The sequence below is a fragment of the Chelon labrosus genome, assembly GCF_963514085.1.
Source record: "Chelon labrosus genome assembly, chromosome: 18".
In the NCBI taxonomy this organism is placed as follows: Eukaryota; Metazoa; Chordata; class Actinopteri; order Mugiliformes; family Mugilidae; genus Chelon; species Chelon labrosus.
Genome location: NC_140351.1, coordinates 13,694,373 through 13,766,461, shown reverse-complemented (window position 1 = coordinate 13,766,461; position 72,089 = coordinate 13,694,373). Strand labels below are relative to the sequence as shown.

Sequence of the window (72,089 nt, the reverse complement as noted above, 5' to 3'; positions counted from 1 at the left end):
AATTTTCAACCATTTAATCTACATCCGATGCCCCGAACAGACAAAGTGACCATCGTAGGATCATCATTATTGGGACTCATTACATCCTCTTCTTCCTTATCTGCCTCTACCAGCTTTGCATTATCGGGATTCTGGCAGCCTTCCATACTACGCTCACATCAGGTCTTTGCCCGCAGTGTTTTCAGCGAGGCCTGGCTCGTCTCCATCTCTGCTTTGTTTCGGCTATTTCAGGCTGTAAAAATAAATAAATAAGAAATAAATAAGGCATCCTTAAAAATCACAGCCTGGTCCTATTATCAGGAAATAAGTGAGACACGTTTTTTGTCAGATGTAGCATTTGAGGACATTCAGGAATCCTCGGTGAAGTGATTGTGGAAAACCTCAGTCAGGTTTGTCATTTCAGCTCTAATTTTCTGTAAAAGTCACGATGGCTGCATTGCCAAGTTGGAAGTTTACATTTCTTCCAGCACAACATCAAAGTGCATGTATTTACTGTACATAAACCGAGTGTCTGTTTTACATTAAATCATCTACACACAGGTAGCTTTTGCATGAAGCGATGCCGGATGCAGCACCTATTACACAACTACAAAATTAGATACCAGTTTGGTCTGATACAGAGATAAGAGGGAGGATGTTGTGGCTCAACCAATATATGATTAACTGTACACGTTGCCTTTTGGCAAGACACTGAATCCGCAAGTTTCTCCCGATGGCAGTATTCATCCTGCGGTGTCACGGTTCAGTGCACGTAGTCATACGGCGAACACGTGACTACGTGAGCAAGTAAGAGTAGCACGTGAGTAGCTATTAAAAAAAGAAAAAGTCGAGTCCTCACTTCAGTCCAGGTGGCGGTAATGAGCCTAAAAGCTGCCAGCTAACGTCATTAGCCTACAGAAGAAGAAAAACAGACGAAGAAGAAAAGTAATTGAGAGTGTGGAGCATGGAAGGATGTACTAAGAGAAGTGTGGAGTTGGAAGAGCCGCTGGCTTCATTTAAATCACCAGTGTGGGAACACTTTGGTTTCCCGGTGCAACATAACGGCGATGGCACACAACAAACACTGTCTGCCGACGATGTTTCGCAGGTATGCTTATTTTTTACTTTCATTTTTTACTTTTATAACAGGAGGTGATTTTTAGTTTTTTTCAGTCTATTGGTGTCTGTTCAAGATATATGAAAAAAGCTAGTGTTATACATGTGTGAGTTTTTGTTCCTTTTTCTCTGTTGTACCGAACCGTACCGAACCGTGACTTGTGTGTACCGTTACACCCCTATTGTTCCTTTGTAACCTCTCACACTATTATGCGTTTTGCTTTTGGAGTGATCTTTCTTGGTCGGCCATTTTTGTGGAGGGTAACCGTTGTCCTGAATCTTCATTTGTTCACAATCTGTCTTACAGTGGATTTGTTGAATCCAAACTCTTTAGGGATGGTTTTGTAACTCTTTCCGACCTGATGATCAACAACAACTCTTTTTTCTAAGGTCCTCAGAAATGTCCTTTGTCCGTGCCATCATACACTTCCACAAACATGTGTTGTAAACAATTGACTGAGACAAATCCCTGATTTTTTTAATAAACAAAATGGGGCACTGGACGACATCCGAGTCTCATTACATTGTTTGGAAACACTTCTGAACAGATGGACTCTAATTTGGCCTTGAAATTCATTTATAATCCTGGAGGTGCACTCATGTATGATATGTAATATTGGCTCATTTTCCCAAATAAACCAGTACACAAGTATAATATTTTTGTTTCATTTGTTTAATTGGGTTCTATTTGTCTACTCTATGGAGAAATTTAAAAAGTGTGCAAACACTGAACAAGGTTGTAAAGGACGCAACCATCAACATCTTGACTGACTCACAAACAAGGGCGTAGATTATAAGCAAAGTTACAAGCCTATAAAAAAAAGCATCTTCTTATCAAAGATCACTTCAGAAAAAGCATCCAGGCAGAACAACACTCGTGACTGAAGACTGCAATTTTATGCCCGTAGTGAGGGTTGAACATCTTGCACCAGGCTAGAGTCGAGAGGCTAGCTTTGGCAAAGACAGATTGCTGGAGAGTTGATTTAGCTTTCAAGGACAACTGCAACTGAACAATCACAAGCCTGGTCTAAGACCATCTCTGACTGGGAAGCAGAGGCACTTGCTGGGAAGTAGAAATGGTGGCTGGCTGACAAAAACACGCCAACAAGGGAACAGTGAGGCTGAAATAGGGAGAGGAAGGGATTAGAAACCACCTGGTGAGTGGTGCATGGGAAACAGAAGGAGGGACTTCTGAAGAACCAAGCAGCTGTGACAGACCTCAGCAGTGTGAGGGTGTTGGTTCTCTTTACTGAAAAGTGCACAGGGATGAGGTAAAAACAAATGTTGACCACCTGTCCAATTCACTGTTGGCCATTGTGTTACCAAATCAGTTCTGCCAAGGTTATGGATCCAACTAGCCCCCTGAATGTATCCTGTGGTGTCAGAAAACATGTTACAAGCAGTTTGTGTCCCACCTCCCTCGTTTCCGTTTATCTATCCACCCGGCCAGATTTGAGATTTGTTTGCCCATATGAGCTGCTTAAAGTTTCATTTGACTAGATCCTATACATCCTGTACGTTGTGAACTGGAGTTTCTGCAGATCAGGCTTGTTCTAGCCGGTTGCCGTACCATTGTTGGTCACCACAAATGTTGGTACACCAACATCAACACCACTGACAGGAGAAGTGAATAAGATTGGTAATGTTCTACCCCATAGCAATGGCACTCCTTGATGGTAGCAGCCATCCCCAGCAGGATGCAGCCTGACACAGACACACACACAAAAAAAAATTTGGAACAACTCAAAGAAAAATATGACAGACATCATAAGGTGCTGACCTGGCCTCAAAAATTCATTAGATCCCATAGGACCCAAAGGCCCCCACTAACAACATCCTGTTGCCAGACACCACAGGACACCCTCAGAAGGCCCATGTCCATTCTCTGATGAGTCACAACTGTTTTGGAGGCACAAGGAAGACCTACACAATATTAGGAAGGTGGTCTTAATGTTGTGGCTGATCGGTGTAAGTAGTTTCTGTATTGTACAGTTCAACATCAGAGTGCATGAGTGTGTTTTCCTGTTCGGCTGACTAAGTCCTAATTTAAATAAACCTGGCTCGGGACACTGTTTTGACAGAGTTAAACAAAAAAGTTCAAAGTCAAGAATATTTTCACAAAGACTTGCAGGCACATGCGGGCTTTGAACGTACTTTACGTGCCCAGTGGTTGTAGTCTGTGGGGTGGTCAAGGGCAACTTTTTGATCCCATAGGATCCAAAGGCCCCCCACTAACAACATTTTTTTTACCAGACACCAGAGGACACCGTCAGAAGGCCCATGTCCGTTCTCTGATGAGTCGCAACTGTTTTGGGAGACACAAGGGAGACCTACACAACATTAGGAAGGCGGTCATAATGTTATGCCTGATCGGTGCATGTCTTCATCATCAATGTTCCTCCATCAGATCTTTACATCTGCCCATTTCTCCAGTGTCCAAGCGGACTATGAGAACCAGTTCCTGCTGGAAATCCAATGCATCTCAAACCTTGTCGGTGGTCATAATGTTTTGGCCCAATCAGTGAATCTGCAGGCTTGTCAATGCGAGCACAAGCAGAAGGACAGAAACAACTGCTGGACTCCTGCAGAAAGGTGCTGGAGAGATCGCTTCATCACTGGGAGATGGACTTATTTTCAAACATACAGTTTCCTGTGTTGTGATGATATAGGATATGTGTTAGCAGAACTTTAGACATGTACAAATTAGTTCAACTGGCTGTGGACTGTAGAAACAGAAGAAGAAACTTTAACAAAAGTGAAATCATTCAATAGAAAAAGCTGATCACGCTGGACCCAGATGGATGAACGCTTTCAAACATTCATCTGCTCAAACACTTGAACTTGTTTTGCTGCCACCACGTCTCCGTCTCTCCTGGAGAGAAATAATCAGATGTGAAAGAGTGTAAATGTAACCAATGCAGGTTTGAAAATACCTTTCGGCAATGTTTTATCCCAGCTGAGTGTGAATGCATCAACCAGATTGTCAGTCAGGGTGTCCAAATAATTCAGGAAATGTGACTAAACACGCTTAGCTCTTACTAGCTTACAGCTTTATGTGTCACCATAAACCATGTTTGTGTTTTTAACTGCAGTTTTCTCCTTCAAGGCAGAAATGGACTTTTCATGTTGATATGCAAAATGTGAAAAACCCTCCAATCAACCACTTGTTTTAGAGCAGAGCCTTGGAATCACATCTCACTTTGAGGAGTGAGGAACAGCCGACGTGAGACGAGCACAATTAGTTTGACAATTTTCCCCACAGGATCCATCAGTCCAGCTGAGCTCGGCTTGCCTCGTCTTGTTCCTTTTTTCTGTTTTGTTTGCCAAGATGCTCACAGCTGGTGAGCACCCAAGCGCTGATCAAGTCATTCCCCATTTTCCATAAAATAAGAAATTTATTCATTGGCTCAGTCATAAATAATGCAAAAATGTCCACATTTCAGGTAGCTGATAAATATTCATTTGTAGTTACTGGAGTCCTTTTTTATTTTTGATTGTATTTTGCCTCTTGAGCGGCAATTTTTGTATCCGATCCCCACGGCGTGGCAGTGCCTGCTATAATCTTAACAAACAAGGAACAAGCGTGTTCAGGCAGGACCCCCAGGGTCAAGGATATTTGTGAACATGTTTTCAATGAAGGCGAGGATGAACAGCAGCATTTGTCTTCATCGCTGTGATCAATTGCAGGATGCAAAGAGGGACAAAGGTGCGCGATGATGGATGGAAGTGAATGACAGGAAAATAAACAAGCGTCACATGGCTGAGCACTCATATCCCATGTGTTCGATGCAGAGGTGTAGATCCAACAGTCTGTGTTTGGACGCGGCGGTTTGAGAGTAATTCATTGCAATGAATATTCATTACCCGACGTGGCCTTTGACATTTCCTTTGGGAGCCCACTCGGAGCTCAAACGACAAATGCAAAATGAAAGGATTAATGAGCAACGAGTGCGTTTAAAACCTTGTTTACAGGAAACCCGACTCAGGCCACAAAGAGAAGGACAGCAACGCAGAAAAATTACAACAAAACAAACCTATTTTCTCATGTCTCCTTCAACTGAGCTAATTTTGAGAAGTATTTCCAGTGTCCATCAGGTGAAATTAGAAGTTCCTGTTCAAACAAAATATGAACAAAACGGTAATTGATGTCGGTAGAGATGTTAAAACCACATTTGAAATGGGTCTCCATCTTGGTCATCCTCTATCCTATTGAATTAACTCAGTGCTTTCAAATAAAGTTCGGAGAAAACCTCTATTATATTTCTGACAGAACCACTTTACTCATGTCATAAAAAGTTCTATTCTAATTTGGCCTTTAAATTGATGTTTAATCCGAGCAGTGCAACTACTCGCCCCAAAGACATAATATTGGCTCATTTTTGTTCAAAGTGGACAGTTTTACTTCTGGACCAAGAAGGGGCGCACAAGATTAACCATCAGAAGAGGTGCTTTTTGTGTCTTGTCTAACACAGACATTTGGCTGGCCCTCTTAGTCTGTGTGCACAACTGAGTCCACAAAAGCATCCAGAGTGCTTATTTTTCAGCATTATCAGAAGGTAACCGTAGTAAATCATTTACCAAAGTGTGTCCAGGCCTCACCCCAGTTTGTGTTTCCAAGAGTACATAGATCTTTATTAGGAGGACCTGAAGCCGCACGTTGTCTCCACACACGAACGGCATTATCAGATTTAGCCGGCTTAGTGTGGTTTAAAGCCTAAATGGTACAATTGAGAGAGAGACAGAACACAAAAGGAGAGGAGGCTGGAATATTTAATCAGTAAGAGCGGCAGATGTGGGGACGAACAGTAAAAGCCTGAGACGCACTGAAGCATACTAAGTGCTAATGATCATACATGGTGGTGAGAATTAAACCGTGACCCTGAGGGAGATTACATGAAGTGAAAGATAGAGGCTGCGCAGCACTTCCAGATGAGTCTGGTTGTCGACTTACCGGTCAAATGATAACTGTGTTGACTTCATAGTTCAAATTAAACATCAGGCACATGTTTGGGCATGGATGGGCTAGGAATATTGACAGGATATGAAAACTGTTTTGGTGTAAAAGAGATTTTGCATTCTATTCAGAAAAATAGTTCCCTAGTCTGCATTACCCCAAAGAATACCCCAACACACAATTGGTTTCAAAGACAAACTGAATGATCTGCAAGAATATTTAATATTTATTTTTTGTTGTTCTTTGGCCAGCTGTTCCTCTCTCTGCCTCCGCATCCTCCTTTCAACAAGCTCCTCATCCGTATACTCTGGCTCAAAACGATAAGGACGTCCATCATAAACAAAGGCGTCGCCCACAACCTCAAAATCTGAAAAATATTCAGCCATGATGCAAAAAACTAGCAGTAGCAAATTACAGGTAAACAAGCCGACCGTCGTGGGTGCGCAGGGCGCTCAGAGATGACATCATCCAGGTCAGAAGTTAGGTCAATCTACAGACCCTGGATGATGACAACAGGTAACTCCAGACTCAACGGGGAATAGCACTAGTGTATCATAACAAAATATTGGTGAAATGAACGAGTTTCACAGCAGATAATGCGTTATTTAGAGGCTGTGTTTCAGTGCCCCAGTCACTCCCACTATATGGATATACACAGATCTAAATATCTTCTGAACGACTCCAAATGAAACCAAAGTTATATGGGTGAGTAAAGGATCGTATTTTATGCCAGAAATAAGGTCCAGGTTGTAAAAAACAGTAATATACACTTATGCATTTTCTAAAATGTCATGTTATGCTGATGACACCATACTGTGTGTTACTGTCTGATTCTGACAAACGTTTGACTTTAGCGTGAACACATGAACTGCTCTTTAAATTCAACGGTTTCATGCAGCATTGTTTGGAATTAAGTGGGAGATTATCCCAAAAAGCACACAGAAATATCATTAAATTAAAAAGTCTAACCGGATTTTTACAAAACATTACCACCAGATGGGATTTACCACCGATGTTTGGATTCTTAAATGAATGTTATTTGTTGTCAGATCTCATTTACAAAAAAGGTCTTAATAATTAAAGCATAACCGTTTCGCTTATGTTTATTTATCTCCGTTCTTATTTTTGTCTCATTCCTCCCCCTCAATCGCACATTTACACAGATTGATGTGTTTTAGTCTCGTAATTTGTTTATTAAAATGATTTGTTCAAAACGAGTACACCCATTTATCATTTATCACTTTTGGCAGATTTACAGCATCCTTAATCTCCCCATCAAGAGCTAATGCGCTCAGAGAGGAGAAATCCATTTTTTTTTTACCTTGACAGCATAAATGAGTTCTGAATGAGTGAGCTGCAGCTTTGTGATGGATTTCGTCTTTGACAGCTGTCGTGAAATGTGTGAACGTTCTTTTTGAGTTTTGGTTGCCTCGTCTCAGGTGGCTTTATTCACCAGGACCCTGTCCACATCAACCAGGAGTTAATATGAGAGCTGTGTTGAAGCAGGGTCATTTATTAGTTTGAGGTCACCATCCCTGAGTGAGAGTTGGTTCTGAGAGTTAATGGTTTAAGAAATGGGCCTTTGCCTCTGCAAATTAAAAGCCGAAACCCTCGGAGAGATCTGAAAACCAAGGCTCTGAATATTCCCTGCTGACAAAAACGCTGTACTACTGAAGCTGCATAATGAAATAAGAGTAATTTGTTTTCGATTACCTCACAACAGAAGCCATATTAATGCATGGCAAGCTTTTATTTTCCTTTTAAATTTTGAAGTGACATTTTCAATTTTTAACAAATTGCATTTACTAGATTCAAATGCAATAAACGCACATCACTCTGCTACAAGATAATAAAGGATGTCAGAATTGCCCTCTTGCAATCTTAATATAAAGGGATCCATAAAAATGGAAATCTGAACTGCAGAGCAAACTCTGACGGTACAGGATTCATGAGTGTCACAAAACAAAATGAAACTACTGAACAGATTTTATTCTGAGATTGTTCCATCAGTTGTTGTTTCCAACGTCAAGAGTTTTTGATTGCATCACATCAGCTCACGCATGGACTTGACCAAAGAGAAGTTTCTCTGAAGTTTAGAGAGATGAGGAATATGCACAGTCTCATTCATTTGTTCACGTTTCTGGTAAAAACAAACTGGTTTAAAGTTTCTGAACATAATGAGAACGTGTGACAGCTGTCACCATTGTCTGTACTAACAACAGAATAAATAAATAAAATTATTACACATAACAAATCTCTCAGCCCACAATCAAACTTTTCCCAAGACCCAGACCCTGACTTTAAATACCCATTGGATCATACCATTCACATAATCTGTGAGGGGAGGTTCTGTCAACAGAGAGCAAATATATTTGGTAATTTAACTTACACATTTACTTCATAGCTTTCATAAGGATTATACACATCTTTGCACGTGTCAGCTCAGATAAAAAGTAGAAATCAGAATTTAAAAAAATAAATAAATAAAACTACCCTCATTCCACCTTCCTTTGTGATTCATTTGATGAAGTCCGTCAAGCTGCTAACAATGAGCACTGATGAGCTCTGCCACACCTGACATCTATTAGGACCCAGAAAAGACAAAAGTCAAACACAAAAAGTTAAAAACTCCCAAATTATGTTTGTAACGTAAATACTGTGCATATACTAAAAACATAAACAGGGATTTTGGGAAAAAGAAATCCCCTCACACACAAACTGAGCGCAAATTTTATGAGAAATGTAATCCATAAATGAGCACAAAATATTTCAGGTGAAGAAAGGGCAAGAAAAATTTAATTACTGAAGATAAAATCTAAAAGTTTTAGCACTCTAAGAAACAGTTTCACTCATTTGACTCAGCATTCATACTGAGAGTTAAGCAATTATAAAAGAAAACCGTCTGACACTCCCTCCCCTCCTCCTTGTATCAAGCCGCTAATAAGGATGCATGTAGTGACTTAGCAGAGATACACAGTTTTCCAATACGACTACCCGCAGAATTGGCTTCAGTCCAGTTATAAATGAGATGGCAGCATGATGAGAGGACGTTTCTGCTCAATCCAATTAGAACTGAGCCAGAGGAGGGACAGGCTAAGGACATGTCAAACTATCAGTTGTTAATAATGGAGGTGTATACCTGTTGTTTCCACTTCGCTAAGTGTTTTCTGGTGGAAAAAGGACGCAGAGAAGTTTGCTAATTTATCTTCCCTGGCCCGTGTTTAGTGTTTCTGTGACAGGTATTTATCTTTGTGGCTGATGTAACATTGATATACCAGAGCTTTTGAAAGAAAGACCAGTTAATGAATTTTAAAACTGTTGTAATTTTGATGCCTCATGAGTCCATATGAACACCACTGTGTCCTGACTTTTTGGGAAGGTCCAAATTCACGAGTTGCGACGTGTTTTCTGACCTTTTCAGATATAGCGGGAGTTGGATGGTAGCCAAAATTTTGTTATTCAGTGGCTTTTTGTGGCAAACAGCTGTCGATGATGTTACCACTTGAACTTCAAGCATTTTGTGTACACAACAACACAACCTCATGACTTGAAGTCAACACAAGCACATTCCAATTCTTCCTGGTTGGATCCCTGTGCGTTCCCAAGCCTGACAGGATATATAATCCCTTCAGCGAATTCTGGGTCTACCGCAATATCATTCTACCCGAGAAATGGTTGTGCCAATTAAATCTATAAAAAGAAGACCAGGAGGCATTCTCACCAGGCGTAAACTCCGCTTAACGTTGTGTTGATGTGGAAGGGCTGCAGCAGAATCTGTCAAAAATAAAACAAGCAGTCACCGGGTTAAAATGTTGAACCATTGTCTATATGAAACATGCAGGCGTGAAACAGAGGTACGAACACACGTGGAAATAATCTCTGGGTACGTTACGTTTGTGAGGCCTCAACTCACGCCAGCCGACAAGTATGGTTCCTGTTGAACAGATTTGTTGGCTCAGCTGATCCAAACACAGTGTTCAGTTATGTGAATGTTCAGAACACACTGTAGCATGTAATTCTAAAGATCTATTGATTTCAGAAACCTCAGTATTGCTTCATAAATCGTATTTTATTGATTCACCCGTATCCAAAGCAACAGGCAAACACCAATGCAGAGCTTTTCCTCATTCCACAATTTACTGTCTTCTCTATGAAAAGCTTGCAGGGAATAAATTATTATTTCTAGAGTCACTATTTTGTCTCTATTTGCACAGTTGACAGCTTTGACTGTAGATGGTTTGTTTTCACCTTTGCTGTATAATCTGGAAGAGAAATGCAGGTTGGGGAACACTTGGGACGGCATACATTAAATATAATAGCCTGACAATAATAAACAGGCAGAGGGCATCCAGCTGTGAAGTGTCTCTTCAGTGTAATGAAAACGGAGGATATCTCAGCACCTGGCAGCACCACCTCCACTTATAACTTTCATCGCCTTGCAGATAATTATCCTGCTACATAGCCACCATATCCCGCTTATTGTATTATGCCTGCAGGATTTTTGCAAAATCTCTTCCAATTTCAGTGTTTTGAAGGGAAGCATTAATTAGGTAAACATGGATGATCTAAACTTAAACATTATATAACTCACAGGGTCATGCCTGCTACGTCAATTTGCAACATTCATCGCCTGCAACTTCTCAGTATAATTCGATTAAAATGTGATCTCTGTGTCCTGACACTCCATCACAGAACAGTAACAGTTCATTATACAGTATGACATAAAGGGCGCTGCAGTTAGCTGCAGCCGTCTGGAACTGATAATCAGTTCGGATCTGATCTGTCTGATTATGTAACAGGCGTCTCTGTAAGTGATAAAGGCCATTGTTCACTCTGTACTTCTTGTCCCAGACAGAAAATACAAACCCATATGTACATGAGCACAGCTGCCCTCCTCTGAAACATTATAATCATGTTGAAAGGGGCCAGAGTCTTTAATAAAAAGGCCAGTTTACCCAAATTGCATACTGATATTTTTAAATGTTTCACTGCTGCTAGGCTCTTTGTGTTAACAAGCTTAAAGTAACTTCAAGCCAAGTGTAAGCTTGATCCTTAAAAGGAGCATTTCTGCAGGGTGTTAATTCATTTCTTGAGCAGCACAGCAGGGGTGCTGATGCAAAACGAAACATGGGGATGTGCGGCAAGAAAATTAATTGGCTCAGTTATTGATGCAACGTAAGGCAACATCATCTGGCACAAACTTAGTCAGTCACGTACGTGGAGGCACACATTCAGTGCCTATCTGTGTTTACCTTTGTTGGCCTGATGTCACGTAACCACTTTGCAGGTGCTCTATTGGCTCATATGTACATGTGCATCAATAGGATTGGTTCTTGTTATGCTTTTCTTCATAAATTATTTAAAATGTTGTTTACAGCGTGTTTCTTGATGGTCCTGATGAAGGCCGTGAGCCAAAACGTGTTGGTCTAATGAAGATACATGCTTTTGCTGTTAAGTTTATTTATTTGGATGCCCGTTAGCTTCCACCACATCGGTAGCTAATCTTCCTATATATCCTGTATAAGAAGGGCTTGCTACATCAAACCGACATCAAACTACCAGCATCAAAGGCCTCATATTGTTTGTGTCTGGGCCAAAACGTTGCACGCACACACATCAAGAAGACACAGCCAACTTCGCATGAGAGGAAATAACTTTCTATACCAGCGCTTGGCATTTGTATTTATTCGTAGTTTACGAGGGGAAGCCTGAGAGCAAGGACTTCTTAGGAAGCTAAAAGAGCTATAAATCGTTGCTGGCCTCTCCTGAATCATGCTGATCAGTAGGTCTACAGTTTATAACTTATGTGTATCATACTTTAACTAAATTTTCAGGAGGATCATTTTATTGTTTCATCTGTACATGATGCATCATTCTGTCCATACATTAAGGTCACTAGGTCCACAGGTTTGCCACATATCTGACAATGCTGGTTCCAAGCTAGAAAGAAAGAACTGACGCCATGTCTTCACTTTGAAGACAATTACACATGTATACAAATTAAAACGTCCTGCTGAGGGAGGAGGCAATACATGTGTTAACTTGTCTTCACACTTCTCGATCGAGTTGCTCTACACATGTTTCTGTGTAATATTTTGAAGCCTCCCAAGATTCCTTTAGCTTGAGTTTACCTGTTGACAAGACTTCCATCACAAATTAACATCACAAGCAGGTTTCAAGGGGAGCAACAACTGGTAATGTTTCTTTTGTTTTGCCCTGCCATGTCAGTGTTTGATGGCATCTTAAAAACACTGTGCTCATCTTTTCTGTGAATAACTGAGATCTAAAAAAGATTCAGTGATTCAGCAAGTGTGGGAGGATGTTTAATCTAAATTGATGAATGGGAACGTGCACACCGCCCACCACCACCGTGTAAATTAAGCTGAGACGGCAACTGTGAACGGCAATATCTCAGGTTCAAGAAGGATCAGGGAGCTTTGCCGCGCCTCTGTCCCTAATTTCTTTCCACCAGCACTAATATCTGATGACGCATACCCCCAAAAGGTGTTGCTAGATAAAGGCTAATCTAACGCCAAATTCATATCATATCATCTCAAAGCTACTGTAATTAGTTTTCAATTTATAAACAGCTCTTACATAAAGCAAAACTGTAATATTTCTGAAAGATCTGAAAAAGATAATTTCAGTAGGTACCTGAAAACCAAGCAAACATATTCACCTCGTGTACGCTACAGCCTCAAGGTTATTAAATTCATGGATATGTGTAACCCTTAAACAACCGACTCTGCAATCGTATCTTCAGTTATCCACTGAGTCATTACCTAAAATCAGCTCATAAAAAATAAATGCGGAGGAAAAATGACTTCTCTGGAGCCACCAGTCAATCAGCTGTCGACTTACAACATGTCAGACCAAGGCAGTCAACAGCAGTTGTTTGTGACGTACAAGTCAAACAGCTATGAATCATATCAGAATCTTTGCACATTTAAAATCCTATGCACTTGCAATGAAAACCAAAGTGACATATTTCAGAGAAAAATTAAACCTCAAGCTTATCCCCTGAATATGTGGATGTCTTTAGGGTTAAATCATCAAGCTAATGTGAAATGTATGCACCTGTCTTTGCTTGAAGTGACTGACTCCGAATCTCAGATGTTTTTTTCTGACAATCTTCTTGGCTGCATGCTGCTACAGCACAAGAGCCATGGGCCACAAAGAGCTTACAAAGCATCAGCAGGATCTTTTTGCTGAAAGGTATCACTCTTGTAAGGGCTAGAAATAAGCACATATAGCATGGAACATTGTGAAGACAGTCATCAACAGAACAGGAAGTCCCTCCACAATTAGAGATAACCGGGCAGACAAGCTTTCAAAGAGGCTGACAACAACATTAAAGGAGCTGTAGCTCTTAATGGCAAATAAGAGGTTTCTCACCACATGTAGCAACTGTCGGCAAGGCAAGTTCTTTCTGATGAGAAACACATCCAAGCCAAGCCAAACATCCAGAAACATGAGGAAATATGTATTATGAATTGAACTTTTTGCCCAGAATTGTAAAAAGGGTACGGCAGCTGCACATCAGCAAATGAACACCGTATCCATGTTGAAGCATGGAGGTGACAGCATCATGCTTTGGATGGCTTCTTTTCTTTGGCTGGAACTCGAGCTTTAGTGAAAGGAGGAATTTGGAGGAATTTCTGAATTTTTCAAAGTACCAGGTACCGGGATTTTGGTGCAGAACCTTCTTGTATCTGCTAGAAAGTAAGAAAATAAAGAGAACTTTCATCTTTCAGCATGAAAAAGATCCAAAGTGCATATGCACAGGTCATTCTACATTTCTTTTTATTTTATTTTTGTCAAAGAACCATTGCAAATGTTGTAATTTTTTAAATAAACGTATAAGCATTCTGATGTGATTGGTCTTTGTTTGACTGTTTTGTCGTGCTGATTTAATAAGGGTATACAGGCTCTTTATCCAGACTTTATCCAGATATTTGACTTTGAAAACTCACTTTCTTTTCAGTCCTACAGTTCTTCTTTTTGCTTGTGTGTGTTTGCGACCCTCAGCTAATTACGCATACACGGCTGTCAATCCGACACTCCATTTCAACACGCCAAATGCTGTTTGTTTCTCACTGAGACGAAGGCTGTAATTTAGAACGTTAATCTGCTTTCCTCCCTGTAATAATGCCTGTGTTAATAATTCATGGATTAATCACCACGTGCTCCGGTTTCTCAAACAAACAAACAAACAGACACTTGCGTTTGGTGAAGTAAATAGAAAAAGACTGAGACACGCCGGTGTGTTTGTGACATGATTTGATTTATGTTACATAAGCATAGGAAAATACATTAGGAGACAACACAAACCCACATTTCCACCAAACAAAGAAAAGCAGCTGCTTCAGAAACATCTAGACAACTCAAAACAGTGAAACTGTCCCACATAACATGAGGAAATGTCCCTTTAATGGCTTTCATAACAGTCCCAGCGCTGATGACGGGGGGCCTATATGCAGCAAATAAGTAAAGGCATAATAAAAATCCTTCTCAGTTCAAAATAGCTTGAAATTGCTCAACAGATCTTTAATACTCTGTATCAAATCCCCAAGCGTCAGGCATGGAAACGGGGTGATGAAAGAAACGCTTAACCCCTTCAAATTATCACTGAAAAAAAAACGGGAATAATCCTGCTACAGTAGCTACACACTTAATCAGAAAATAATATGTCATTGCCCCGTTTACAAAAAGAAAACATCACCTAAAAGTTAATCGAATCTCCACCAAAGAACGCTGTGCTTCTCCAAAATGTTCCTGAATTACTTTTCCGATTAAGAAAGAACATCATTTTACATGAGTGCACCCCTCAAATTTTTGTAAATATTTTATTATACCTTTTCACAGGACAACACTGGAGATATGACACTTTGACACAATGTAAAGAAGTCAGTGTACAGCTCGTATAACAGCGTAAATTTGCTAAAATAACTCAACACACAGCCATTAATGTCTAAAACGCTGGCAACAAAAGTGAGTACAACCCTAATTGAAAATGTCCAAACTGTGCCCAATTATCCGTTTTCCCTCCCCGGCGTCTCTCATCAGTGTTACAAGGTCTCAGGTGTGAATGGGGGAGAGGTGTGTTAAATTTAGTGTGATCGCTCTCACACTCTCTCATGCTGGTCACTGGAAGTTCAACATAGCACCTGATGGCAAGAACTCTCTGAGGATCAGAAAAAAAGAATTGTTCCTCTACATAAGGATGGCCTAGGCTATAAGAAGATTGCCAACACCCTGAAACTGAGCTGCAGTACGGTGGCCAAGACCATACAGAGGTTTAACAGGACAGGTCCCACTCAGAACAGGCACGGGAGTTGAGTGCACGTGCTCAGCGTCATATCCAGAGGTTGTCTTTTGAAAATAGACGTGTGAGTGCTTGCACACTGCATCAAATTGGTCTGCATGGCTGTCGTCCCAGAAAGAAGACTCTTCTAAAGATGATGCACAAGAAAGCCCGCAAACAGTTTGCTGAACACAAGCAGACTAAAGACATGGATTACTGGAACCATGTCCTATGGTCTGATGAGTACAAAGACAAGTGTGTCTTGCCTACAGTCAAGCATGGTGGTGGGAGTGTCATGGTCTGGGGTTGCATGAGTCTCATGAATTTCAACCTGTACCGTGACATACTGAAGCAGACCATGATCCCCTCCCTTCGGAAACTGAGCCGCAGGGCAGTATTCCAACATGATAACGACCCCAAACACAACTCCAAGACGACCACTGCCTTGCTAAAGAAACTGAGGGTAAAGGTGATGGACTGGCCAAGCATGTCTCCAGACCCAAACCCTATTGAGCATCTGTGGGGCGTCCTCAAACGGAAGGTGGAGGAGCGCAAGGTCTCTAACATCCACCAGCTCTGTGATGTCGCCATGGAGGAGTGGAAGAGGATTCCAATGGCGACCTGTGAAGCTCTACTGAACTCCATGCCCAAGAGATTTAAGGCAGTGCTGGAAAATAATGGTGGCCACACAAAATATTAACACTTTGGGCACAATTTGGACATTTTCACTTAGGGTTGTACTCACTTTTGTTGCCAGCGGTTTATACTTTACACTGTTATACGAGCTGTACACTGACTACTTGATATAATAAAATATTTACAAAAATGTGAGGGGTGTGTTCACTTCTGTGAGATACTGTATGTAACAAAGATAAATCAGCATAAACTTGACCTACTTATATGGATTTCTCTTTTTTTTTCTTTTTGTAATTGAATTACCGGGGCACAGAAAATGCAATTTTATGACTTCCTCTTCATGGTTCCTCTGAATCAGTAAAGTGCAACTGTGCTTATTTCCACGTCCATTGCTGACATGCTGAGGGCGGCCCAATAAACATGCTGATTCTTGGTGTGTAGCTAACACATTCCCCGTTTAAAGACGACACACACCGGACATTCATTAATAAATCTTCAAAAAAAATATGAACACATCTGAACTGACACAAATAAAGGGTTTAATTCCAAAAACACTTAATTTCCAGAAGCTACACTGAATGCATCAGCAACAGTTAACTTTAAGTCTCTCTCTATATAGCATGTTTTAAGCATCACATAAACATTTAGTTGTAGTTCATGACACTGTGTAATGTTTCCATAGAGCAGTTTAGCTTTTTATCTGCTTATAACTCTATTGCAGTGTGTTATAAGCCATTTATTAAATGTTTGTACTGCTTATAACTGCTACAGAGAAAGTGTTAATGATCTATCTTTGTCAAATTCAATTTTCTCTTAAACCAAGAATGATTTTATTCCCAAAAAGAGCCCGAATCTCAGCATGAGTAATCACTTTTTGAAAGAAGGCATCAGTTTTATCCTCAGCCTCTTTGCGGTGGCTCTGTTTAGACCCTGCAGCCCCGACCTTTTTACCAACAAACACACTAAAATAAACCGTCCTGACCCTGACAAACTAATACAAGTTTGCTAGATGTGAATCTGAATCCCTCGAGATCCTTTTTGCAAAACTTTAGGCAGAGGTAAGTGAGCTTTGATGCAACGTTTGTGCTCTTGTGTGATGAATAAGATTATGGCATCCTGATGGGAGGAGTGTGTAACACAAAGCACAATGTGTAGCCCTAATCTTTGTATCTTCTGTCTGCTTTGTGCTCAGAGCCTCAGGTAAGCAGGAGGTGACTGTTTGTCCCTTGTTATTCCCTGTTTGACGACCTCGCAGAACAACGATATCCTGCTCTGGGACTTAAAGTCCCAGCTTGTATTTAAGACTCCAGCTGAGCTCACTTCGCGCTCGCTCTTTTCTGCTATTAAGAGGATTTGTTTCTTAATTGGAGACCTGTTCCCCTGCTCGTTTTCTCTTTCTTCTCTTTTCCGTGAATGTTCAGCTCCTGTCGTCCTGTCTGTTTTCATTCCCTGTAGTGAGCCACCAGAATCAGTTTAGGTTTGGGGCTGACAGCAGCAGGAGTCTGAGAAGCGGCACAGTCTCGATTCATTGGAGACGGAGCAGCGTGATTGGTTCCCTGCAAGGAGTCGTGGATGGAGTTGGGCGTGGGCAGGGCTGAGGACGGGGCGGGGGCGGACACGTGGAGCTCCTTCTCCTGGCGGGCCGTGCGGAGAGTCTTGGTCACCCGAGAAAATGTCTTTAAGGTGGAGCCTCGCTCAGGAGTGGTGCATCCGAAGAACGCCCTGAAACACCTGTGAAACTACACAAACACAGGGCTACTGTCATTAATAGCAGTGAAGTAATAACAGCGGCAGTTTTAATGGGAGTAACATGCTAACAATATAGAGCACATCGAGGCCAGGAAAGGTTTTTTTAATAAAGACAGTTTTAATAATGAGGCAGATTAATATAATATAGATCTACCTGGGAGCCATGAACAGACAATGGTGTTCAAGTTAATATCTTTCAGCTACGACGCATATTGATTCATAATAGGACAATAATTGAGAGGTGAAGCCATAGAAAAGACGATTAAATTAAAATGAATATTGTCTTCACGCTTGAAAGTAATTAAAACATGAAAGGTTATATTAGTACACTCTGTACTCTTGCCTACAGTACTGTTAGTAACTGAAACTAACAAATAAATAATAATAATTTATTTATCCCACAATGTGGAAAATATAGCAACACTGCAGGATTAGACAGTTAAAAGACAGTAGCACACAGGAGATAAATAGAAATGAGGAAAACAAGTAAGATATTGTTAATTTTGCCAGCATACATGCGATTTCTTTTGTAAACATATAATATGTTAGTCCACAATCAAAATATGCTTTGAATTAATATGCTTTAACGTATAGCTATATGTTAGAATCACAATAGTAGTTATAGTAGCTATGTTTTTGTAATAAATTTATATTCTAATTAAGCCACTAACAATTACTACAAAATAACTAAATGTTAGTTAACTAACACTAATAACAGTTGTACTATATTATAGTAAAAATACAACTACTACATCGTTAAACACTAGTTAATGTTAAAGTATTGTAGTAGCAGTAGTAGTTGTAGATGGAGTAGTATTGTTAACTGAGTTAATGAGTAGTAGCAACATTAGTATCAACAGTAGTATTTTTGTGGTACCTTGGTTTGTATTAATAGTAAACTAACACTAATAACTGCTCTAGTAAATGATACTACTACATAGTTAATATATTGTAATAATAGTAGTATTAGTATTAATACTAGGTTAATATATAATGTCTATATTGTCTCAGCAGATGGCAGTTGTAGTTTAGTAGCTGTATATTTTTAATTATAGTAATAGTTGTAGCTAATTTAGGTAGGTAATTCTGCAATATTGTACAATAGTAGTAGCTGTACAATAGCTGTACAATAGTAGTAGTATTACTGTGGGTGGTGTCATGTACTGGGGTCTGTAGTAGTAGGTAGTAGTTACTGTTGATGCAGCATGACAGTTATAATTACAATATTAGTAGAAATATTGTGTAGTAACTTAATAGAAATACAGGTACCCTTTATAACAGTTACGTTAGTAGTAGTTTAGTAACTGTTGTGCACTGTCTGTGATAGTATTTGTAGTAGAAGCAGTAGCAGTAAAAAATATATATATGTGAAATATCATTTGAGACAACATAGCAGTGAATGTAGCAGACGCTGAACTGATTGTAACATACACACAGTCGATTCTTAGTAGTAGTCGTAGTAGTCATTGAAAATAACTTTTAGACTTTTCAAACAGCATTCATATCCGTCTTCTGTCCTCCATGTTGGCGTCCAGCAGGCATACCCTGGATAAACGTAGTGTACTTAGTATACTCTCCTGTTCCAAATGTATACTTAAAGTCTACTACATTTCCCCAGGGCGCCACAGATCAAACAGGCGCGCTGTGTGAAACGTGACACCTCGGGTTCGTCTTATTACATCATCAGAGGGCGCTGTTTCCTCAAGCACGCTTCAACCCTTTGAAAAATAAAGGCTGATTGATATGACAAATGGGACCAGTTTGCTTTTTAACTAACTCACGCAGCTAGCTGGCAATTCATCATATATGAGCCAATTAATTTCTGTTGCCCAGAGGGAATTATCCCGCTCCCAGAATGAGCTCTCTGTCTCAAATCTTCTTCTACTGTTCAAATCCCAGAGTATTAATCTACGGGAGAGCTGCGCCTGAGGGGAGGGGGGGAAAAAAAGGGTGTTGGTTTGAAAGCAAGACCCCCGGAGGAAGCAAAAAGAGTAGATGTGCAAAGTGGGGAAGAAATGTGAGATGGAGAAAATGAAGAAGCAGCAGGACAAGCCGATGTCAGGAGGGATTACAGCTGAGATCAGGCACAGATTGGGTCTTAAGACTGAGGAGTGACCAAATCCTCACTGGACACTTCAAACATGTGTGTGTCTTAACACAGATGAACATGTGATCCTGCTGTGGTGGCTTATACGTTTAGACAAGAGAATTAGGACTGGTTTCAGGATTGTTGGGAGAGTTGATCTCTATAAATGAAGATGGACAAACCCTCTGTAAAATCACCTGTAGGTTTCCTGAAGCTCAGTGTCACGGCACTGGCAGAAGCCATCTTGGAAGTCCTAGACTCGTGTAACTCGAGGCTAAATTTAAAATAGACAACGATGCGGAGTGCGAGGAGAGTGGAAGCGAGCAGGTGATAGCTAGGCAGACAGCTGGCGACCAGAGATGGCACCCACCTGCCACTCAAAGCCCCCACGCCCACTACTTTAAGCCTTGATATAACAGATTACATACAGTTGTCATGAATGAAGAAAGTTGGACATTTTAACATGGAGGTCTACAGGGATTAACTATTCACTGTACCATATAAAATATGTATAAACCCACCGCGACATCACCCGGTGGATTTCTCAAGGGCAGTTTTGAAGAGTAAAGTGTGGCAGCATGGCGGCCGCCATTTTGGTTGTGCTTGGCTCCGCACTTTCACACACAAAAAAATCCAAAAATGGTCATGGGCCTGGAGCTAATGAAGCTTAGTGGTGAAAGCACGCCCTAACTCAACTCTACCATGCAAGCTAAGAATACCAAGCTAGGCTAAGTGCTATGCTGCTTTGCTAGCGGCTGGGTAGCGAGGTGGTCTTTCTTGCTTCCAGTATAAAACTAGTTGTCCCTGCTCTTACTTGGGGTGAACCTTAAAATGTACAACACTTGAAATAATGTTTTATGTGTTGACATTGAAGTACAAACTTTTGGAGCCAGGTCCAAGTGGACATTAGCGGAACTGCACTTCCTTGTTAGCTTAATTTCTGAACCTTGACATTTCCGCTTGTCTGGCTGCAGTGAACCAAAATTTGAATATCTCTTTTGAAGTTTGTATATAATATCCTGAATAATTTAACTGCTCTGTTTTATGTTAATAATGTATTTTTATGTAACACCATGTCAAGCATTTGGATATCGAAGGGTTTTTCTTTATTTTCTACATGTTGAACAAAACCAAAAACATCAACAGAGTAAAATAAACAGCATGTCTCATAGTGACAGACAGATTCACAGTGACATGGTATTCAGTGAAGAGATTGACCTTGTCAAAAGTTAACAGGAGGAATTTCCTGCCTTTTCAATGCATTTAAGGTAGTACTGCTATATACAGCAAAACACCTTGCTGTAAGATAAGATAAGATAATCCTTTATTTATCCCACAGTGGGATCAATGTGATAAAAAACACTAAACTGAGTAAAGATAAACAAACAGTCCATTATCACTTTAAGACACGAAGGTCATGGAAGTTACGGTTGAGACATTTTAAGAAGCCCACTCTAACAGAAAGTCCGAAACACTGTAAACAAGAACAAAATATAAGAATGTAAATTGGGGTAATAAAAAGACGGAGGTGAGGCAGGTGAAGGTGACTGCAGTGCTCCACTTTTACTCGTCATCAAGCACTTCTCTATCACTTCTTTATGGCTGCACATAAACAGACCTCTGGGTGGAGGTGTATCACAGGAGACAAATTCATTCATGAGAAAACACAAATGACATTTAAGGCACGAAGAAGCAATGAAATGCTGCAGGAAATCAAAGGTCACGCAGTTAGTTTACATTCTATATAAAGTTACACATGGCAGGATTATTAAAGGGCTGAAAGTAATATCTTTCTAGACTCTTTTGGATTTTGACCTTTGTCTGACCAAACTCCAGGTGGTGTGGAAACATCTCTTGGTGGTATTTCTGAGGCTCAACGTTGTGTTTTTACTTTTTGCAGTTTTTCTAGTAAATCTTGTGAGATGATTCAGCTTTGGCACATTCTGTGTGAACAACTGTTGATTAGTTGAAATCCTCATTTTGTATGACCTTCTCCGTTTTTTATTTTTTATTTTCCAGATTTAATTGGAGTGCTATATTCATGAAGCTCAGAGCAAGCTGTTCCTCATGTACAAAGACAGATGATCCGTTCATTTAAATCGAGAAAATATTGTCTGATTAAAAAAAGCAGCGTGGAGCCACAACTGTTCAGGTACGTCTACATTGGCTGCAGAAGCAGGCAGGTTTAGTTGCTCATTATATGAAGGCTTCAGGGAGATATTTATTTAGTGGAATATCCTTCATTTCTGATGAATTCTTTTGAATTAATTATCGTTAGAAACTTAAAGGGGAACTACCGTTTTTTACAACCTGGACCTTATTTCTGGTTGTAAAAAACGGTAATTCCCCTTTAACTTTGGAAGCTTTTGTGTAGTATTTGCAGAGTACTGTAGGGCGTAGGGCTTCAATGGCATTGATGACATTGGTGGTGTTGATTCCTTAAATACTTTCTGTAACTACGCTGATGCAGCGCAACGTTTATGTCCATCTACAATTGTGGTGGATTTTTTTAATTTTAGACAGGAACTCAACAAAGACTCAAGAGTAGCATGGCAACGCTGCTTTCCAGTGCTTTTACAAAAACAGTTTGTTTTCGTGCGTCTACTGCAGATCAATAAAACAAAACATCAGAGAATTCAATTTGTGGATACTGGCAACTTTTAGCAGATAAATAATAAAGAGCCAATTTCACATTGCAATCAGCAAAAGCCATCAGAGCTCAATCATAATAATTTATGACAGAATAGTAAACTTTTCTAATTAGGCTTGAATAAAAGTTAATCATTATATATCAATAGATATTGACAGATTTCATGTAAAAATATGACAGTATGATAACGTTTGTATGACCAAAGGATTAATCAATCATCTTATGAATTTCTGACAAATTTACAGTTGCACCACTGCAGCGGGGAATATTCTGGGCTTTTTTGAGTCCATGTTGACACTGCATTGTGTAAAACCCCTGCATTCAGTAAAAGCACATACATATAAGCTTTAAATCATGCAGAAAGTTCAAAATCAGGCAATCCCATAATTGGATTATAGCTCATGATGCCTCTAACTTGTGCTTGAGGTCTACGTTTAGTTACTTTCCATCAGTCGTGAAAATATTGACATACAGATGTTAGCCGATGAAAACATGCACATTTTATTTTGCTGAAATTTCAGAAAACTTGCAAAAACACTGCGCAACATCTTTAACAGAAACACAAAATATATCGTGAAGCAGCCAACAAGGGAAATTTGAAATGTACGAGGAGTGAAGCAATAAGTTCACAGACTGACACTGGTAATAACAGCTTCTGCAGAAACGTGCAAGCAAAAAGGTGGAAAGGTGTCATTTCTTCGACGGCGGCTGTGGTCCAGGGCGTGAATCTGCACAGCGCTTGAAGTCTTCAACTCGCCTCAACACACTGCTGCCATAGTCATGGGCTGGGAGGAACTGAAGACTGAAAGCGCCACACAGCGCGGCCATCCCGGGCGCTTATCTGAAAAGTTCACTTAGTGGCTTAATCATCACACGCAAAGTGAAAAAAACTTGGTAAACAAGTCAGCCATCAAAGAAAGTTAAATGTCTCGCGAGCTCAAAAGTGACAACCTGAACACCTGAGCGACAGACTGAGGTGGAAGCAGATAAAAAGCGACAGAGGCAGATAAAAGGAGGGAGAGAAAGGAAAGGTCACAGCTACGGTGTGTCGATCCCTGATAGTAACATCACATGTTAATCAAAATCAAAGCCACATTACCTCTGGAGATTAAAAACAACTTTCGTCCTTTACTCCTGCTGCCCGTCACCTTTCCCTGTCCTACCCGTCTTTCATCTGCATGTCTATTAATTTCACACTGAATGTCTTTCACTCCTTCTTCGCTGCCAATCTATTTCCTTTTACTTAATTTATTTGGCGTTGCGCATGTTAGATTTTCTTTTCCCATTTCCCCCTCTTTTTGTTGTTCTTCACTCCCTTCTTAAAAACACCTGTCGTCTTGACACTACACTACCTTCAGTCCTCCTTCTCACGGATTTTCTACTTTCAGTGCACACGTATTTTTTCTATGTCTCTCCTTTCACACCTTTCCTCGTGCCATTTTTCCTTTCCTCCTTTTTCTTTCTTTTTCTTGAAGCATTTCCATCCCTCATGTTCCCCTCGCTTTTCTTAACATCAACTACTCAGAGGTGTAAAAACTTGTTCTACCATGGCCGGGACACGTTGAAAAGCATCATAAGCCATCAGGAAATCTCACACCATAAGCAATAGCTGAATTAGCTATCGTAGAAAAAGGGGAGCAAATGGATGGCCCTACTTCTTAAACTCTTCCTTGTGTTAAAAGCTTATTTAACCGACTATGTGGATAAAGCTTCCATTGTTCGAAAGTTAGGACACCAAAACATGTTGACGTCGTAATGGACACATTCTGCAGAGCTTTATCGGAGACATCTTATTAATGTAGTTATCCAATTAAGTGGCAGCGGTATGATACATCCTGCAGGTGGAGGTCAGGAGATTCGGTTAATGTGCACATTAGAGTTAGGGAAAAATGGGACCTTTGACTGTGGTATGATTGTTGGGCTGGTTTTAGTGTTTTTGAAATTACTGACCTCCTTGACTTTCTCCACAGCAGTCGCTAGAGTCTGGAAGTGGAGGTCAGGAGAGCAGAGCCAGACTGGCTGGAGCTCACAGAAAGGTCACGGCAAGTCAGATCACTGCTCTCTACGAATGTGCTGAGCAGATTCCAGCCAAGAACGGAAATCTGAGGATGCATGGGGCAAAGTCCCAGCAACTGAGGACTACAAACATGCACCCTGGTTTGATGAAACTCAAAATCAACAGTCAAGGATGACGGCAATGGCGCACTTTGAGCCCTCTGAAACCAATCAGTCATGGTTTGAAGGCTCCAGCCTGTCTGAGCATTGTTCCTGACCATGTGCATCCCTTTACGGACACAGTTTACCACTCTCTAACCGTCCCTTCCAGTGTTATGATCCACCGCGTCAAATTGGTTTCATGAACATGGCAGTGAGTTCAGCGGCCTCTCCGTCATGAGATCTGGCACTCTCAGCTTGAACATGTGTGGGCGGAGCCTGCTCAGGCCAATCAGAGCAGACTAGGTCCCAGCTCTTTAATTTAGTTATTAAATTTACTTCTTTGTGCCTAAAAATAAGATGTTATTTCTCACCCGTCTTACTATTTTACTTATTATTGCCTTATTTTTTTTTTTCTCTAAGAACAAGAATAAGCTTTGATAATATTTAATGTTCAATGTAATTGAATGACACCAGGGGAAACCTGAGATCTAGAAAAGCGGAAAATTGTTTTCAAAGTCCACAGCTGTGTGAAGGTGTGAAGCTGTGCTGATAATATTTGCTTACAGTTCTTATTTAAATCTACTAATGATGGCCTTAATGGTTTATTGATGGTCAACAAATGCTGCACAAATCACCTTGAAATCTGCGACAAAGGCGACAACAATATTACTTCCTCTTTCTTTTCCATTACTCTCTTTACACTATGCTGCAGGCTGAGTGTGTGTGTAGGTGTTATGACTTGATGCTGTTATAGCTTTGACACCATTATAATAATGTCACAGCTCTGTGTCTAATGTGTGTGTTTGCGAAGGTGTTCTCGTCTGAAGGTGTAAATGAAGACGGAGAGTGGAGATCTGTTTTTTTTCTCTCTCTTTGCCCAAATAAAGGACAGCAGATAATTAGAGCTGATCTGTTGTTAGACACAGATCAGGTGACTCAAACTTTTTAGGTGTTAAGCTTTTTTTGTAACCACATAGAAATGCCAAAATAGCAAGAGTGTTAAAGTTAATGAATCAGAAATACACTGACTATTTTACAGTCTTAAAACTTCTTTGTATTGTATGGACATGTTTTATATTATCATAGCTATGCGTTTTTCATAATGCGCTCTTACAATAGCCTCCTCCTATGCGTGTCCACAAAAGGTACAGACACATTCATTAACAACTATTGTATTGCTATGTCTCTGATGGATTTGTTTTGTTTTTGAAGATTAAGTGCCATGACACACCAATCCCATTGTTAACCATTTGCCGGTGTTGGGCTGGCAACACTGCAACAATGGCCCTTGTATTTAGGGAGGTAAGTCCTGCACAGTTGGCACTAAAGCTTGGTTTATATCCTGCAACAGGCCTACACGGAGTCTGCATTGTAACGGGCCACACTGTTGAAAGCATTTACACCTGTGCGCTGGTGTGTCGGCATTGTTCTGCGACTACGCCAATAAAACACTAGGTAGCGACTGGCCAACTGGTTTCATGTTGGAGATGAAGTCAATAAATGTGGATCAACAGTTACTTTCACTGAAATCACCGCAGCACAGAACATAGAGAAGATATCTGAATAGATGGCATACTGGAGCCTGAACAAAGGAAAAGTTTCTGTTCTCTGGGCACTGAGTCAACGAGGAAATGCATTTTGGACCGATCACGGCTGCAGCACGTAGTTACATTCCTGGGGAGGTGCACGTCAGGTCACAGCATAGAAGTGAAGTGAAACTTTAAATGAATCTTAACCGGGACGTCTCTCGGCTCGATCAGTGGCACAATCACTCGTCTAAATTGATTATTGGCTGTTAGTTTAGAGAACCAGAGCACAAGAAGAGAAACAGAAGTGACCAAAGTAAAGTAAATGACAAAGTAAAGGGAGCACCCAGATGGCTCCCAGTTCAGCATGAATCAGGCCAGCTCTTTATGTCGGTTTGTAGCTCTTCCTAGCTTCCTATCTCCCAGCTAATAGTAGCTCTTCTTGATGATGAATACAGATTACTGCCACTTCCTGGTGTAAAGAGTTGTTTCCTTTCACGGCGGGGTCATTGTGATGCATTCGAGTGCAACTTTTTGATCCAAACACTGGTGACGTCACAGTCGGCCTTTGTTGCCTGTAGATCTTGGTTATATACGGGTTTTTAGGATGGCTTGTGTCACTTATATTGAAAGCTCCTTTTAATACACGTTGTGGCTTCGTGACAACATTTTCCAAATATACTTGAACATACTTGGAATCAACCCCACATATGTTACCTGTTTAATTAACAAAGGAACAATGAAGGAATATCCATGTAACAGCTTCTGAGTCAACTATCACTTTTGGTCCCTTTAAAAAGAGGACACCAAATATTAAAGAGGTGTAAATTCTCCAATTTGGGCGTGAATACCCTCAAATAAAAGCTAAGAGATAGTTTACTTTGACTCCACATTCATTGTATAACTGTAGCTCTAATGGATACTATGGTGTCCTATATACCACTGATGAAATAACTGTATAATAATACTTGGAATTTAAAGAGATATGTTTCTTCAAAAATATGACGAAAGTCATCTTTTACCTGGGAACTGTGTGGGTGTGTGTTTCATCTGTCTGTTGTATGTCTTATTAACCCCCTTCCATATGTACCATACATGAAACCCACGTTGTTCTTGTTATGCTCCAGCTGCATATTTGCGTTTCCTCTCTCTAAAAGACAACTTTTGGCTCCATAGGGACACTGGCTCACGTTGGGCACATTAACTGGATAATGTTCAACTCTCATTTTGGCTTTCGGACAAGTAATTTACGGAATTAAGGGTAATTAGCAACAGATGATATAATCTGCTGCTGTAGATGTGCGATTCAGCAACATCAAACGCTCTGGATGAAAGAGTAGCTGCTTTGTGAATGTTTGGTACAATAGTCTTTGCTTAAAGAGCGGAGAGTAGAGATACAGTAAAAGGCTGATTCTTTAGCCTTGAAGCAACTTCTGATTTTCTGCTAATTGGAAACTGCCATTGAGTCGCAGTTTTACAGCCCACATGTAACATGTTCAAGGATACGTTTCTCTAATTGTTCAGGGAGTATTTGCTGAACGTACTGCTGTCGTGACAACGAATAATACAGAAAGCAATATACAGTTTGCTAATATATGCTGCAGTTTCCTTGCTAATGAGATAAAAACCTAGTTTGGATGTGACATTTTTCTTTTTTGTGTCATCCAACACAGTAAAGAAAGCAGCTTTTTTCTTCGCTGTCAAGATGTCACCATCATGATATTCCCTGAAATACGGTATATAAAGAAGCTTGTGTGCAGTTAGTCTGGTGTGTTGAGTTTGAGTATGCAGCTATCTGCGCACATTGATATGGAAGCTAAGAATCAGCCTTTAGAGCTCAAGCATAGCTCACCTCTACCCACCAATCCCCAAATCTGAGAAGTCAACTACTTCTCTTTTAATCGACTATTGAACGTGTGTTGACATGATCTGATACTCTTTAGGGATCTTACATCAAGGTTATTTAGGACCTTCTTCGGAAGAGTTCATGTTTTAAGTGTATGTGTGTGTGTGGGGGGGGGGGGGGGCTAAAACCTCACATAATGTGAACCCTTACTAGCTAGTTTCAGACTAGACAAGTCTTTAGTCCTGCATAAACCCGTAACTAACATCTGTGACAGCATCCAATCAGAAAGCATTCAATAATGTCACAAGGAGCTAAGAATTATTTCAGTTCAATAATGTCACAAGGAGCTAAGAATTATTTCAGCTGACATCCGTGTGAAGATCGAGTTTGTGTCATGTATTTCCTGTTTATAGGCAAAATGTATGTTTTCAGTCCGCTTGTCTAGTCTCTCTATGAAAGCATCATATGCTGTGTTTTTCATTTTCTAACAGGCAAGTTGTCAACATGGTCTAACATTAAGGCCCAACATAACAAACTCACATTTAAGACCTTCCACCAACCAAGGCTGACCACGATAACCCCTCATGTCATCTGTGTCTGGGACAGAAATTTTCACTTGAACACACCGCAAAGACTAGCCGGTACATAGGTACGGTGTCCGTGTGAAAGTAAATAATTGTTGCGTCCATTAGAGACAGCTGCTGTTAAAAAAAATTCTACTGCACCCCGGGCGATGTCAGTGTTTATTTGCATACAGAGCGCGAAATTAGATCTGAAGAGCTGGCTGGAGACGCATTTTTAGACACATGTTAGTGCCAGGTGTGAACACACGTACCTAAAGCTGGTTATTTGCGATCAGATTACCCAGATCAGATGTTAATACAAGGTCTGAACAGAGCCACTAATAGCCCGACACCATCAGCTTAGTGTGACCTTACAAACTCTTGGAACTACTTGGTCAGAAGAAAAGTGACTTGAATTTTTAGACACATGATTTTAGCTCCCAATAGTCGACACAAACTGTTCCTGACTTTGATTAAGTGTTTCCCGAGGTCTCTTCATTTTTCTGCTTTGTCATTTGTGTGATGGATTTACATTAGGATACCAAGAGGCTTCTTTTCTGATATAGAACAGGAACAGACGCAGCAGAAACAGAAAGATGAAGAGCGATAACTCAGAGAAATGCAGTGACAGAGAACACTCACCTGTTTGTTCATGAATACGTAAATAAAAGGGTTGATGACGGTGGAGAACTTGGCCAGCAGCGACGGCGTGATGCTCGCCTCAGGGGTCAAAAGGTTTCGGGGGCCGAACGTGGCGAGAAGCGCTGCGACTCCGTAGGGAAGCCAGCAGACCAGGTAGCACACCACCATGGTGATGACCATCACCAGCACCCGCTGATCACGGCGACGGGTCACCACCGAACTCACACTGCGGACCTGAGACACAGACACAAAAAAAATAATTAACAAAAAAATGTTTGGGAAGATGTAAAGAAAACAACCACAATGAAGTTTCAACAGCTTGTAGAACTTTTACCAGAAATTATTTATCCTAAATTCAAACTTCCCCACAGTTTTTCCTCACAGTGGCTTTAATCTCGGAGATACGATCAAGGTGTTTTATTTCTGTTCCTATCGTCGCCAAAATCAAACCGGTGGAAAACCTGAGATGCAAACATTAATTTTAAAGAATAAATAAAAAGTAAAACACGATCAGAGCAGGACAGACAGGTCTGAGCTGATAAGACCTGAGAAAAATCAAACCTGGGCCAAAATGCAGTCATGTGGCGAATAGACATTGACAGGGGCTAAAACACAAACAGCAGCAGCATGACGCGCTTTCAGTTTGTGTCCAACCGGGGCATTGATTGTTACAAGTCTTCCAGTAGCCTTTTCTTGACGTCTTCGTCTCATATTGGCAAAGCTTGTGGGGTAAAACATGACAACTCTGGACCCAGGAAACAGCTCGTGGCACGAAACATTATAAAGTGTAACACCTTCAACTGATCAATACTGATGTTTAATATGCAGCATAGCCATGGATTAGTCACAGCTCCTGACACTGTTGTCATGGCAACCTTGACAACCAACTGAGTTGATTCATTACAGTAAGTTCAAGTCATCGATGTGGACAGTTTCTCTCACTTGTGTCTTTTGTTTTTCGTCAGTCAACTTTTTATTTTATATTCAAATGTGAGCGATCCAACGGCATCATTCTTAATAAAAACCAAAGACTCTTGGTAACTACACACTGCAATGGGAAGAAAAAAGAACAAAACAACAACTAAACATACGCTCCATCCACTCCATCCACTCCATCCAAGGAGACATAGCCTCTGTGATTTAGGTACCTACCCACATCTTTATAGGTTCTACAACTTTATCCCAACATGGGTTAACAAGCTTACGTTCCCTGATTGCATGTACAAATGTTCCTGTATCTGTCCCACATTTCCAGCATAAATCATCAGTCAGCAGGACCGTCCTATGAAGCTTAAAGAGGAACTACTGTTTTTTACAACCTGGACCTTATTTCTGGCATAGAAAGCGTTTACTCACCCATGTAACTTTTGTGTAATTTGTAGTCCTTCGGGAGATATTTAGATATATCCACATAGTGGGAGTGACTGGGGCACCGAAACGCAGCCTAAATAACGCATTATCTGCCACGAAACTCGTTCATTTCACCAATATTTTGTTATTGTACGCTAGTGCTATTTCCTGTTGAGTCGGGAGTTACCTGTTATCATCATTCGGGGTCTGTAGATTGATGTCTTCTGACCTGGATGATGTCATCACTGAGCGCCACACACACCTGCGACGGTTGGTAGTTTTTTGCAACGTGGCTGAATATTTTTCCATTTCTGAGGTTGTGGACGAACCATAGCAGTAGCAGATTACAGTCGACCATCTAAGACCCCCGGACGATGATAACAGGTAACTCCAGACTCAACGGGGAATAGCACTAGTGTATGATAACAAAATGAACGAGTTTCGCGGTGCCCCAGTCACTCCCACTATATGGATATATGCTGATCTAATTATCTCCAGAAAGACTACAAATTACACCAAAGTTATATGGGTGAGTAAACGATCGTATTTTATGCCAGAAATAAGGTCCAGGTTGTAAAAAACAGTAGTTCCCTTTTAAAAGGAATGAAATAAAATGACTATGTCGAGTATATGTCCCTCTATCCTCTCTTACATATATCCAGGTATTTGACCATATTTTCATCCATTCTTCGTAATTTTTTTCACATACTAAGTCCCTCTGCCATTTGATCCTCAGGTTATTCCAAATATCACTTTGCAACATTGCTGCAATGCAAGGTAATTACAAAAAGTCCAATACTTTGCTCTTATTCTCAATGAGTTGTCACTGGAATATTTTTAAATCTTCTTCTTGACCACAGTGTTTTGATAAAACTGTTATTTTTCCATTGCCAGATTTCATTTCAGATCTCTAACCTTGAATGTAAATCAGATTCAGGTCTTTGAGTAAGACGAGAACGTCTGTCCTAGACATTAAGAGCACTAACTCTGCTATTTGTCAGCCCACACAAGTCACATCCTTGAACCGCATGAAGCAAAGCGGTGTCTGCTTCCAGCTGTGTTATCATGAGACATAACTGGGACAGAAGAAGGAAAAAAATAAAAAAAGATGAGGGCAACTAAAAATGTTTGCTGTGACAGATTATCCAAACAGTCAAAAACTTCAGGGTTGAAAAATGAAACTGATGCTCAAGCGCTACAAACTGTAGTTCCTCAAATGTCCAAAACATACTTTCGCCTAAGGCACCAAAGCCAGCCCGCGCCAAAAGACATATTAGCATGGTTTTCATAATGTTGTATCTCCGAGCTGTGACCTTTAGAACAATGATTTGCCAAACTAACTCACGTCTTCTATGTTACTCCGAGCACACTGCAGTCTCTCAATCCTGGTGACAGTTGCTGAGTCAGCTGGAAAATGTTTAAAGAATATTTCAGGCCTGTGACCACCCGAGTCATTTTTAAACGGCAGGGTGTGCAGGAAAATCTATAATATGTTACGACATGAGACAGCGTCCGGTCAGTAATGGCGCAGACACTGTCACATGATCAAGGACATGCTCCATCATGTCGTAATGCTGCAGAACGTCACGGATGCCACACTTTATTGAGAACAAAATGAAAAACAATGTGAGGAAGAAGAAGGATAGTTATCGTCCAAGCGTGCTTGACCTCTGCAAGCAACCCCATCTGTAAGTAGTGAAAGCACACTCTGCTGGACTTCAACAGAGCATCAGGCATTGTGGAGCCACAGAGTTGTCTTATTACCTCATTTCATGTTGAACTCAGCTTGTAATATTAATAGTCCTTGTCTTCTTTGTGTGCTGTTTTGTTCGCTCCATTAGGAACCCAAGGAGGAAATAAGTAGAAAAGCTATAATTTAATCTGGCAAAGGAGTAATTTAGTGTCTGTATGACAGATAAAAGCTTAAAGACTCGGACACAACAAACCAACATCAAGGACCCACCGAGCACAAAGCCTGACCGTGATGATGCTTCCCCTGTGTCTGGACCAACAATCTGCCCTTGAACACACCACAAACCACAAAGAGTAAAACCAATGGTCAGCTGGGTGAAGGGAAATAACTCTCCACACCAGCACTTGGCAGTAGTCTGTATTTGTCAATCACAAGGGCAAAATTTTTCAAAGCAAAATTGCGAAGTTCTTTACAAAGACATACAATTCTACACATAACACAAACCCTAATCTAACCCCAACTTACCCCAAATCAGGAGCGGCTCTCCGATAGAAGTATGTTTTAAGATCACAGTTGACCTGATTTTCCTGGGCAGATAATTTCTATACCCATGGGGCCATGACTGTGAATGGCCTGTTCCCTTTTTCTGTTTTCAGCCGGGCCCCTGGAGCAGACTGTAGACTTGATCTCAAGGTGCGTGCCGGCCTGTATGGCGCTAAAAGGTCAGTGATGTAGCCTGGGGCACAGCTATGACAAGCGTTTTCATTACCTGGGAGGCTAGGAAGCTAGGGGCAAATATGCAAATTTGGTAGTTTAGACTTGACAAGGACAACTCTGGAAGACAAGACTCTGGAGAATGGGAGGATGTTATGCGTTAATACGGATGACTCCTGCAAAAATGCCTTCAGGGATCCCTGCTTGTCCCAAGTCCACAAAAAATACTTTCTCGATAAAAATAAATCATGTGGGGAAAACACACAGCCAGGTATTTGGACCATGCTCGGTCAGATATGTACTTTGATGTACAAGTCCACAACAAGAGGCTACTACAAAACATCATACAGAGCTGGTCTCCCTTGAACCATAAATAAAGAGCAATCTGTTGCTTCGTTTACTTTTGTCACCTCTGTTTAGTCAGATTGCCACCAATTTAACATGATGAATCAGCTGAAAAACCGGTGACGGGGGGCCTGCCAGTGCCAACAGTGCAGGATACACTGCCAAATCTGTGATCACAGATGCACACCAGAAAATCAGCCTGGTGTGTCACGTCCCTAAGACAGTACAAAATTAAAACAAAGGTTGCAAAACATGTAACACAACGTTGCACACTTCTATATGGAAGAGGCAAAGAAGACAGAACTAAATAAATGAGCTGGTACTTCTAGACAGAACAGGGCAGATGTTTTCTTCTGCTTCCAGGTCAAGCGAACTGGCTAACCCTAAATCTTAAGTATCCTCATAAGGAAAAGATATGATGCATGTGTGATGTAAAGGAGCAAAGTGCTGAACATGAAGCTGCAAAAATGGTCCAAACTAATTGCAGTGAGGTTTGAAATAATATAAAAATAATTATAAATACATAGTAGAAATCAATAAAGTTCCCACAGAGAGAAAACTACCAGAGCGATGAAGAAACATGCCGCCGTCCTGAGTTTCTCTCTCTCGTACAGTGTCTTGAGTTTCAACAAACAGACTATACACTCAAGAGATTTAATTACACTCTGCAAAAGTCTGAAAATCACTGCATGTGTGTTTGCTCTGCAGCGGAGGAAAATGCATGCTGTGTAAGCAAGGGATTATCTTCCCCCTTAGGTAACCTTACACCTAGGCTGCTGTGAAACAACAATACACACATTCAAATCCACACACATGCACACACCAGCAGACTGTACATTCAAGACAGCACAGCAGAACTGAAAGCACCTCTGGGTGGTCTGATGCCAAGCTTCATCACTCGGCTTCTCTTGTTTCTCTCCACACACAGCTGTAGTTTGTTGCTGTAAATTAACAAAATTTGCCGGAGACTTTTACACAATATCAGATTATTAAATCATCAGATTCAGATTCAGATTCTGGGGGGCATATTTCTCTTAATGAATCATTTATTATTTGGTCATTTGGACAACAGTCTAATAACTGGGAGTGCATAGCTAACAGCCATGAAATAAACATTTGCAAAGCTAATACAAAAGACAAAGAGATCTGTCTAGCCTTCTACCTGCCTTCAGGGCTCACTGACAACTCATAAACCCTCAAAAATGTGGCCTCGGCAGCTGTGGTTGCATTGGCAACCTTCTACGCAAGAATAGACTGGGCAAACTGATCAAGAGGGCCAGCTCCATCCTGGGCTGTCCTCTGGACTCAGTGGAGCAGGTGGGGGAGAGGAGGATGTTGACTAAACTGTTGAACATCAGGAACAACCCCTCTCATCCCCTGTATGAGACAGTTGGGACTTTAGGAAGCTCCTTCAGCCAAAGACTGCTGTACAGTCCCTGACAAAAGTCTTGTCACTTATCCATTTTGTAGAAACAACAGTTTATAACCTGACTTTTAATTAATCCATTGGTTTTAGAAATGGCTCATATGAAAGCTAAAACCCTCCCAAATTATGTTTGATATACTAAAATAAATTTGCTTCACTGAAGAAAGATTGATCATTTAATGAACACAGAAAGGTCAGATTTTGGCAAAACAAAAGTTTTGTCGCCTACAGAAAGTAATGTGAAAATTGAACAAATCATTTACTTCAAATACAAAAATATAATGCATAACATCAGTGAATTAAGTACTGGTGCTGTGAGATCCATATTTAATATCTTGTATGACTTCCATGAGCTTGAAGGACTGCATCCATGCGGTTCGACAATGATTCATACAATTTATTGATGAAGTCATCAGGAATAGCAAAGAAAGCAGTCTTACAAGAATAAGAAAAAGATTTGAAGAGACTGGAGATGTTTTTGACAAGCCCAGGTCCGGCAGACCCCGCAAGACAACTGCTCGGGAGGACCGTTTGTTGGCTCGAAAATCCAAGGCCAGCCCCTTTTCCACTGCAGCAGAGCTCCACCAGGCCTGGTCACCTAAAGTCCCCGTGTCAACCAGAACAGTTTTTAGAATCCTGTCTCGAAATGGCCTCCATGGTAGAATCAGTGCCCAGAAACCAGCACTAAACAAAAGGCAATTAAAAAAACGTGTGGCATTTGCCAAGGCCCGCAGCCTGCTAAAAGGATGGACGCTGGAAAAGTGGCAGAAGGTGGATTTCTCAGATGAATCTTCGGTTGAATTACATCACAGCCGCCGCAAATATTGCAGGAGACCTACTGGAGCTCGCATGGATCCGAGATTCACCCAGAAAACAGTTAAATTTGGTGGCGGAAAAATCATGGTCTGGGGTTACATCCAGTATGGGGGTGTGCGAGAGATTTGCAGGGTGGAAGGCAATATCAATAGCGTAAAATATCAAGAAGTATTAGCTACCTCTTACATTCCCAACCATAAAAGGGGTCAAATTTTGCAGCAGGATGGTGCTCCATCGCATACTTCCATCTCTACATCAAAGTTCCTCAAGGCGAAGAAGATCAAGGTGCTCCAGGACTGGCCAGCCCAGTCACCAGACATGAACATCATTGAGCATGTCTGGGGAAGAATGAAAGAGGAAGCATGGAAGACGAAACCAAAGCATCTTGATGAACTCTGGGAGGCATGTAAGACTGCTTTCTTTGCTATTCCTGATGACTTCATCAATAAATTGTATGAATCATTGTCGAACCGCATGGATGCAGTCCTTCAAGCTCATGGAAGTCATACAAGATATTAAATATGGATCTCACAGCACCAGTACTTAATTCACTGATGTTATGCATCATATTTTTGTATTTGAAGTAAATGATTTGCTCAATTTTCACATTACTTTCTGTAGGCGACAAAACTTTTGTCTTGCCAAAATCTGACCTTTCTGTGTTCATTAAATGATCAATCTTTCTTCAGTGAAGCAAATTTATTTTAGTATATCAATCATAATTTGGGAGGGTTTTAGCTTTCATATGAGCCATTTCTAAAACCAATGGATTAATTAAAAGTCAGGTTATAAACTGTTGTTTCTACAAAATGGATAAGTGACAAGACTTTTGTCAGGGACTGTACACACAGTGCAAAAAGGAACGCTTCTGGAGGTCTTTTGTCCCCTCAGCAGTAAGACTCTTGAACATCAGCATTTCTTAGCTCTGCTGCTGCTGAGCTTCTTTTAAGGACCCACAAGAGCACAGTATATACAACCTGTCATTATATGATGTCTTTCTAGTGCAATACTTGGTGCAACTCCTATTGAAGTTTGTTTTAATTCATGATATTCATGAATGTCAGTATGTATATTTAACCTTACCACCTCAACCCTCAATTTACACTAGTTGGTTATTTCAGCTTCTGGTTAGCCACTGAAAACCTGATGCAATACGTATATATTTTTTTGTACCATAACGTATTTACTTTTATATAGTTTCTCTTGTCTACCTTATTGTATTTTTTTGTATCTTTTTTGTATCTTGCACTGCCGCTGTAACACCCTAATTTCCCCATGGGGATGAATAAAATCTTATCTTATCTTATCTGATCTTAGAGACATAACCAAGAATTAAAGGATGGTAGCTCTGCAGACGCCGCTAAAAGTCCTTTGTGTTGTTTTTTTGTTTTTTGTTTTTTTGTGGCAACAATGTAGTCATCACAACAAACTTTAACATTATGAATTTCATAGTGTTCATTTTCTATTAAGGGTCTCAAGTTTCTACTAAAGCCATAGTGTTCAGATCTGTCGGAAAACTTTTATTAGAGAAGTATTTATGTTGTATCATTTTTGAGAATGTAGAAAACTACTCTTCGGTCATTTAGCTTAACTTTGATGATACAAATTTGTGCTTCTGAAATGTAAATGAGGAACAGCAAAGGACCAAGGATTGGTCCCTGGGGTACTACACAAGTTACACACAAGATCACTCAATATCGTAGTTCAGTTCCAGTTGTAAAAAAGCTGTCTTTATGGTGTGGTCCTTATTTTCTATTAACCCATCAACTCAGTGGTTTAAAAGTTGTTACTGAAGGGTCTTGAGTGTCAACTAAGCTGCCAGCTGAGTCTGCAAAGTAAATATCTTTCAGGTCATTTAAGACAGCACAGCAAAAATTAAACACACCACAGGTCTGATGCACAAGTTTGATCACTTGGTGTAATTTGATGTCGGAAATTGACACATTTCATTGGGCAGCAATGTCAATGTCACAATAAATACTACCACTATGAAGTTTAAACTGTTTTTGTTGGAGACCCCTCATTAGAGAGACATTCATTCAAGTGTGGGATCATTTTTGAGAATGTATCTGAACTATTTCTCAGTATTTAGCTTAGCTTTGATGATAAACAGACCGGCTGGCTGGTCTGATGTCAATCTTGACTTCCTGGAGTATTTTATTTTGTTTTTCCTCAACAGTAAATTGAATTCTTTTAGCTTGAAAGCCAGAACAACTTCCCCGCCCACAAATGTTTTGTAGCAGAAAGTTAGTCTGGAGTTGCTCCACTGGGAACTGATTGTGCTCCAGCAAAGATCTGCCAGGCCAATTAAATTGGCAGTTAATGATGAAAGCTGTCTGTGAATATAAATGTTAACAGGTGATGTTTTAGAAAAGGAGAGAGACGGCAAACATAACCCAGAGAGATTTTTACAGACTCTCAGAAAAAATCTGTTTGTTTTTTTAAATAATTGAACTTAACTGATCTTCAAAGCATCTGCAATTAATTTCTGATGAGGAGAAAGTATTTACCTCTGGCCTGTGGGATAACATAAGTGCCTCTGTTGGAGAGAGGCTCAGAAGCCTGGGGATTTCAGGCCGGATGTTGTAAAGTGTCTTGAGACAATTTGTATTGCTATTGACGCTATATATTCATTCATTCATTCATCTTCTGTAACCGCTTATTCCTGTTAAGGGTCGCAGGGTCTGCTGGAGCCTATCCCAGCTGTCATCAGGCGAGAGGCGGGGTACACCCTGGACAGGTCGCACTCACACCTACGGCCAATTTAGAATCACCAATTAACCTAATGAGCATGTCTTTGGATGGTGGGAGGAAGCCGGAGTACCCGGAGGGAACCCACGCAGACACAGGGAGAACATGCAAACTCCACACAGAAAGAACCCATGGATTCGAACCTGGGACCTCCTCGCTGTGAGGCATCAGTGCTAACCACCTCACCACTGTGCCGCCTGACGCTATATAAATAAAATTAAATCTAATTGAATTGAAGTGTGTTTCATAACAGAGGGCTCCTTGTTTCTTAACCATCCCTTCTTTATTTTCCCTCTACACCTATCCATCCACTGATCCATCAGTATATCTGCCATCACTGACAGGAAGCAATATGCTAAGAGACTTCTCACTACAGATGGCTCTGTATTCCTCAGTTTAATGAATTCATATTGGCAAAAGAACTGCAGCGTTGCTTTCATCCTCTGTTGTAACTCCTCCACTCAAGACATCCTAAGACATTTAAACAATAATTTAAATCATCTTGTGCGGTGATGAAAAATTAGAAATGATCTGCTCTGATGCAGGAAGCACCAGCTCATTCAGGTTGAAACATCTATCATAATTGTTCTGTCTCATTCATATCTTTAAATCTCCTTTTCCACAGAGGTGGAGAAACTGTACAGAATTTGAAAAAGCTGCTCTGAGTTTATTCATAGTTTATAGTTGAGGGATTTCAATGCTTTGAGCGCTGATGCTGGCATGCAAACAAGGCCATAATCAAAAGGCTAACAAGCTGGTATTGGGCAGTTATTGTGTTATTTTTGAGGATTAAACCGTGATGGCTAGACAACTGGGTCAGAGCATTATAAAAACTGCAGCTCTTGTGAGATGTTCCTGGTCTGCAGTGGCCAGTACCTATCAAAGCCTGTCAAAAGTTGTTCAAAGCAGGAAAAGCTAACAAAGACAAGGTTCATTTAGCCACGTCCGATCCAACTGATGAGCTACTACAGCTCAAATTGTTGAAAATACCAATACTGGTTCTGGTTCTTCCATGCATGTCAATCCCACTGAGCATCTGTGGGATGTGATGGACAAACAAGCCCCATCCATGGAGACCCCACCTTGCATATTATAATATTCAGATTCGGATCCATCCAATAGCTGCCAAGATATTTTATCAAAAGCCCAAAGAGTCAACCTAAGCTTAAGTGCTAATGTAGGTTTACATTTTACTAGGAAATATAAGAATTGCACTTAATGTTCATTTATACAGTTTTACTAGTAAAATTTTTGCACACACACATTTTCTCTTAAATTGAGACCATGCTCCAAAAACCGAGCACAAAAAAAACTTTCCCTGTGCTTGCGGGCACAGGAGCCAAAGTAGCACGGCACATGAACCAGCAAATGGTGTGGCAAATTAAATTGTTCTGCAAACAACATCAACACAGAAACACATCAGGGCCCTCAGAAATGAACAGACTGGTTCACCGCCACAAACACAGACATTACACCTTCCCACACAGTTAGTGAGAAGACATACGACGCACCAACAGTCGCTCAAGCGCGGTTAATCCTTTGAGTCGGCGTGGAGCTGCCGTATCCATTGACATAAAGGAAGTTATGTATCATGAAGTCATTATATCTACATTTATACAGCAATTAAACTTATTATTTAAGCTTTTAATAACTTATCACACACAATTATGATCTAAATGTAGCAAAAACACTTTTGCTTTTAAACAGTAAAAGATGACAATCCACCATCAAGAAAAACAGCTGGTTTGGACATACATATTATCACCTGATTTTACATTCCTCAAGTTTAGTAGAGTCTGTATTTGCCATAATTTCATAGAACATATTATATATACAGCTAAAGGCACAGCCAACCATAGCTACTCATATTTGGCTACTACAGAGCTTTTTGACGACGTCATGCAGTCCACTGATGGAGCACTTACTTACTCTTTAGAAAGAGGCCTAAGCAGTGTTAAAAGTAATCTGCCTAAACAAGCCCAAATTGTGTCCACCCGCCCAACTCTACCCAATCTTGTGAAGCTGTACGGCATATTCCTGCTGGGTTATCTGCTTCGCTTTCCAGCGTTGTCAAAATCCAGTAATTCCCAATATCAACGTCACCACTTTTGTCCTGTAATGGGAAATATATCACGCGGTACCCTACTACACAGCCAGCATCATGCTCTGCGTGTACTCACGATACAAATGTGTTTGAAGTGTGTGGAACCCTGACTTGATGTGTGAACCCGTCACGTGTTGAAACACTGCATAACTAATAGGTGAGACATGTGACAACAGGTTCGATTAGAAATGTACGGTGATTGTTGAAAGAAATATAACGTAGACAAAACAAGAACTTCACTGAAGTTTAAGTTGAATCTTCTGTTTAAGCTAAAAAAGGAAAGAAAAAAAAGTTCCCAAATATAAAACAGGTAGGAGTAACACCCTTAGGCCTAGTGTACCTGAACATTAAACTTCTAGGTGAAACCAAGACACGGGCACATGAAACAAACTTATTAACTGATCAAAACATGCAACTACAATTTGAGTACAAACTGACCGCGAAGCAAGCTGTCCTCCAGTGCCACACAGCTGCCTCAAATGGTCGTAGAACGAGGCTTTTAAAGAGCACTCCTGACGAGGGCAGCAGTCTGACTGGTGCCACTCGGACACCGGAGGAATGGGTGGGGGTGAAGGAGGAACCAGGAAGTCGAGAACCAGCCTTGATCATGAAGGTGTAAACAGGCCTGAACGAGCTTCTGTGAACAAGCATTCAAAAAAATAAATGCTCGGGCCGAAACAACAAGTCTTCCCGGTCGTCCCCAAAGGACGCCACAACCAACTGCATCTAGACTCCAAGGCGTCCTCTCCTTATCTTTCTCGGTCGCCTGCGACTCCGTGATGCTGTTCGTCTTTGGAGTCTAACCACCAACGCACTCTGTATGCTCATGTTACTAAAATACTGTTTATCCTGCACTCCCACTTGATCTCAGGAGAACTCTCAAATCACCTTGTCACATAAGAACTGCTGTTCTTGCACGAGGCCCATTGAGTCTAAAAATATCATAATTGACTGTCAGTACCCACTGAGTATAATTTGTGTGTAATATAAACTCCTGCTCAGGTCATTAAACCCCCTACACTACCAGAAACAATATGAAGGCATGCTCTGGGTGTCATCAGAGGTGGTTATGCTTCTCACACTCACAGCTAAATGAAGAGTTTTTTGTCTCCTGTGATTAGCTAGCAGTGGGTGCGAAGGTCTGCCGCCTTGAGGTTTAATGAAGCCCCTCAGCGGTGTATAATGAAGACAGTTGTCTGTAATCCTGTCATTAACACCAGCCCGCTGACTGAACCTCTGTGCTGCTCTCTACTCCCCAATTATTTTCAGCGTTCTCGCTCGGCTCTTTGAAAATCTCTGAGCCGCCACCTCAAACTCTCGACTCTCCTCTTGTCTGCTCTTGTGTTTTTTTTTTTTTTTTCTTCTCTGCTTTGTTTCACTGGATCTCCAAAACTAATGCAAGATTGTTTCAGAGTGAAAAGGGGCCGCAACACAAAGACGACGCTGCTGCGCTCTGAAACATTTTATTTCTGAGGGATTGCAACGTGGTTTTCCCGAGCATATAGGAAGAGACGGATGCTCGCTGTGATAAATACCCACGTCATCGATAGAAATGAGGCATCCAGCCGCGCACTTGATGGCAAAACGGAGAAAAAAACTCATGTTGTCTGCATCTAAATTGCTCAAATTATCAATCGTCACCTATTTTGTGTCATTTGCGTGTTGTTGTTTGTGCTGTTTTCAAGCTGATAATGTCTCTGTCCTTAACCCTAACATTACTTCAACATTTTAAGCTTTCTGCGTGTCATTTTATGACATACGCCTTAAGTGGTGTGCTATTTGTTGGACAAGTACAAGCCTACGTTTGAATCTAGACCCCGAAACCTCAAAAACAGGTTCCATCCAGGTGTGATATGTCGTTTAAAGTCAATAAACTCAAGTTTCTTTCAGATGTAAAGAAGTAAAGGTGTATAGTTTTCTTATAAGATTGAGATATGTATATGTAGGTATAAGAGGATGATCAAGCTTGGATCTGACTCTACTGAACTGAGGCAAGGGTGCAGTTGTGTCTGAAATGACTATAAAATAGACTACTCTTTCATATTTTTGGTACTTGTACTTTTATACTTTCATATTAGTCTGCAGTCAGTCGTCGTAGCGCAACTGAACTTTGTAGCACAGCTTGAAGCTTTGGTTATTAAGTCCTTTTTCTCCAGGGGGTTTGTGTTTAGTTTTTTTTTTTTTTTTTTAAGCTAAATCTGAGATTCAGCTACTGAACGCACAGACAGAGATTTGATTTATGAGCAAGGAGACAGAAGAAATGGAAACGTTACACCCGAACAAAAATACGTACATTCTCCTGAGCGAGCATGTGTACGAGTTTTAAATCTTCAAGCCTTGCCCCAGAATTTTTACCCTCCATCCTCTATTTTCATATCATGCAAATGCAACCGTCAAAGTTTAAGAAAAGAAAGCCTGAGCTTCGGTAAGCGCAGAGCTCACCGAACTTTAGAGACTTTCAGGAAAAAAAAACATGATGGGAGCACTTTACTGGTTCAGCTGCAACATCAGGACCTAAATTATGACTGCCATCCAGAGTTCAGGTCACACTTTAACTTGATGGCATCGACCCATTAAAGACGCTCTTTCAAATAATACAAAAATAAATAACTCTCACGGTGGCTGTTTGGCCTGGCTGACAGTCAGAGATGCTGGAAAGCTGAAGACAAGGGGAGAGATTGATGTTGGCAGCTTTAATAGATTGCGTTGCTGAGATGTCAAACCTGATCGGAGATTGACATTTCTCAGCTTTCAAGCTCAGGTCTTTGAAATGTTTGAACTCATATTCCTTGTCAGCTCCGCAGCTCCAGGCTGAACATGCGGACTGGACGGAAGGCTTTTGATACAGTCATGGATCAGTCAAGGTCACGGATAAAAGAGCCTACATATAGATATTGTTTTTTTTTTTAATTTTTTATCTTAAATCTACCTTGAAGTGAATTTACTGGCTCATTTCCAGACAGCTGGACTACAAAAAGACACTGCTTTGAAATTCAGAACTCATCATATCAGCGTTTATTTTTCCCCAAAGGCTGATTTTCTCACTTCGGATCAAACTCTCGTGTAACATTTAGAGAAACGCACCTGTCTGATGGCGTGCAGCAGCTTGCCGTAGGAGTAGAGGATGACGGCGAACGGCAGGACCAGGCAGAAGGTGAACAGGCAGATGATGTAGGAGATATTGTTTGGTGTCTGGGTCTCCCAGTCGACTGAGCACGTGGTCCCGGGACCCTCAGGCCCGTATCTGCTCCAGCCGAGCAGCGGAGGTGTGGTCCAGGCCACAGAGTAGAGCCAGGAGAAGCAGATCCCTGCCAGCGCCGGGCGGTAGTCTCTGCCGTCGGCTATGTTGGGAGCCATCATGGTGCAGTAACGCTCGTAGGACAGAACGGCCAGAGAAATCAGAGAGACGATGCCTGAGGAGGGGGAATTACAGAACAAATGGTCAGTAGGTTTTTAACAGCACAACTAGGAGCTGAACAACACTAAATCTTATCAATATTTGTGCTTTTTCTTAGAAACTGGAGCATCTGTGTTCTGTTTCACTCCAGGATAATGAGTGAGAGGCATTTAGATACAGAGTGAAGTCAATTTTCCGCTCGCTTTGATCATCTTAATGGTTTCCAACTTTGCATCTTTGGGGCACAACAGAGGAAAAATTAGTTCATCGTCTGACATTTGCCGCGATAAGATGCTGCCGCTACTGTGACAGCTCGAAAGCCATAAATATGGTGAGGTTGTCGACTCACGCAGACGTGTTTGTGTCAGTTTGCAGCATGTTAAACAAATCACACAACATTTGTTTCTGCTATTTTTGTGCACCGATGGTGACTGTACTAAGTATTCAGTTCTCTGTAAAAAAAAATAAAAAAATTGTTCATTATCCTCGAGAGGACAACCTATCCAGGCATTGTTTCTATTTCAGCTTCTAGTTTAAAACTGAGTTTTGAAATCTTAAGGATAATGAAATCAAGTTACACCAACACATCACACACTTAAGGAGAATCTTGACAGATGTTATCTCTTTGATCTCACACATGCACACACTACAGTATTTGAAAAGAATAACGCAACTGACATTACAGGATATTATTTAGGTTTTTATTGGCACTTTAAACTAAACTGCAACGAAAGAAGCCAAAAACGATTAGAAAAACTCCAACTGTCCTTATTGTTATTTGAAAAAAAATAACAAATAAATGCTCGTCATAATTTCCCAGACCTTGAGAGATGTCCTTGAATGTTTCATTTTGTCTGAACAACTTCCCGAAATCCAAAGAAGTCAATTTGCCATGAAAGATAAAAAGAAAAGCAGCAGATTTATCTATATCTGAGAAGCTGAACACCACAATTATGATGACATTGTTGCTTGGAAAAGGATTTTCTATTAATCGACAAACGTATTAATCAACTAGTGGAGTAGCTTTTGTTGAAATACGAAACACTAGAACACAATTTGTCTATTATCATCACCTGTTGACACTCTAAAGCAGAGGCAGGGAGAGAAGCATGTACAGTCTTTTCCTCCACACCACAGGACACCCTCAGAAGGCCCATGTCCATTCTCTGATGAGTCACAACTGTTTTGGAGGCACAAGGGAGACCTACACAATATTAGGAAGGTGGTCATAATGTTACGCTTGAGCAGCGTACGTTCTGCGCATGTGAAAGAGATTTTATACCAGCAGGAGGCAGTAGTCTGTATTTATTGTTCAATATGGGAAATCTAAAGAGCTACTACTAGCTGGGACGCTAGGAAGGAAGAACTACAAACTGTCGTACAGAGGTGACCTCTTCTAAGTCATCATCTTCAATTGTTCTACAGTTTATTGTGCACTGGTTCGCTAATCTGATCAGCCAATCAGAGTGACCTCTCATTCCACCGCCAATTCAACATGCTGAGTTGGCTGAAAAGCCGGTGAAGGGTGTCCAGCTAGCGGAAACAAGGGCCACAGACACTCACTGACGGCTGGCAGATTTCAAATGTTGTTTAAATTAACCGCTCAGTGGACTAAAATCTGCTCATAAAAGTTCCTGGTGTCGTCACTGTAAAGCTGCAATCAATGATTTACGACAACGAGAGGCAAACAACCTCTGACTAATTAAAACCCTGTGAATGTGATATGGCTAACATGTTAGCATTTACATTCCCAGCAGAAACACTACCACTCATGAGTAGTTACGTGTCTGGTCACCTGCTGAAGCTAAATCCAATATTCACTTTACTTTTATCTCATTTTTGGTCTCCACCAACTGTTGAGGGAAATATCTAACTTGTTTTTCATTGCACTATGTTCTAACTAGCAGCTAAATTTAAAGGTTGGTGCTGAGCAGGTAGTTTAGAGCTTAAAGACACTAAAAACACCAAAACAAAGAGCTAAAAGAGGCTAAAGGGATAATTACCACAGTCATTTTAACCATTTGTAACATAAAAAATATCGATTGGTGCAGCTTGAATGTTTTGTTGTTGTCACGGTTGCGAGATTATCTGTTTGAAAAGTTACCCGCAGGATTATTACAGTAGTTTTATAAGGAGGACAAAACGAAAATGACAAAATGAGTATAACAAAGTACATACTTAGAAACAACCAAAGGCCTTTCCAGCCAGCTATAGCGGATACGTTTAATAGGAATGGTCTGCTACCTCAGCAGCCTATTCCTCTGCAACTCCCCTTAACAGCGACCAGTTTTCCAATCATTTCCTGTAATGATTGCACAGTCTGTACCCTGAGCCTGGTGGAGACATCGGTCCCCAGTGTTGGCCTTGATTCAAACACCGTCCACTTTGATTCTCCGGCATGCATTTTAATGGGTTTTTCACCTGAGGCCTGATTCCTCTTCACCCAACTCCGTCGTGGTAATAGATCTATGATAAAATAAATGACCCACTGTCCTAGGCCTTAGTCAGCACAGGAGCTGACCATCTTTCATTGTCTCATACTTTTGTGCTCCATTTTCACCTTTTCTCATTGTTTTCGTTTGCATCTCTCTTCCTCCGCTACCTCCTTTATGTTTTCCTTCTGCTGCGTCTCTCTTCCTCTTCCTCTGTGTCTTTGGCCTCCTTCAATTTGTTTCCCGCTTCAGATACTGATGGCAAATCGACTCAGAGCTACATAGTGGCTGCCCCCTCAGCACAACCTCCATCAGCGTTTACACTGATTTACTGTAAGGAGGCGGGTTAGTGGAAAGCCGTGTAGGTGACAAATCTGGTTTCTGTGATCAGGTTATTAGTCAAACCAGAGCTTCAGCGACTACAACTTTCACTGCTGATTAACCTACAGGCTTTCTTGATAAGCACATCATTGTTAAGAATAATTTCCTGAAGTTTAATGGGACGTTTACATGGACACTAGTTTTCAGACTGAGATGAATGGGTAGGAATCTTCAATCAGACTGAGAGTGGTGGTGCAAATCTTTGATAATATGTTAGATAGGTAAATATATAACAACTCATGCATCTTTGCTCATCCTGTCACATCAGGTGACACGATGAGTTTCCAGGAGGGACAGAAGCATGGCAGCAGCTAAACAACCAGTTGTTCAGACAAGCATTTGGAAAGATGAACAAAGCCAGAGTTGAACGCACCACAGCATCAAAACCATTTTGTTCTGATTGATCTTTTGGGGCTTGCAAACACATATAGTATCAGATAACTCAGTCAGTCAGAGACTTTTAATCTGAGGTGGGTCCAGGGCTCAAGTCTCTGTCCAGGTGATGCTACAAAGCGTAGAGGAGAGTTCAGCCACTAATTAATGTAGACATACCAAGTCCATTAGGAGGCGCTAGTTTAAAGTCCATAGACGGAGTCGTGTCCAGGTCTATGCCCAAAAATGTTCTTTTAATGGTGTCGTAGATTAAGTAACAACAGCAAGTAGAGTCTGTGAAGGTTCTCAATCATCAATGCTGCTACTGCATGCAGTCTGTCTAAGCATATTTTTGTCATATTCATCATCCACTCCAGCATGCAAATACAAGAGACATGCTGAAACACCAAGAATGCCATGTTTTGAAGTCAACAATATCTGTGTTAATTCCTGGCAGAATATAGCATCATTAGGTGAAGGTTAAAGTCGGTTGGTTCCTTCATTCAAGGTAGACGTTATGTTTAATTCTTAGTGGTGAGTCAACCACGAATCGAAAATGGAATGTGTATTGAGTAACTGAATGGTCCGACGGTCTCTGTCAGATTTGAGCACTAAACCAATAAAGAATGAGGAACTGCCAACCTCCCACAGGCTTTCCTCTGCCTCGCTTGCCTGTCCATCAGACCCCAAACTCAGTGGGCCAGCACCTGGACTGGGTCAAACTGGGTGTAGCTCGGCGAGTTTGTTCCAGGACAGCCTGACTGTAGAAGGGTTGAGCGTTTAAAGGGGAACTACCGTTTTTTACAACCTGGACCTTGTTTCTGGCATAAAATACGATCGTTTACTCACCCATATAACTTTGGTGTTATTTGAAGTTAAGTTGAAGTTATTTGAATTATATTTTGTTATGATACGCTAGTGCTATTCCACGCTGAGTCCGGAGTTACCTGTTATCATCATCCGGGGTGTGTAGATTAATTACTATTTCAATAAATTACAGGTAAACAAGCCAACCATCACTCAGAGATGACATCATTCAGGTCAGAGGTTAGTAGGTCAATCTGCAGACCGCGGATCATGATAACAGGTAACTCTGGACTCAACAGGCAGTAGCACTAGCGTATCATAACAAAATATTGGTGAAATGAACAAGTTTTGCGGCAGATAATGCGTTACTTAGAGGCTGCGTTTCGGTGCCCCAGTTACTCCCACTATATGGATATACGCGGCGCTCCACTGGAGCTAAATATCTCCCGAAGGACTACAAATTACACAAAAGTTATATGGGTGAGTAAACGATAATATTTTATGCCAGAAATAAGATCCAGGTTGTAAAAAACAGTAGTTCCCATTTAAGTTGATACCCGTACTTTTGTCATCTGTCATCTAATGAAACTGTTGCTGATGAGTATTACTTGGGGATCATAACTGACAAATAAAGGATGTACACTGACAGTGGGCGCAGACCACATGAGTTTACCAAGAACTGGCTTGAAAAAAGAACCTGAGCCTTGTTTGGTACCGAGGTACAAGCCAGGTTTTTCAATTGTACCTTAGATGATGTAACAAAGCCATGTAGAGTCAGAGAAGGTTCTCAAAGGCAACTGGATTTTCTTGAAGCTGTTTCACCATTTATCAAAGTAACTACTTCAGTTCAGAACTGATCATGGAGACTGATGAAAGTGCAGGCGCAGCAACAGGCCTCAGTAAAGCTCACAACTAGACCCGCTAACGTCCAGGAATGTTTTCTTGAATAATATCAGCGCTTCACAGATATCTTTATATTAGTTCTTTGTCCATCATGTCAGTTTAAAAAAAGCCATTTGATGTTGGATTGTTCACAAAGCAACAGGATTACTAGGATTACCTCAGTGACTTCATCAAGACATTCTTATTCCTGCAAAGAGAGACCTGATGAGGCTTGATGACGAGCCCGCTAACCGACCCTGACTGCCCACTACAGTAGCTCTCCTGTTGTCAGGGGTAATTGCAGTGGCTCGGACAATGTCTCATTAGTGCTCTAACAAACAGACGGGATTTTACCTCCGCTCTTGCAGGGGGAGGTTGAAACAAGAAGTCTCAGTTCTGTTTCACTCTATCCCTGCCAAACTGCGTAGATTGCCTTCTGCTGAAGCCACTACGTATCCAGTTTAATGCGCATTGATAAGTAAGAGTCTGGGCTAATGAACTCCTATTGATTTACTTTGTATGCTTACACTTCTGGGGCATTTTTTTGAATTCTGTGATTTTAGTTTTTACATTCAGGATTGCTTCTTGCGTAGGATTAAATGTCTTTGGATTTGTAAAAACATAATAATTAAGAGCCGAGAGTCGAAGTCAGAAGAAGTCTGACATTAATATGTGCACTTATGTCAACAAAAGGGAAGCTGGGAAGCCAACTGCATGCAACAATTAGAGATGGATTTGCTCAGAGATGCTGGGATATTGCAGAAATTATAAAGTAACTGCTGGTAAATACGAGCTCCAAAGAGGCGAAGCAGTTCAAGCAAAACTGTTCTTTCTCTTAGTGATCAATTCCAACCGAACTGTCATCAATCTCTTACTACCCTCATAAATCTTTGATGCCAGGGTGCCCATCTCTCCACTCTGGCAGAGTAAAAGCATCTCATTCAGGTTTTCACAACAACAGTGAGCCTTTGATCCCATCACGTACTGTTTTGAAGCTCTTGGTTATTGTTTGTTTACTTTACGGTTGCTCCGGAGCCTGCACCGGTGGAAAACACTGTGCAAAATTAATCGTGCAAGTTCTATGAAACTGCAAATTAGATGAGAGACTATGCCAGACTCCTGGTTGAAAATGTTTGGGCAGCGCAAAGACCTTACTGCAGGTCCGTACTCCAAAGAGAAGATAAACGATTTAAGAGATAAATCTTAGGGAGCCTTACTCAAAGTTCAGATCGTAAAGAGAGAAAAACAGCAGATTTAAGAAAACAACGTTTTACTGCAAGACCAGACTCCACAGAGAAAGTGACGGATTTAAGAGCATAGACACCTAATAGCACTGTGCTGCATGCACCTTACTGAAGGTCCCAGCTCCTAAATATAAAACAACCGATTTAAAAGAAACATCACTTCCCTGCAAGACCAGACTCCAGTGAAAAAACAAGAGATTTATGAGCAACAACAACAACAACATCCTGCTGCCCCTTAGAGTACTCTAAGTCCAGAGTACTCAGAAAAATAAAATACAACGACAGAACATCTTACTGTTCAGTCCTCCAAGCCAAAACTTGGCGGAAAAAAATAACAAAACTCGCTGCACTGTACCTTCAAAATGAAAATAACACCACTTCACTGCATGTACAGGCTCCAACGAGAAAACAAGAGATTTAACACCGACAGCACCTCGCTGCACTGCACTGCACATCATCTCCAAAACTGAAGTCAAGGAGTTCACAGTGACTTGATGAGAACAGAATCTATAAGCACATCGTCCCTCCAATGGGAGGTGAGAACATCCAAATTCAGAAAAGAGCATGAAAAAAAGATTATCTCAGCAGGATCACACGCCAATCATCAATTTATCTTCTTGGGCTCTCTCTTAGTTTTTATCGCTTCAGTGGCTAGAAAATGAGGGGGCTTTAAGTTCTGAGCGGACGGTGGTGACGTTCAGTCAATCCCAGACAGTAATTAGAGCGACTGCCCTAAAATGAAAAGGTCACGAGTGTGATCCCAGCACTGGCAATGAGAGCTCGGTGATGGAGGCGCATTGCTGCCATGCCAGAAAAAGAAAAATGGATTAATATCACGTTATCAAAGTGTAACCTTTACTCCAAACCCAAGGGTTTAACACAATGTTTTCATATTAAAACATGATATGGAAATACTGCTCAATAACTCCACTCTTGCTCATTGACGGATCATGAAAATCACACATTCATTAGCTACCTGCTGGTCAAACTACAGCTCTCAATGTATTAAACACTGCCTTTCACTCATTTTCCAGGAATTTTTATGCAAATATTAATCAATAACTCTAGTCATAGTCACGGTAAGATCACCAGACTCAACTCACACGTTTAAAATTACAATTATTATTATTAGTGGTGAAGTTAATTGAAATTTTCTCTGTTTTTTTCAACGTTGCACTTTGTAGACGGTCCCTGCGCCAATACATCGATATAGGTTAATATACTAGTTATAACGCGAAAGTTTTATGTAATAACATAAAAGTATCACGTTATAACGTGAAAACATCTCGGTTTGACAAGAAACTTTCCACGTTATAACGTGACACCGATGAGTTTTATTTTTCTGGCATGGCAGCAGTGCTCTTACCCTGTCAACAGTCGTGTGGGCACAAATCTGAGCACAACCTCTAAGGATCTGTTTAAGAGCCTGACAAGAGCAGATTTATTATGTAATGCGATCAGAAATGCCTTTTCCATGTTTTATGTTTATTTTAGCGTTCGTCCCTCTTCCTCCACTGATACCCCCGGGACCAAATCCGAACTCCAGATGATTTATGTCCCTGTGCAGGAAATTCAGTTTGCATACTGAGCATTATCAGCAGAGAGCAGCAGATTGCACATTCACAACTTATCAGGCGTTTTACTTATGTGGTGGTTTTGATGAAATTAACTGGAGAATTAAATGGGTTAAGAGGATTTTAAATCACTGAGAGTTGTATGTTGCTGCAGGCATGGGATGCACATTTTCTCAGAGCTCCTGCAGCTGCTGTCAAACAGAAAGAAAGAAAGAAAGAGGGACACAGTCGAGCTATTTTTGTCAATTTTGTCCAAGAACTGATGAGAGGCTGTGAGTTTTAGCGCTTCAATAAAACTGCACGATGTGCCAAGACATTTTGGAGACAACAATTGTATGCTCTCTATGAGATATTCACTAAAAAATGTTGAGCAATGAAGATGAGCAGCAGAAGTGAGAGGCAAAGCTTCTATCCGCATTTAAAGACTTTAAAAATTGAGTTTTTGGTCATTCCGTCTCCACAAACACCTGCTAAAGACAGTCAAACAATTGCTCACCCAAACACGCGTTAACGAATCCATACCAAACGCACCCAGCGCGTCCGATCAACCACCGCCCTTGGGTGCTGGCTGCGAAGCTGAACGGGGTGCCCAGCACGCTGACCAGCAGGTCGCTCGCAGAGATGCTGACCAGCAGGAGGTTCATGGGCGTGCGCAGAGCCCGGTATCGGCAGAACAGCGTGAGCACCAGGAAGTTACTGAGGAACCCGAAGGTGCCGATGAAGCCGAGGCACACCGCCACCACCAGGTGCCCCGTCGGGCTCAGGGACGGAGGGGGAAGAGAACCGGATACCTCCTCGTACGCGTCCGTCGCCGCCGTGCCGCCGGCTACTCCCTCGGGACAGTGCGCACAGCTCAGGTTCACGTTTGAAATGATCATACCGGGCTGAGCCGAGAAGTTTGGACGAGTCGGAAGTTTGCACCATCCGGTCTCGGCGCGTTTTAATCGGTCAACTCATCTGGAGGTGCTAGGGCGCGCGGGGGGAGTCATCTGTGCTGCAGCTTGCGTGCATTTAGACACCTTTAATAAAGAACTCTGTGAAGGGCTGTAAAAGTTGTCCAGTCCAGGACAGCGACTTGGCGAATGAATGAGGACTGAGAGAGCAGATACCGGTGTCCTATTAGATCCGCCCCTCCGCCGTGCGCTCCGGAGAGTAGCGCACAGTTTCTTGAGCGGACACCGTTCAGCGCTAAGTGCGCCTGAGCTTTTATCACCCACAGAGCCTTTTAACGCGCCGGGGGACGAGAACCTCAGCAGGAGGCGGTGGCTTGTGTGTGCGTGTGTTTGTGTGTGTGTGTGATAATTTTTCTGTGCTTTAGACATAGAATTTGGAGAATTTAATAATAATTTCTTGAGTAAAATATTAACATAAATAACTTACGTGCATGTGTTCATGTTTTTACTAAGTTGTGGGGGCCAAGCTCTTGCAGCAAATCATTTGATGGTTAAACCCTTGGGTTTGGAGTAAAGGTTACACTTTGGTTGTGGTTGTGGTTGGGGGTAAGGGTTATCCCACAGGGTAAGAGAATGCATTATGTCAATGGAAGGTCCTCATAAAGATAGAAACATGCGCTTGTGTTCTGACTGACAGGTGCATGTTCAGGGCAGACTCTTCATGATCGATCTAAGCACTGCTGCAACTGTACATGCGAATAAATCAGTGATTTCTCACGTCAGGAGTGGAGGATAAAATCCATAAGCTGCTGAGAAGAGATCGGTTCACCCTGACGAGGGGGTGAGTTCATATGAAATGCTCTGTCTGATCCAGAGGCTGGTTATAGTGATCTATTGACTGACGGGGTCACAGCTTGATGACAGGGGTCAGAAGAGAATTTGCAGTCCAAAGCATAGGAATCAATGTTATTGTCTGCAGTTCACAGCCTGCCTGCCTGCCTGCCTGTCTGTCCGTCAGTCAGCGCTCTCCTGTTGCTTTTATTCTTACTTTCCTTTCTTCCTTCCACATTTCTGACAAGAACACGGTCACGTGTCATCCATTCAAAGGGAATTCTTGGTGGTTGCACGCGCTTAGAGGGAATCATAAATTGTGGCTCACTCTCCTGTTAGATTTTTTTTATTTTCTACCGTGTGATCAGAGCAAGTCCTCGTTCTGAAAATGCATAGAAAATACTCAAAGAGCTCTTTATTAACATATTATCACTGGTAAAGCCTCAGTTCTTCTGTGGGCATCCTTGGAGGTTCTTCTCCGTGTTGACTTGATCAAAACGGTATTAATTCATGCTTCAAACCTCCCATTCAACCACACATCAAAGGTGTTATCCTGAATTCAAATCCAGCAACATGGGAGGCCATTGAACACAAGTATTTCAGTAATAATCAGAATAATGGGCCAATCAAAATAAAGCAGTTTCATCTAACCACCTCAATCAGGAGAGACTGACCTTTGACAATCTGTTCGAGAGGAAAATTTGAGCGCCAGCTAGCCACGTAAATGACTGATGCACATGTTTGTCCCTTTCGGGGGGTAATCACCTGATGACGTGTCAAGTTTCCGTTAAGAACAACAAAACAACCAGCTGTTGAAAGATGTGATGGAAAAGATGAACAACTCCTGAATCAATGCAGACAGCAGCTCTGAAAACATGTCTTCTTCCATCTTCTTCTGGGCCTTTTTAATCTCAGGGTTGATTTTCAAAGCTGACCTCATAGCAACATGTGGATATCAAATGCCCAAAACACTTTGAATATTTTCATCTGTGGGTTCAGACCACAAAAACACAGTTAAAACTGTTTATATCACAGCATGGGTGCGAGGTGATAAATACTCATGATGGGCTCAAACTATTCTGCTAACTGACAGATGACATAAAATCTATGTGTCATCTGTGCATGAAGGCCAAGACGGAGATAAAAGACTGCAAAATGGTGAAACATAGCTGGAGTAGTGTAAACTGAGTGATCGTTACAATTTACATTTTGTTTACATGAAAACTCCATAGGGTCAGTTATTGATCTATAGAGGCTGATCATTCTGTCAATGATCCAGATGAAAACACTGAAAGTGCTCACCATCACTGCCTATAACCCGAAAAGACATATACGAACAGACTTCGTTCAGACAGTTCTGACTCCATAAAATCTATGGCTATTCAGCTCAGTCACATTCAGATGCTACTGCTGCATGGCTTGTCATTAATTTGGTGTGTCTCTTTCTCATCTGTGGAGCTTCATGTTTCTTATCTGTGATGCATAATTCTCCTGCTTGTGCTGCTTGTGATACCTCATATATTTATACGTCACGCCAGACAACCCACTCGCAATAATGATAATAATCATCTTAGCGAGTTGTCAAATCAACATTACAAAGTGCTTAACAAAGACAGAAAATAATTCAATTTCAGAAACAGGCAGATAAACAAAGATATTAAAAACTGTTCAAAATTCAATTAAAAACTCAATTAAAGCTCAATTAAAACCAGAATAGGTTCTCTCCGTTTTTTAAAAAGAGATTTAAATTACATCAGAAAGTCAGCTGACCTCAAATTCGTTGTGCAGCTCATTTCACAGCCATGGGGCCCTAACTGCAAACGCACCCTTCCAACATTTGTTTTCAGCCAGGCTCCTGGAACAAACAGCAGACCAGATGAGATGTATAATCCGTCCAGTGAGTTCTGGGTCTGCTCCTGGTGTATCCACCCGGCTGGCCTTGCCCGGTAAACGTCCAACCCCAGCAATTGTGGGGTTAGGTGCTTGCTCAGGGCACCTCAGCCATGGGCATAGAGGGAGGCGCACCGGGGGACCCTTTGGTCTCAAACTGCATCTGCATGCTGCTTCTCCTCCTCCCCTCCTTTTTCTTCTGTCTAACTCCACGTTTTGTCTGTCTCTTCACCCAGCCTTGCAGCTTCAAGCACTTTCTTCCTTACAAAAAGGCCTTTTTCCTGCATCTGTCACCTTTGTGCTTACTCTGGGGGTTTCAGGATCTAGGTTCTATAAAGCATCTGCAGACAATTTGGATTGCCGCTGACAATATAAATAAAACTGAACTGAAGTGTGAGGTGAGACAAGAAACAAGATCTACGAAATGTTGAACTTCCAATTCCTGCATGGCAACCTTCTCTTCACATGAGACGTGAAGTCCTGCGTTTGCGTTGGATGTGAATCATGAGGCGTGAAATGACTGCAGACGTGAGCATACGGAGTTATGAATTATATGTCTTTGAACCAATCAGGTGAACTGAAAACGGTCTGTGTTCTTATTACCCAGCGAATGTACGTATTTGCTCCCCCTGCTCTCTCATGTCTGTGTCTTCCTTTGATTTTATATGTAACCTTGCCAACAGGTGCAGAATGAATTATTAATTAAATGAAATGAGTTAATTTAATGAAAATTGCTCCATGAAAATGTAGCAGTGTTCATAAAAATTTAAATGCAGGTCATGTAACTGGAATTTCTTTAGTCTTTGGTGATATTATACATATAGCTGTGCAATCAAGAAGTTCTTTATAGCGCAGTGTAATTGAATTACTAACGTATTAATAATCAAAGGTTTTCCTACTTTGTTCTTCTCTATCATGTGGAGGTTCTTGAGTGTGATTAAAAATGTATATAAAGTTTGGGCTTGGTGTAAGTATTCACACTTTTTCAACTTTGCAACATTTATTAGACATTCAACAAGAGAGTTAGCTTTTCTAATGACCAGAAAATGAAAAAATCATTTATGTGCAAAAGCCTTGTGCGTGTATGTGTGTGTGTGTGTGTGTGTGTGATGAGGAAATCTGTCAGCATGAGGTCTGTTGACATTCAAAGAAAATCATCAAAGCTTCAGCTTGCAAGTCAAATCAAAGGCAATGCAGTGTGGCAACCAAACAACCGAAACCCTTTTTCACCTCCCAGCCCGACTTCTAGTGAAGCTAAACTCTGGCGATCCACAAATAAACACATACAGACACACACTAAGAAATACTACAACATGCTTCACTGTGTCTGGTTTTGCCGCTGTCAAGCTCAGAGGCTGTCAATCTGATTCAGATTTTACTAGAAGCTGGATGAACGCTACAATGTAAAGTGAGGAAGCGTGATTGCAAACTAAAGTGTACCACAACATAATAGTCTGGCTTAATTATAATCAAACAGGGTCACTGGCAAAGTGAATTGATCATTTGCGTTATTAGTTGACTAATTAAAGGACGGCTTGAGGAGCTAATTGATTAGCTGACCACTTGACTGATTCACCAAATCACCGACAGACCACCCAGTCCAGTTAAGACAGACAGCAAAGCAACATGTTTCTGTACTTGGTGTTTCCTGTACTTGTGCGATAACGAAGGAAATGTAAAGTCAAGACATTTGATCAGTTTCAAACACTTCCTCGCACGCTCCTCATAAAAACATGTGGCAACAAAACTACAACATAAGCTTTTTGGTAACTTTGGGTCAGGGTTATTTATGTCAGCTATGCTTCTGCTCGTATGACAACAAAAACGCAGCAAGACAGCTTTCCGAGTTGTTACTCCCAAATGAGGAGCCATTTGTCACCCTTCCCAACACATGCAGGGGGCAACAGCAGTATATCGCCTTTATGGGAGGTTTAATGGGTTTAAAGTTACCATTGGAAAAAGGTGGTAATATGAGTGAACATCAGTGGCCCTCTTTAGGCTGTTCATGCAGCCGGCCAAGTGATTCACCCTGAAAACCAACTGAAAATGTAATGTACACTACTCAAAAAAATGCTGGAAATCTGTACTGATATGGACTGGGTAATGTGTTAGGAGTGAGAAGATGCCACATCGTTTGATGGAAATGAAAATGATCAACCTACAGAGGGACACATTGAAAATCAAAGGGAAAAATGATGTGGCATGCTAGTCTCTTTTGCTCCAGGGCATCACTAAGCTTCTGGACGGTCCTGGACACCGCTCCATGGTGCCAGGCAGTGAGCATGGGGCCCACTAGAGGACATCAAAGCCCTCAAGCCACCCTCATGAAGTCTATTTCTGATTGTTTGGTCAGAGACATTCACACCAGTGGTCTGCTGGAGGTCTTTCTGTTCCTCCTTGCACAAAGGAGCAGATACCAGCCCTGCTGATGGTTTGAGGACCTTCTACGGACCTGTCTAGTTCTCCTAGAGTAACTGCCTGCATCCTGGAATATCCTCTATGCTCTTGAGACTGTGCTGGGAGACACAGCAAACTTTCTCGCAATGGATGTGCAATCCTGGAAGAGTTGGGCTGCCTGTGCAACCTCTGTAGGGTCCAGGTCTTGCCTCGTGCTACCTGCAGTGACACTGACCCTAGCCGAATGCAAAACTTTTGATAAACAGCCAGAAAAGATAAGGAGTGAAGAAATGTCAGTGGCCTCCACCTGTAAAACCATTCCTAGCTTGGGGGTCATCTCATTGTCGCCCCTCTAGTGCACATGTTGTTAATTTCATCGACGCCAAACCAGATGAAACTGATTAACAATTCCCTCTGCTACTTAACTGCCCAGATCAATATCCCAAAAAAGCAATTGACTTGCTGTAATTTGATTGAAAACCGCCTCTCGTCCGATGACAGCTGGGATAGGCCCTAGCCCCCCACGCGACCCTTCACAGGACAAGCGGTTACGGAAGAAGAATGAATGAATGTCGCTTTTCTTTTTTGAGAGATGTATCGGCCATGACTTTCTGCCACTTACATTGTCACATGCCTAGGGATGCTAGTCCCTAGCCTAGCCAGGTTAGCCGTTAGCCTCGCGATGCTAGTCGCTAGCCTACGTACAGTTTTGCTGAACAACAGTGCCGTCCTCTCAGAGTTGCAGAGTTGAATCAAGAGTCAGAAGAAACCTGGATGTCTGTCTTTTAGTCGACATTCAGATTAAATATTGGGGTAAGTCATGTATCTTTATCAGCATATGTGTAGAGGTATATGAGGTGAAGCATCACTGAAAAGGTCCAGACTAAAAATCTTCCTTCAGGAACTTATACATAACTTCTGAAATACACAACTTTTGTATGATCACAAACTTTCTTTATTTCTTTATTTCAAGTACGTTCTGAACATGCTATTCAGTCTATACCATAAAACACAATAAAGAAATGCATGTTATATAAGAAATCGGTTAGGGATACATTATGGAAGAGTGTTTATTTTTTGCTTTACGCTCTTCTAACGGCCTCAATCTGTACATTTTGTTTTGTCTGTGTTTAAGTTAAAAACCTGAGACGGACTCAAACACTCTTAGTGTCATAACTCCTGTTTTCCACAGTGCATAAGTGCATAACAGCAAATGCAAACAAATGTAAATGAATCAAACCATGACTGAAGCCACAGGAGGCCCACTCCTGGCATTTCTAGGTCAAGTGGGGACATGAAGGGTGTGAATACATTAAACTTGATATTCTGAATCACTTCATACTGCATAATTCGTCAACATGCAGTTTAACACATTAAAGTGGTTTTGAAAACTGAAGGTTATGCGACAGAATCTGCAGCTTTCTCACAAATTCAGAAAAGTGTAGTTACATGTATTTAATGGAAATTGTTGAGGAGACTCGTTCACGCAGATGTACACACTACATTTACCCATTCATTGAGATCTTTGGCATTTATTGCTGTGATTGATTTCAGTGTTCATTAACAATGTTCATTATGGTGTGCTGACTCCAGTACAGATGGAGATTGAAGCAAGCAAGATGCAGGAGGGACATTAAGGATAATTAAGTACTGATTGCCAGCATTAAGCAAGTTACGCACAAAGTGTTAACTTACTTGTTTTAAGTCCTTTAAAAAGAAACGTGTTAGCTGTCCAGATATCAGCTGTTTTGGAAACGCCAGCCTCTCAGAGTGAGGCCTACAAATTAGATTCCAACGGCACATACCCTGTTAATGTCAACCCAATGTCTTGGCATTTGGCATCTTGTGGGTATTTTACTTATAAGGCATTGAACTAAAGGTGAGTCAACGGTCTGAATATCTCCTCTACAATGTACCCACTGACATGCTTCTTCAGTTCTTGCCCTTTTGTTATGCTCCGAAGTCAAGTATAGAAACCTCCACGTTTCACATTTCTGCTGTGCCCTTGACATGCAGCAACAATGTGTCAGTTTCAAATAATAATAAAATGTCCAGCTGTTGAAAGCAGATCACGCTCACTCAAACAAGATTTGTTTAAACTTTTGGTTGACTGAATAGTTTTTGTCATCATATGAGAAGAAACATAGCATAGCAGTAACATAAGTAACTCTTACCCAAACTTGGCTAAAGTTCTTCCTTCTTTACCCCGCCTATAGGTTTACCAGCCAATGGCTGAACGACCTTAGCACATGTGTTTTTGTTTATAAATTCTGGTCCGGTTGCAATTAATCACAGTGTGAAAGCGAACCGCACTAAAAAAAAAAAAGAAAAAAAAAATGGTCCGGACCAAAGCAAGTGAACTAACGGACCTTCCTGGTGTGAATACGCCCTAAGACTTACCGTCATCCCTAATAATTATAATTACAATTCTTGATAGGACTGTTCACTGTAATCACATTCACATTTAAGTATTTTACACCTTCATTGAGCCTACACAAACACAGTCTTAGCTGTGTCTGTAAAGCTTAAAGCAATCATTTCCTATTTTAGCCGTGCCTGTCATGGCTGTAGGTTTGAATAGGACACAAAGACTCGGTCACAGAGGTTGTGGTGATTATACCAGTTTAATTCAATGTTTTTATTTATATAGCGTCAATAACAATACAAATCCTCTCAAGACGCTTTACAAAACCCGGCCTGAAACCCCCAGAGCAAGCCTGAAGGCGACGGTGGCAAGGAAAAACTCCCTTTTAACAGGAAGAAACCTTGAGCAGAACCCAGCTCATATGGAGGGACCCATCTGCCTAAGGCCAGCCGGGTACAGACAGAAGAAAGAGAGAAGAGAACAGCAAGATAAACATACATCTGTCATAGATACACAGTTTATTGCCAAGACTGAGATAGCTGGTGGTTGGTGGGGATCCGGGGTAAGCTGGGGTAGGTATGCTGAGAGGGAGGCTGATGCGCTGGCAGAGCTAGGGGAGGCTTCCAGAGAGAGTACACAATGGAGCAAACGAGTTAATGGATCCAATGAGCTGAAGACAGGGTAGACAACAGTAAGTAAATGCAACAAAGGAATTCGGAACTAAAGACTTGAGCCACGGCACAATACCACTAAGGTAAGCAGACAATCTGGACTGCTGGACTGAACCAAGATTTTATGGACAAGGAAAGGAGAGAAGGTGGCTGATGAGGCTCCATTGCTTGCAGGTGTGCAGGTAAGTGGCTCCAGCTCCACCCAGCTCCAGACCAAGCCCCAGTAAGGAAAAACACACACAGACAAACCCAACAAGGAACATACAGGAGATCCTGACAGTGCCCCTTTTTAGCCATGCTAGCACAAGAAAACCTTTCACAAGAAAAGTCAATTTAAATGGTCCCCTCTTGCCATACTCACAGCCCTATGTGAAAATTTTCTAAAAAGGTCCACGAGTTTGTTGCTAAATACTGTACTTTTATTTTTTATTAAATGTAAAAGTCTTGATATTCCCAACAACCTCATCCTTTCATTATAGCTTTGCAAGTTTTGTTGTAACCTCAAGCTTTCATTTGAAGACATCTAATGACAGCAAAGCTAGCTCTAGCGATTGAGAGGGTGAACGCTGTACCACGCAAATGTTCTACACATCAACAAAAAGTGTGTACTTCTCACCAACACAACACTTTGTTCAGGTAGGAGGCATTACTATGGGTTTATTGGACTGATTTAGCTGGCGTTAGCTTGCTAGATTAGTTGGACAACTGTTGCTGTCATCATTTTATTTGAAACAACTCTACCCTGTCTGAATTCATACATTACACAGGCAATGCTGGCTTCAAATTGTGTCACTTGTACTGTGTTGGCAACACGAATGGCAATAGCCTCATCGTTTCATAATAGCTTTGCATTTCGTACATGGAGTTAGCCACTTGTTAGCTTGCTAACTATTAGCGTCTGTGATACCAACAGTTGACTTGTAGAGGTGCTGTCATGACTAACAGGCGATTTTACCACTTGAGATCAAGTACACAACATTTTGTGTACTTGATCTCCCATATTGTAACCACAAGCTCCATTTGAAGGCAGCAAACGAAAGGGTGGACACCCCACCACAGACATGTTTTTCACATCTGATCACACTACACAGCACAGCTGTCACATAGAAGCCATCATTACGTTTTTATAGGGTTAATTTAGCGTTTGCCTTGTAGAAAGAGGTCAAATGTTGCTATCGTCATTTCCAGTGAGCGCACAACTTGTGTTTTATTTGAAACAACTCCATCCTATGGACTCTCAACGCAGTAGTAAATAAATAGTGTACTACATTGCAGTGGGCCAGCAGAGGTATCCTAAATAAGACATGCTCTTGGTAAATGCTTATGTAGTTAATCTTTGTTGCGTGTATTCAGCATTTCTTTCATTACAGCATCAATACAGTCCAGTAAAAGTTGGATCTTTCTACTATTTAAACTGGCCAGAATATTACTGCAGTATGGCTACCAGCCAGTATACAGTGTCTATGTCTATACATTAATTAAATACTTCTACATCAGCTATAATGTCGTTCTAGACCTTAGTCTATCAGCAAATAGAGACCAATGGAGCCGAGTCCGTCTGTCCACCAACAAAATAAAGCCCCACATGGAGAGCTTCAGTTTTCAGTTTGCGTCACATCCCTGGTGTAATTTCTAACTTGATTTTTGCTGATTTAACGGTGACCACCAAACATGTGGGGGTTATCCCGATCTCATGGCTCACAGGGATGAATTTACATGCATTCATTTAGGTCGGTTATTCTCAGCTTTCTGTAGTAATCTGATTTGCTGAGCATCATGTGAACAAAGGAGCACAAAGATAAGAGCAGAGGGCGGGGAATAAATGTGATTACTGTCCAGCTGTATGGAAATGCATGTTTTAGTCATGCTATTGTAACGTAATGCAAGAGAAAATCTTTACTCCTTTAACCTGATTTCTCTGACCAATCTGGTCTCTAGAGTGCTTGTAAATGTTGTCAAAGACGCACAAAAAAAAACAGCAATAAAAATAAAAATACAATAAAACGTATTACTAATTAACTTTTATCCTTCTTACTCATATTACATTTTTTTGTTTCGGGGAAAAAAGAGGGAGTAGAATATTTAGTTATTTTTAAATGTTTATTAGGAGCCTATTGAGCAATTTGATCTGGAAAATTCCTTCCCATCAGTTCAGGCTGTTCTTATTAAAGGTTATGATTAATATTGTGTAACAGAGGATTACAGATGTGCATGTAAACAACACAACTTTTACTTTTAGAAGCCACCATCTCACACTGTCCTTTATCAACCCAGCAACAAGCAGAGAGTGGCCAAAGACATTTTTCATCGAGTTCAAAAAGAAATGCTTTGGTGTTCCATTTGGATGATTTCCTTGCTGTCAGGCCAGTAAACTGACGATTGAACAGGAGAGCAAAGGAAGGGTGACGAGGGAAAAAGAGCAGCAGTGCACCAGGGTGAACCAGAGATCCTTCAATCAAAGTATTTTTTTAATTAATTCTCACTGAAGAGGACGAGTGGAATTGACAGAGGGAGATGAAAGCGAGTTGTGTTTGCCTGTGCTTTCTTTCCAGCCTCCTCAGGTTCTTCCCTCCGCCCCGTCAGGGGACTCGTTTGGCTGTGAGCGAGTGAGCGGCCGAGTTGGGAAAAGCATCAGTATCCATTTATCCACATCATTACCCACATCAACCGCTGGTGTCTCATACACACAGAGTTCAGGCTCTAATCTGGAGTACACAAGATGACACTCTGACCTCTGGGAAGTGCTGCCATGTGATTACACAAGAGGAAGGACAGTTTTGTCCGAAAAGACAATTTATCCTTGATTTCATGAACTACTTTGCTGAAAGTCATTTAAGATCTGATATTATAATAAGTTTTTGTAGTAGTATGTTATAAGCGATATAGATTTCTTTAAATCCACCTTTTCTCTTAACTCAGATTCCCCCTTGTCCTCAAGCATGCAGCAATTTGCTTTATTCGCGTACCTACTTAGAAAAAAAAAAAATGCTCATTTACAGTGAATATGGCTGCAGCTAAAGACAAGACTATTCATCCTCTGGAAGGCAGAAAAGTGTTTTTAGCTGCTTGATGACCGACAACAACACTCATCAGAAGTCACATCGCACTCAGTTTAGCTCTGGAGGGGTTCATGCAAAGGCTGCCCATCATGTTTGATCTGGTGCAAGCAGAGATGGAAATGAGGTGGATGTTTCCATCTTTCATACAACCTGTCACAAGCCAGAGAAGGTCAAATTTAGTAGTTATACAACACAAGAGAGATTTCAGCATCATCTCAATCCAACCCAAAAAAAAAAAGATGTGTTTTGCTAGGTTTCTGGTGGTGTAAGCAGCAACATATGTGCAACACGATCAGAGCCCAAAAACAAAATGATGCACAGGATTTTCTAAGTTCCCCAGTTTGCATTTTTTGTCTGTCAGATCAAGCCACCTCCTCACAAAAACTGCAGTTCCTCAATAGCCACTGGAGGTTAGCTCCAAAAATGAGTGAATCTGCAAAGATCATGATGTTTTTAACTAGTTGGAATTTAGGTGGAATCAGGCACTGGCATGATGGCGACAGCCGGTGCCACCACATTGAGCTTCAAAACTGTTCTTCAGGAATCCTGTGATTGACATTGACATTAAGTTCGTCCATCTTTTTCCCAGTTAATGAAGAAAAATCTTTACTTGATACAGGATAATGTCTGTAGTAAACGAGATGTTTCCAAAAGACATAATACTTAATAAAATATATATTAAAGCAGCTTCCTTCTACATTGGTCAGATCATTAGTCATTGATTACGTTCCTCATCTGCAGGGTGTTTTTTGTGCCATACGCTCAATTAAATGTAAAGAAAAAAAGTTTTGCAGGGTCTTTGTCTCACATTCAATTAATTTTTAGCAGATGTTAACATCAGGATCAGAAATTAATAAGGGTTTGGGGCATTTCTATTTTGCCCAAGGCCTTGAAATAAATAATGAGCTGAGAAAATACTTTAGTGACCCTTATTTTTCCCCAATTTCACTTCACCTCAACCTTTTTATAAAAGACTTTTCATATCTTGATGCTTAGCTATGAGTTCTGTCAGCCATTTGGGAATTTATAAGAGTTATTGTCTCTCTGGTTTCTTTGCGTGGCGGCCCAAAGAGATGATAATCAGGAGAATTGTCCTGCGTTGAAACATTTCCCTCTTTCACCCAGTCTGACCTTGTGAAATAAGTACTGTATGAATTGAAGCTGGGTGGACTCAAGGTCGGCGTTTAAATAATCAGACACGTGATCTCCATCCCCCATTATGGACCGATGCTATATTTAGCCCTTTTGTAGCAACAGCTGAGGACTCTACATGCTTGGTACGATGTACACATTTACATAATAATAGTCCATTTAAATAGCGGATGCACAGCAGCTGCAAACCTTTTCATTTCAAGCACTGGCTCTGCTCCTGGATGTCATACAACTTATTTGCTGAGTTATAGAAAATTTAAGTGAGTCACATTTGGAATTTGTGACATTTTTGTTTTTTCGGCGTCAGACCTAAATAAGTTTGAGGTAATTAGCACTTCACCTGGGAGGTGCAATCCGCTGCAGCCATTCAATGAGCCGTCCAACTCTGGAACAAAGTGTACAACAGTACATTAACATTTATTGTGTGGAATCTGCAAGTGTCTGCATAAAGAGAGGATGTGCTTGTTGAAATCTTATTGACCCGTCTCCTTCTGTTCTGCCAATTCAGCGTGTTGAATTGTTGGTGGAACAAGACGGTGAAAGAGGTCACTCTGATTGGCTGTTCAGCTTAGAGAGCTAGCAGATGAGAAGGGAAATGGAATTCATGAAACTAAACAAAACTAAACTAAGAAGTTCAAAGGACTTTTCTGGTTTTACATTTCCATCTCATCTGAACATTCAAATACACACATATAGTAAACTGTTGACCAACTGATTGGTTGATTCTAAACCAGCTAAAGTTATCTGAGCTGGAGACAGTCCAGCTGAGGCAGGTCATGACCTCAGCTGAATATGTGCCACTCTGGGATCAAGGGCAACTTTGTGGTCTATACACAGACGACTTGCGACGACGCAACAGTCGGCCTTCGTTTCCAGTAGATGTTTGATGACGTTTGGTGTGGCTGTACCTTTAAACCGTAAATAATAAGTTTTAAGTTACTTATACATGCACATAAACGACCACTTGAAATATATCTTGTGCCATTTTTGATCAAACAGAATTAAATCAGAAGATATCTCATTTTAAAGTCATGATTTACAGCAGCCTTACATTGATTTTCTTTACTTTTCAACAACAGCTATGGCCAGACGCATTATGTTTTCAGGTTGACTGTATGTATACACTGTACATGCTATTCTTGTGACCATAATAACTCTACAATGACACTATAAAACCAAACGTCAGACCTACGCTGGTGTAGAACGAGAGCAGGAAGTTAAACAAATGGCAGCTAGTGTGAAAGCTCTACAACTGAGACAATGACACAATAGCCAGTTCCAAGGTACTCAACTCACTGCCCGACATAAGAAACCTTTCTCAGATGGTGAATTCACAAAAGAGTCTCTCACTTAAGTTGCAGGATTAATGTATATGTCTAGGGAGAAGTCTTGTCTTCACAGTTGTGTGGCGAACTGACGACTTGTTGATTGGATGTGACGAGAGCACGGACTCCACAGACGCCCCACAGCTGTAAATTTTTTATCGGGAAGTCGACGGTAACTAAAGCAGATTGAGAACCAACATCTCAACCACCAAACTTACTCCTGTCCATCCAACCATCGCTCAGTCCAAAGCATCACTGATCCCACTGAGTACAACACTGTTACAGGTACAGATATAACTCACCTGAGTGGCAGAGTCCTTTGCATATTTTTCCATATGTGGCCCTCAGTGAAAAAGACACACCTGAACTACAGGATAAGCAGCTACAAACAATGAATGAATGTCTGATATGAGGCAATGGCTTTTATCTAAGTCTTCACAACTTACATTATGTTTTAAAGCAAAACACCTAAACTTCAACCCGACCCTTTGGACGCAATGTGGTTGTCATTATCGTTATTGTCATTATATTTATTTTTTTAAATTTTTTTTTTCACCATACCTTGTGTTAAACAACACAAATGTTCCCCCTGGAACATTTCAGGCTTCTCCAAGCCAGTCATGAGGCTACACACCTGGGCTGAGATTTCCCACTTGACCTGACTTACTTATTGAAGGATCACTATTATAAGCCCAGATACCTCTGGGTCAATGTTTTTGAGCTGCTGGTGAATAATATTGGCTGCTCATTATTGACGGGGTCTAAGGGATCCTTGTGTAGATAAACAAACGGAGAGGTGCATCAGATAAAGGCTTAACAGGGGCTGAAGTAAATTTCCTGAGATGTGAGACAGGCAGACAATTTCACTCTCCTCTTCCACCTGAGGGAAAGAACTGAACCTGGCAAAGAGCATTAGCCAGATGTTGGCTCTACCAATCAATACCAACAGGCCCAGGGCTATTTCTCTTCATACCACGCCAATACACTCGAGGTTATTGAGGCATGGAGCAACGTCAGAGGACAAACCTGAGAGGTCACAGGTTTGACCTCAGCACTGTGTTTTAATTAACAGTTGATGTTTAACCTGGAGGTGCCGAGGGATGTTTTTAACCCTTGAACCCAACATAACATACATCTTTAAGTCACTGCAAGAGCAAACAAAAGCGATCAATCTCCGACCAAAACATAGAATAATACAGGCTCTTAGCGTTGGCTCAGGATTGAGGAGCAGGCTAAAAAATAAGAGTTGTGTGTTAAAGCAATGTGGAGATAAGACAAACAGCGCTTAAGGGCTGAGGTGGCAACGTTTCAAAGCGAGCAGGCAGCATGAATACAAGCTGTAAAAACATGAATAAGTCTGGAAGGCTGAAGGCCGGTCTTGGTGCAGCCAAAAATTTAAGACCATGGCAAACATGGTCTATTGGTACATGTGCCAGGAAACCTGGCATCATGATGTATGTACTGTATTCAAAAGCCTTGGCCGTCCTCCTAGGAGGCATTTGCAGGCATTTTTTATTTACAAAATAAACAGATTATTCTTCTAGCTGACAGTTATGTCCACATGTGTGGAGCCTGTCCTGTAGCAGATATGCCCAACTACAGTTTATATAGAAGCGTCCGCAAGTCCATCAATGCAGAAACTATGAATTGTCCATAATGGGACATGGGCTGAGTTTTTAAACTGTTTAATAAGTCACCAGAAAAGTAAATTTATTTTTCTATTTAAATAAATTATTTATGTTTTGAGTATAGTAAGAAAAGTAAAGAAAAAAAATCAGCTGCAGCTCCTTCAGTGTGAGCATGTCATTTTTGGTTTCCTGTAGTTTATGTGATTGTAAGTATTTCTTTGGGTCTTGGGGAACTGGTCAGACAAACCAACACACGTGAAGAAGTCACTTTAGAATTGACTTATTTCCAGTCCAGTAGCAATAAAAACAAACAGTACTTCAAACAGCTCGCTGTAGCCGAATCCAAACGGGAAGATAACTGCAGTTTGAAGGCTGAAGTTATAGTTTAGTTTTTTAGCAGCGATATCTATCCCATCTGCTGCAGAGTAGTGAGATAAAGCACAGCCTATTTGTGCCCTGTGGCTAATAACAAGCAGCTGGCTGGGCGAGTGATTTGTCAGGCGCTGCTCAGTGGTGGCATCTAAAGCAAAGTTTGTGATTTCTGGGAATGTGTGATTTTAGCAGAAAAGTGAAGAGGATGAGGATGGAGAATACGCAAAGCTGAAGAAGGAGCCTTGACAATCTCCTGCCGTCAGATAACTCTCAGGCACTTATCTCCACCTTTGAGTTTGATCATTGATCTTTGTCTAAAGTGGTCAAACAGTATATGGTACAAACATAGGAACACCCTTAAGGTACGGACGCACCTAACATACGTGAAGGAACAAACGCCAGTGAAGGCTGACTGTGATGTTGCCTTAAGTTGCCTGTGTCTGGATCAAAAAGTTGCACTTGAACACACCACAAGGACCACTCTCCATACCAGCAGGTGGCAGTAATCTGTATTCATCATTCAAAAGGGGAAACAGGAAGCGTTTCTATTAGCTGGGAGGCTAGGAAGTTAGGAAGACCTACAAACCATTGAGCCCTCTGTGTGCCTTTTGAACTTTGTTGTCATGTTTGTCACTGCCATTTGTTTCTCTTGTTTTTTAAGCCGACCACCCAATCAAAGAGATTTTTCTTACTGATGTTTCCATTGTCACTTGAACAGTTTGTGAAGTCAGACATTACCTCCAGCGGTGTCCATCAGAGTGCAAGGCTCACACCTCAAAGAGTGTTTTATTAAAATCAAAGCTGTATTGTCGCAAAGCAAAGGACAATCACGTCTTTGCCATGTCGTGATTCTAACACTAGAGAGCTAAAAACTGTCAGCATAACATAGCCTGGAAGCCAGCCCGAATTCACAGTTACCAGTGACAACTATCGATCACAGCTGTCTATCATGATGTCACATCCTGTTTTTATAACATATATAAGTTATGACAAAAATGAAACTTCTCCCAAAAAAAAAAGACATGGACATTTATCTCACTATCTAAAATGACAGCAATCGTCTTGTTTGACGTGTATTTTAGTGTGGTCTAAGTCCCGCCCACTAACACGGAGGAGGTGGAGCTTATGACCTATACTGCAGTCAGCCACCAGGGGGAGCGCCACATGTTTTGGCTTCACTTTAGAGGAGCAGTCATGGCATACGCTTCTAATTATCTATCTAATTGGGTGCTGAGGCACACCCCATAATTCATTCATTCATTCATTCATCTTCTGTAACCGCTTATTCCTGTTAAGGGTTGCGGGGTCTGCTGGAGCCTATCCCAGCTGTCATCGGGCGAGAGGCGGGGCACACCCTGGACAGGTCACTAGTCTATCGCAGGGCTACGCCCCATAATGAAATCCAAATCTCATGCTACCAGACCCATCTCCTCATAAGGACTGAGTCTGGCAATGCTGGGCTAACATTTAACAGAAAGTGCACAGAGTATCACAGCGGGACAGCACTTACGATTGATCTCAGAAGGAGAACCATTTGTCAGAGGACAAATGGGTCTATTACGAAATATCAGAGAAGGGAAACAGACATGAAGCTGAAGGAGACAAATATGAGCTGCTGTTCCCTAAAAGCCAAGTGTCATGTCTCAGCTTTTTGCACTATAGGTGCCAGGAGACATGAGTGTTGTTTCATTGCTGTCATCAAATCCAAAGCGCACAGACACACACATAAAATGACCAATGTGTCTGTGTGTGTGTTTGAATGGCTGCATTCAGGGGCGTCCTTGTGCAGTATTTGTTTTGTTTAGTTTATTGGGAGAACCCTTTTACTTTCTTGCACCTCCTGCCTCAGGCCTCCTCTATGTCCTCTAGTCCTTTTACCTCTCTGTGGGGAGCACACATTTTCCTCTCCGTTTGACACAATCGATTTCTACCAGTTCAAGGATGAGTCATTTTCACTCTCTCTCTTTCTCTTCTGTCTCCCTCTCCGTCTTTCTTTGTATACACACTTATATAATTATCCAATTACTTCCTTCCTTCAATCCAATCAGATCAAATTAAATCAGATATCGGTGCGCCGTGCCTGTCCCCTGCACACAGTCAGGGTTCGGCGCAGACAAACGGGAGATGTCCTCAAGGCAAATTTAAATGACAGCGTCGAAGGTGTTAACATCATGTTGCTAATAAGATTGACTGAAGAGGAGCAGGTGCAAGAAAGTCAGAGAAAGTCTCGTCAGGTCAGGTCACAACCACGCAAGTATTCTCTGTCTTACGCACAGAGCAGGTTTATATATATCACATCTCATTAGAAGAAATTCAAGGTGCTTTACAGGAGAACATGAGGAAAAGGATTTAAGGGGTTGAAGCATGTTTAAATTAGAATATATAAAAGAAAAGAAGTGGAAAAAGAACAGTCTTTTAGTTTTAAAAACGGCTACAGTTGGGGTTTATTGAAGTTTCAACGGGAGCTGCTGATTCCAACAGTGGCAGCATAATGGAAAAAAGCCACTTCACGATGTTGCCCACCCCTGGGAGCCACTAACTGGCGAGTCCCTGCAGATTTAAGATGCCTACCAGGCTTGTTCTCAGCAAACATATCCCTGGTGTATCTTGGAGCCGTACCATTGAGAGACTTAAAAGCAATAAATTGAATTTTGTATCTAACTGTAAGCCAGATGAAGAACTGAAGAATTAGAGTAATGTGTTCTTTCTTTCTTACTGGTCAAAGGGATGTCATGATATTCTGTTGTGGTACCTTTTGTTATCCGGTTTGGTTTCCAGTTTTATTTTGTAATCGGTTTCCTATCTTTGTCCTTTTCTGCCTCTGTGACATAACTCTCATCTGTCTTCTCCTTGTGTCTTGTCTGCCAGCTCCTCCCTTCACTAGTTTCACCTATGATTCTAGTTGTTGGTCACCTTTTGACCTAAGTTAATCTAATTTAATTTAATTTAATTTAATTTGTCTCAGTCCTTAAACCCCTCCCCTAACCCTCTCTGTTCTTTCTTCTTTTACAATCTTATTGCAGGACCACCATCAGTCTCTACACAATTCTTCATCCCATCCCTTCGACCCCTTCATCCCGTCCCCTACCCTTTCCTCCCCTTAACCTGGTCAAAGGCCTTTTTTCCTTTTTTTCCTTTGTACATTCAGAGGTGTGGTCTTGTCAGTGAAAAATTTGATACTGAAACAGATCTTGACCTTAGTAACCCCCATGATTGTGATGAAGACTGAGGTGTCAAGATGTTTGACCCAGCCAGCGCAAGGATTGTGATTTAGGGAACAGAGTTCTGAAAGCCCTGTGCCTTGCTAATGGGGCTATTATACGCAATCAACCTTAGCTATACCCAAAAGAGCTGAACACGTTTGAGATGTTGCAAAAGATATTCCTGGAGTACTATGTACTACGAACATCAACATTGTTTTTGTGATGAAAACAGGGAAGAAAGAAGAAAAGAAAAAAAGGCCTTTTTTAAGCTGGACACCAATCTGTTCTCCTCCAGTCACTGCTAACCATACAGGAAGCTGAAAAACAGAAAGAAGAAAGCAGCAGCAACTTCTGCATGCAGGGAGGGAGAACAGTACAACACAGACAGGAAACACACACCATACGACTCATTAAAGGTGCAAGTACGTATGTTGGACAGCAGCAATGTGATTGTCAACCTAAAAATGGTTTTTGTTAAGGCACAAAAACAGGTTGTCTTACATGACCAACTTTACATTTGTCATCCTTCAGTGAGTGTGCAGGACTGAAGAGCAGCCTCAGAAAAAAAAGAGACGTTGTTGAACTTTTCCAAGACGCTGGATTAGTGTGAGGCCCAGGAGAAGTCTTCGATGATGTCGACCCCCAGAAATTTTAACCCTCTAGTCTGGTTCATGACTGCTTCTGCACAACAAATTCCTACGCCTTATTTTAACTGTCAGGTTTTGCACCTCATCCCTGTATGCCGATTTTGTGTTGTTGGAGATCAACACCCCTGAGGAGCATCAGTGTTTAGGGTGAGAATAGAGG

The 72,089-nt window shown here is 41.2% G+C and overlaps 1 protein-coding gene across 1 annotated transcript; it reads right to left on the bottom strand.

Moving 5' to 3' along the window:
• Positions 1-17,431: 17,431 nt before the first annotated feature.
• Positions 17,432-52,559, bottom strand: tmtopsb (teleost multiple tissue opsin b; the record flags this gene model as incomplete). Its single annotated transcript, XM_084565860.1, has 4 exons — positions 51,993-52,559; positions 43,492-43,820; positions 29,209-29,442; positions 17,432-17,728 (listed from the first exon to the last, which is right to left on the bottom strand). Exons 1-4 carry the CDS (start codon positions 52,372-52,374, stop codon positions 17,432-17,434), a joined length of 1,242 nt encoding a protein of 413 aa, XP_084421986.1. The 5' UTR covers positions 52,375-52,559.
• Positions 52,560-72,089: the final 19,530 nt, after the last annotated feature.